Consider the following 69,421-nt stretch of genomic DNA (forward strand, 5'->3'; position numbering starts at 1 on the left):
TGATTTCTTTCTTTCTTTATTCTATTGATTGGGTTAGATCTTGGGCAATTCTTTAGAGACAATTTCGCAATTTCCCAACAATGGTTTTCAATTATTTGAACCCTTGGTAATTGTCTAGATTATGCTTTCTTTGATAATAATTTATTAACAACTACTTAATTAGGTGTGGCTTGTCATTTTGAGAAAGAGATAGAAGATGCCTCAGAAACTATACATCGTGATTACAATAGTGATGGCAATTATCTTTGCATTACATCTCTTCCATTTCGATTGCCAAGACAGCATGGCTTTAATGTTCACTGCGGTAAGCCTTAACTTGTTGTAGAACTTTTTTAAATCTTGAGTAAATTACCATTTTCGTAATTTAACTGGTCAAAAATTTTTGTTTACTTTTAATTTGGAAAAATAGTATTTTAATCATTGTGTTTATAAGAGTTAATGATTTTAGTCTTGTTGGCATGGGGGATGCCATAACAAAAGAGACCTTTATTTGGGCATCTAAACACCCAAAGATTATTAGAGCTTCAGAAACAATTTGTAGGCTGATGGATGATATCGTTGGCCACAAGGCATCACTATCTACTTCACTCTTAAAAAACAAAATATATTTTGTTGTAAGCTTGTTGCAATTTATAAGAGCATTGTTTTTTTATATGGGTGCTGATTGACAAAGATATACCTTGGCAATGCCATATTAGTATTGTGTGGATGTAGTTTGAACAAGAAAGAGGGCATTTTGCCTCGGCCATTGAGTGCTACATCAAACAATATGGGGTATCAGACCAAGAAGCATACGATGGGTTTAACAAGCAAGTTGAGGATGCTTGGATGGATTTCAATGAAGAATTCTTGAAGCCTACAACAGGACCAGAGCCAGTTCTTGTCCGTGTACTCAATCTTGATCGAGCAATGGAACTCCTTTCTAAGGACGAAGATGCTTATACACATGTTAGGGAAGTAGCAATAACCAGCATCGCGTCCTTGTTGATTGATCCAATTCCAATTTGAGATGTTTCGTGAAACAGAGTTTGCATATCAAGGAAGAGTAGCTGTAGAATAAATGAGAATATTAGAATCCAGCAAGCCAAGTGGTAAGGGTGGTTTAGATGTAGAGGTAGTTAAGAGGTTTTTCTCTTAATCTTTTTTTAAAGTACACGTGTTTCTTTATTTTACTTTGTTCTCTTGTACCTGTTCAATTATGGTTTCTTCTCTTATACTTATTCATGTATGGTTTTTCTTTGTTAGCTTCTATTTAATAATAAGTTTTATTACACCTAATTACTTCAACGATCACATAATAAGTTTTTAATTGTTACTCAATATTAACTCTTAATAATGGTTACCTAACATTAAAGTTTTCCTTAATAATATCATTCATTACGTGCATTAAAGCCTTTTCTTATAACTGTCACTTTTAATACTATATATAGAGCTTTCACAATTCATTCTCGAACTTTATTTTCAGAATGACCTTACTCTTACTCAAAGCTTCTCTCTCTAGCCTTCTTGTACATTCTCTACATATATTTTCTCTTCCACCTACCACAACACTCAGTATTTCAAAAATTGCTCCGATCTTCCTTTTCGTCACCTTCGGTATATCTCCTACTTGTTTGCAATGCTTTCTTTTCCTATCACAAGAACTTTACATTTTGGTTAAGATGAAAGTGACAATAAGACATATATAAAAATTTGTTGATTATACATGTATTTGCTTTTAAAGAAACTTTGGTCCGCGCACGTCTCTTCTAGATATATCGTTAGTAAATATATATATAATTTAAATTCTTTAGCATGACGGGAAGAGTGCAATGAATTGTCACGCCCCAGACCCGAGACATGACAGACGCCGCATACCTGTAAGGTATAATCCCACAGACATGCAAGGCTCTAAAATATATATCTTAAACCATTATTAAAAGAGACTAATATACCTGAAGAATTTAGTGATTATAAACTATATCTGTTGACAGAATTTCCAAATATCATAATTTGACAATATTCAAAATTAAATCTCCAAAACCATAAAGCTACTGAGTCAAGATAAAAGTCTGAATACTAATTAAGATAGTACGATGTTCATAATATTTAAATAAATCCTAGATAATTTAAGTGCTACTAAATTAAACATCACTCTCCAAAGTTCTCGCGTGGTTGACCAAATCACAACCTGAAAAAAATTTGAAGGAAGGGGTGAGTCCAACTACTCAGCAAGTAACTAACATCCCTTCAGCCGGATTAAGCATGCTTAAAACATTTAGGGCAAAATATCATTTACAAATGCCAAGACAAAATATTGGGTAATCTTATTTGGAATCACATACTTCAAAATTTGCGCATTCAAATAACAGAACAAATATATTCACAATATTTAACTTTTAATGGTCTCCTGTAACATGCTACGACCACACTTAACCCCTGTGGCATAGGTCAGAAATAGAACCACAATTAACCCCCGGTGGCACGGGTCAGAAGCATATCAAAGCAACCATTGGCTGCACTGAACAGATATCACAAATACTACTATTCTGTAACCGGTAGTGCGGTTGGGAGATCGATCTCTAATCACAGAATACATGTCGACATGGCCAACATTTAACCCCCATTGGCAGGGTCAGAGCATAGCCATACTAGGAGACAAAACAGAAATATATATTTTTAGATTACCCAAAGTTCATAAAACAGTATATCAAATTTCTCAAGCGTATCTCATATACCCCAAAAGCATATTTGTTTTAGACTAAATATTTGTATTTATATTTGCGAAATCATATATGCATACATTATACAAAGTCATATATATTTCAAAATCAGATATCAGGCTTTGCATAAGCAACATTCTAAATCCAACATACAAACTCATATACATATACATTTTGCATGCTTAACTCGATTTTAATAAATCATAGGACAAAATATTATATCTCATATACAAATTCAGATTGAAGCTAATTTTTAAGGTGTGAAAACACCGAAGGGATATCAGTCACTTACATGATCTCGTAAATTTTACTTTCAAGTAACAAATCCGAAAATCCTCTTAGTAGCCTAGTATTTCGAGAAACACAAAAATCAGAACTAAATTTGCAAACAAATCCTACAAGGTAACTTTTCGTTGACCATCCTAAGCACTTAGGGTGTGTAGCGACTCCTATTACAATTTATGAACTTTTTTTTTTTTGTTAATAAGGTAATATATTATTATTATTTATATTTTTGAATTAAACAAAATTTCCAATAAGGTTGAGAATTAAACTTAAATCATAAAATCAGTAAGGACTTTAAATTTCAGATAGAGAAATAATACTAATTTCACTTGTAAAAATCATATTTGTAATTAATTTCATAAATTTTGATATTTTAATAAAATCTACTAATTTAAGAAATAAATTTATAAAATATAAAGATACATACTTCTTAACATAAAAATACAGTAGAAATCACATATCCAATATTTATGAAATTTACAATAGAATTTATCACATAATAATTAAAATCGAATTTTTAAAACAAATTTAAAAAAAAAAAAGATTTTCTGTTTTCTGGAATTTTCAGAATCTGGATGACCATTTGGCTTACTTCAAGCTCTCATATCTTTTAACCCGAATTATTTCCAGTGATGAAATCAACACCAATTTAAAGTATGCATATCATACTACAAGACCAAAATTTGTTTCGATTAAAAAGACCACAAGATTCCTAAGTTTCGAAAGCCAAAATTCAAGAAATCATCACAGAAATACCCAGATTTCTGGGTTTCCAGTATCAATGAGCCTACTTTGAGGCTTTAATTCTCTTAACACAAGAAGCCTCTAACCAAGAAATTGATGCCAAATTAAACATCTAATTTCATACTTCAAAAGCCCTCAAAGAAACGACCAAAAACGTCACCGGAATATGGAGTTCCGGTGACCAAAAGTCGGGCTGTCAAAACTGTTGAAAACCAGATTTCTAATTAACTTCAAAAATTCATATATTCTTAACCATAAGGCCAAACAAGATGCTACAAAAACCATTGGAAAGATCTTTTCAAGACCTTTCCATTGGTACCCATCATGCTACCGGAAAGTCATCAGAAAAGTGCCGAATTTAAATAAAAAAAATAAGAAAATATATCTAATTTAGGGTTTTTGTACCCAAATTATGAAAATATAATTCCCAAACATACCTTAATCAACAATCTCTTTCCCTCTCCTCTGTCTTTCTTCTTCCCTGATATTAAGCCTTTCTGACTGTCTATTGTTTGAATCTGATGAATGAACTAACGTAAGTTGTTGTCTGTTCTTTTAAAACTTATAAACTACCTAACCCCACTAACTTAAATGGGATAAATAAACTGACCCTTAATCCCACTAACTTAAACGTGATAATAAAACTGACTTAATTAAACTTCTTCTTTTACTTAAAAACCCCTTCTTCTATTTTTTTTATTTATTAAGACACCCAAGGTCATAATTGTAAATAAATAAAATACTAAAATAATATCTACTTATTATCTTTATAAAACTATAGCTTAATAATTTTAATTTAATTTTTTTTATAATAAATACTTTGTGAGGGGTATTACATGAATCTTAACAATATCTGACATGAAATCCATTGAAATTGTTGGTTTGGTTGGTTTGCCTTAAAACATGGAAATTAAGTAAAGAATTTAGAGCTCTTCCTCCTTTCTGTGGTGGGAAACTTTCCACACTGATAATCTGCATGAGAAAAAGTCCAATCTGTTGGTAAATTTTTTTTTCAAAATTTTACAGTGTTTTTGAAGTTGGAAATGGTAATTAATACTGATAGAGAGGAAAATTATTAACAGAAATACTGGTAACTATGGCAAAGCCAAGAATATTGCTCCATTAGACAGTCTATTACATAAGTAAAAAGAAGCCCCAAAAAGGTTTCCTCCTCTAACCACAATCACGTGGAGGTCATAGAAAAAATGAAAAGTCTTGAAGAAATAAATAGTGAAGGTGGAAAAAAAGGGAAAAAAAAGATAAAAACTTGTTCAATTATTAAGGTTTGCTTGCTAAAATATGTCAGTATCAATATCAATTATTATCTATAACATATATAAAAGGAAAACCCAAAAGGGTTTTCTCATTTAATCACGTGAAAGATATAAAAAAAAAAAACAGCTAAAAAGAGGCCCACGTGCAATCGCACGGACCATAATCTAGTTTATAATTAAAGTAACATAAGAGATGTCCTGCCTTACGCTTTGCATTTCTGGACTTGACACCTTTTTTCAAACTAAAAACGTGGTAGTGGCTAGCTTTATTACCAAGAGGGTCGGCGGAATAATTCTTTGGTTGTAATATTCTGAAGAAAAGAGTAATCCAACAATTTGGATTGTAGTTCTCATACATAATATGTCCACGTGATTCTTGAGAGGGCGCTTTGTTTTAATGATGGTTTCAACCATGAAGTGACTTGTTCTGGCACGTTGTAATCTAGAATTCTCTTTATTGATAGTTGAGTGTCACGGTTCACACTAACTTACAAGATATTATTTGTTTTAATTCTGTTGGATTTTATAGTTTTATCTCACAAAAAGTAATGATACGAACACTTAAATATTCAGTTTTATTCTAATATATAATTGTGACATTGAAAATATTCTATGCTGATACGAGTATTTTGTTTACCTCATTAAGGCTAAAGATTTATTCAATCATTTTGTAATTCATACTCCAATAAAATCTATGATACCTTTAAAAAAATAATATTAGAACATTATTAATGTATTAAAATTAGAATGCATATTCTTTGAACTTGATTGAACACAATAAATTGCACAATTGGATATTTCAATGTAGGAATCATGCATGCATTATCCCCAAAATAATATTTTGTTACTTATTTAATCTAGCTAGCTAGTTGCTATAAAATCATAATTTTGTTTTTTTTTTTAAAAGCATGATTTGATTGATAATTGAAAAAAAACATGTGAATATTGATTCAAATCTACAGTCATTAAAATTATAGACTTAGTGTGATATTGCAGTTACATTTTAACATCCGACATCTAAAGAAATACGTACATTAATTATTAAAATAAATATTTTAATTTTTTTAATATTTGCATCAATATATATGTTAGTATTGTAAATATATATACATACTTTAGAGCCGTATTAAAACTTTCTTGTTATCTATTTTATAGTTTCTCTTTTTTAATTAAGGTCTTAAACGGTGAACGAGATCAGATAAAGTAAATGGCATCATATCATATATATTTATGCATTAAATTGAAGTTTTTCTGCATGCATGCTTAACTGTGAAAGGCGTCGAAAACGTGCCACCACTGTTGTTTTCCAAACAAATTTAAATAAGCAAATGTCAGTCAAAGATTGGTGACAAAGACTCTGACCACATTGGTGCAGGCATCATGCATGGAAGAAAAGAAGCAAACAACAAGCATTTAAAGGACTCCTTCAAGGGACCCATACCGGACATGTTTTGTTTTGTTAATAATTTTCTTCCTTTAAAGTTGTATTGTTTTGACTTACTGGGCAATCTTGTGTCTATAAATTCATGCAGCAATTGCACACTTAGCCCCACACAAATCTGTGTTGATTAAGGAGTAGCAAGGGCACCAATTTAACCCTTGAACTCTGCTTCCAACACTAGCATACCCCATCAAGAGAATAATGGCTTCACAAGCTTCTCAAGTTCTTGCTTCAACCCATAATGTCATATCCTCCAATATGGAAAATCGCCCCAAGGCCGATTTTCATCCTGGCATTTGGGGAGATGTTTTCCTCACTTGTCCTGATAAGGTATATATAAAACTTGTTTTTGTCTTCAAATTGTGAAAATTTTAAGGTCCAATATGCAAGGAAACTTATTATCTTCATGACATTTTAAGATTTATTCTTATTTCTTTGACAGTTTTTATTTTTTATGAATATTTTTTATTTTTTAACACAATAAACATATTATCTTATACACCTATATTAATATAATTCATATATTGTAGAAGGTAATTTACGTATTTGTTACCTGTCTATTTAATCATAAAAAAACTAATACATAAACTAGTTTGTAAATTTATGCCACTAAGAGTTTGCAGCTGGGTTTGTTATAGCAGCAGACTCTCTCGGCATATTTGTAATCGGTGCTATCGCAATTCAATGAATGAAATTTACCTTTTTTAAAAAAATAGTTTGTAAAATTTTAATCAAATTATCAATGTACAAAATATACCTATTTAATATATATCAATATATTTTTTGAAAGATAATATATATCAGTGTAAACATAACCAATTATTATTATATTTCATATTTAGTGATTTTCTCTGGCAAAATTTATTTAGAAGAGAGAGATACTATTTTATTTGGCCCTTTATTTATAAGAAAATTTTTTTATCATTGAGCAGGATATTGATAGTACAGCTGAGCTACAATATGAAGAATCGAAAGAAGAAGTGAGGAGGATGCTTGTGGCACCTATGGCTAATTCAAACCAAAAGTGGTCCCTTATTGATGCAGTCCAACGGTTGGGTGTGAAATACCATTTTGAGAAAGAGATTGAGGATGCTTTAGAACAAATATACCCTGACAACAGTGATGCCAATGATCTCTACACTGCAGCTCTTCGATTTAGAATACTTAGAGAGCATGGGTTTGATGTTTCCTGTGGTATGAGAAGTAACTTTTTTAATTCCATAAGTCTCATCTGAATATTCAAACTTGAGACTTGTAATCTTTGTTTCTAGTAACTCTTAATCCATTTAATCTACCAAGAACGTTTAATAATGACATTGGCTGATTGAGCAGACATATTCAACAAGTTCAAAGACGATAAAGGAAATTTCAAGTCATCCTTGACCAGTGATGTGCATGGATTGCTGGAACTTTACGAAGCTTCCTATCTGCGGGTGCATGGGGAAGATATACTCGATGAAGCAATTTCTTTCACCACCACTCACCTAACTCTTGCAGCAGCAACTTTGGACTATCCTTTATCAGAACAAGTTGCTCATGCTTTGAAGCAATCAATCCGAAGAGGCTTGCCAAGGGTGGAAGCTAGGCAATACATTTCCTTATACCAAGATGATGAATCGCATAATAAAGCATTGCTGCAGTTTGCAAAGATAGATTTCAACTTGTTGCAACTTTTGCATAGGAAAGAGCTGAGTGAGATCTGCAGGTATGTGTTTGAGCCCCATACATACTATATTTCCTTACTCAATATTGAATCTTTTCACTCACAAATTAAATCCTGAAGGTTACATTGTGCTAATGGGGTTATGATGTTTTAGGTGGTGGAAAGATTTAGACTTTACAAGAAAACTACCATTTGCAAGAGATAGAGTGGTTGAAGGTTATTTTTGGATCATGGGAGTGTACTTTGAGCCCCAATACTCTCTTGGTAGACGGATGTTGACTAAAGTAATAGCCATGGCATCAATTGTAGATGATACCTATGATTCATATGGAACATATGATGAGCTCATACTCTATACAGAAGCAATTGAAAGGTGATCAGATCCATTTCAACAAGTATATAAATTAATGATCCTCAACGAGTATTATGAGACATGTAATTAACCTTTAAATTGTGTTTCAGGTGGGATATTAAATGCATTGATCAACTCCCAGATTACATGAAGATAAGCTATAAGGCACTGTTAGATGTTTATGAAGAAATGGAACAACTGTTGGAGGAAGGGAAACAATATCGTGTCGAATATGCAAAAAAGGCGGTATGATCATCGATGATTACTCTTTTTTTTTTCTTGATAAATGAGAAATATTATTAATAATTGTTGGATTTTCATGCCCTAGATGATACGACTTGCTCAAGCTTACCTTCTTGAGGCCAAATGGATGCATGCAAATTGCAAGCCAACGTTTGAGGAGTATAAGGCTAATGCATTGCCTACATCTGGCTATGCTATGCTAGCTATCACAGCGTTCGTCGGCATGGGAGATGTTGTAACCCAAGAGACCTTTAATTGGGCAGCTAAGGACCCAAATATCATCAGAGCTTCCACAATTATTTGCAGGTTCATGGATGACATTGCTGAACACAAGGTATATTGCTATGATCAAAGAAATTGATTTCTAATGTGTTAAAATGTCTTCATACACCAGTGAGAGGTTAACAAGAGGTCTTGAATTCGAGTATTAGTAATTTTTGATTAACACTATCCTGAATTTAAGCCTTCGACAGGACGAGCAGCTTATCTACCCTCAATAAGAGTTTCTAATCAAACAAGAAATTTTTTCCATGGATGGCAGTTTAACCAAAGGAGAGAAGACGATTGCTCAGCCATAGAGTGTTACGTGGAACAATATGGCGTATCAGCGCAAGAGGCATACGATGAGTTCAACAAGCATATCGAGAGTTCCTGGAAGGATGTAAACAAGGAGTTCCTGAAACCAACAGAAATGCCAGTACCAGTTCTGAATCGTAGTCTCAACCTTGCAAGGGTGATGGATGTCCTTTACAGAGAAGGAGACGGTTACACCCATGTTGGCAAAGCTGCAAAAGATGGCATCACTTCCTTGCTGATTGATCCAGTTCCACTTTGAATTCCCTCTTGGAGCTGTTTCTCTCATAGAAAGTATTGAAGCAATAATTAATAAAGTTGCACTTAAAGGAAGAGTTTGTAATCGCTGATAACTTATTTGTTTCTTCTTCTATAATAGAATGCCTAAACCACCTTCTTTGTAGTTTTGGGTTACTTTTATATAAATATTTTAATATTTTTAAAGATATCTTAGAATAAGTATAATAATTTTCCCAATCAAGCCAAGCCGGACTTGGGTCTAGAAAATCATGTCTTATCCCATCCAGGATCAAGTCGGACCCGCAAGTATGGGCTGCTATCTCAGCATAGACACCTCTTTATTTTTATAATTTCGTATAATTATGAAAGTAAGATTACGTAAATATCAAATTAAGTCTATAATCGTACTCTAGCGGTATTACAACTCCTAAACACTCTGGAAAAACAGTATGAGTGCATATGGTCTGTGCCCCGTTCAAAACAGGGTCAATCCCACCTTTTCCCCTGTTTCACTCCCTGCAGGTAATTGGGCTTCCATGCTCGAGACTTATCCTGGGAATCAACGTATCAGCAGCTGCTGGTCCTCCGGCCATCTACCGATCTTTTCTCACCAGGTGGGCATTAAATAGCTCCATCTTACCTTATTTTTCGGCCTGTTACATATAATCGCTGTCTCGACAGGGAGAAAGAAAAAAAAATGCTCTGTTATTGGACAGGTAGGCATATAAAGGAGTTATTATTACACGGGGTATCTACGGGTACTCAACCCGTATGGTTCATATGAGTTATTATTACTCTTAATTTTTAACCATAATTACATATAATTCTTTAGTTTATAAAATGGACACTTTGTTCTAAACAATTAAATAATGTTAATATTTAAATTGAAATGTTTAAAATGTTTTTTTTTTTAACTTTTGTAAATCGAGCGATGATGTTCTTTATCTCGATTGGCTACCCCGTGGTCGCATCCGATTCAGATTTGACTGGATTTTTCAGTGAACACCAGATTTGGTGCTCCCCACTAAGCATTGGGTTTGTGCTCCTTGTGAAGCAACCATCTTTGCTCCCTCTGTTCCGAAGGAGCACCAGGTTGGGTGTTCCCCAGATTGGTGCTCCTTGGGAAGCACCTGAGAGGTTTTTTTTTAATAAAAAAATTATAATTTACATAATGTGATAATTTTTAAAATTAATGAAAAGTAAATTTATCATTTTAATATTATTATATCATCTAACTAAAGAAAATATTAACGATAAATTAATGGTTGAACTTATGTGTCTAGCAAAATATTTTTTTTAGATGAATTGTTTATTTTAAAAATAAATAAATTTACATGAAATTATGATTAGAAATTAAAAATTAAAAGTATTTTAACAAAATGAAATATCTTCAAAACTTTGCTCAAAACCTGCTTCTATTTCCTCTGATGATCATAATGCCAAGTCCACTGAGAATCGTCACTTGACCAATTTCCCTCCTAGCATTTGGGAAGATCTTTTCCTCACATGTCCTGAAATGGTATGCTATACTTTTTTTTTTTAATTATATGATTTTCAATTATTTAAACACTTGGTAACTCTTTAGCTTATGCTTTCTTTGGTAATAATTTATTAGTAACTACTTAATTAGGTGTGGCTTATCATTTTGGGAAAGAGATAGAAGATGCTTTAGAAACTATATATCGTGATTGCAATAGTGATGGCAATGATCTCTGCATTACATCTCTTCCATTTCGATTGCCAAGACAGCATGGCTTTAATGTTCACTGCGGTAAGCCTTAACTCGTTGTAGAACTTTTTTAAATCTAAAGTAAATTGCCACTTTTTTAAATCACAGCATGGCTTTGTGAGGATGTGGGAGTATATATATCGTGATTGCTTTAGAAGTTTTAACACTTTTTTTTGTCATATTACACTGTTGCACATGGTGAGTGATAAATAATTTCTGGGTGGTGCGAGATATTGCAAAAATATATGAAATGTATTAATAATTTCTCAAGGAAGCTACACATGACAAGGTGGTCTTGACGACAAGAAGAGTGTTGCAGTTTCGTCTATGAGAGATTGGTAGAAGAAAAATAAAATCCGATAGTGTCAGTTAATTGATATAAATTATTAACTAATAGCACCTAATAATAACAATTGTTTACGCTGTCAACTTCAACTATTGCAATCAAAGTAACCTAGGGTGATGTTCTAAAATTATAACAACAATTATTTCACTTGCAATAAATTAATAAAATCTTTTTGGTCAATTTCCCTTTTTACTTTAAGGAGATTAGCTAATTATTATTAACTTTAAAAGGATTTGTTAATACTGATAATATATTATTATCTTATGCACCAACAGTGAAATTTTTAAATTGAAAATCACTATATTGATAATAGAGATATAGTTTATCTTCTATTTATTCTAAGTACAATGGTATGCTACGTAATGGTGTTAACGTGAATCATCTTCTTTGAACTAATTAAAAGCCACTATTTGAACAAAATAATGACTATATATATATGCTTGATTGTGAACTCAATAATTTTTGAACTGAAAATTAAGACTTGAACAAAATCATGATTATGCATAGATTAAGTGCATGATATTTATAGCTAGTAGAGAACTATCAGTTGATTTCATTTACAAAGTTGCAGTTCGAGCTATAATGTTTATGAAAAAAAATATTTGGAGAAAGTGATGATGAGCAAGGAAGTGAAATCATATCTAGTCCAATGATTGAAAGTCCACATTTTTCATAAAAAAGAATTGTGTTGTAATTAAAACAAAAATGACATGCTTTTTTTTTTTTTTAAAAAAACAAAAATAGAATCAAAGAGAGTCTAAATTTGTTAGTTGTGGTGGGCACTAAAATATATAAGAATATATAATAGGAAACATAAAAGCTATGATTACAGGTGAAAAGCTTGAATTAGTTCATTAGTTAACAAAAAGAGAGAAAACATATCTGCTTAAGAATCAAGGTGAATCTATATATTAATCTAAGACCAATCAAATGCCAAAAAGCATAACTTTGTATTAAAGTAGTGTTCGCTGGGGATAAGGTTCACGAAGACCATGTGTCCAAATTAAGTCATTGCTGAAATTGTAGCTGTTAGAAATGCTTTACATTTTTTTGTTGCTTCTTCATGGAAAGGCACCAAATCTTTGGTGATTGAATCAGATTCTTGTGTTGCTATTTGATGGGTTATTAATGCGGATACTAAATCATGAATTTTGTGAAATGTTTTTACTGATATTCACAGATTACATAAGATGATTGGTGAAGTTAAATATAAGCAGATCCATATGAAGATTAATCACTTTACGAATATATTAGTGAAAATGAATGTTTAACAATCAAGCAATGTTCAATATGAGTTGGTGATGGGCACATATATGGAGCTTGGTCTTTCATTGGCGATTATTTGTGAGTGATTTAAACATCCAAACGCTTATAATTTTATATAAAAAAATGTATTTTAATGTAATATAATATGTTTTATTTTTTTTAAGACATTTTATTTTAAGTGCTTTTCTTTCCAATTTTGTGTTTTAAAATGTGACGTTGTTTAAGTTTTTTTATTAATAAAAATGACAGTTCAAGTAAAAAATTGTTATTATTTTCGTTTTAATGTAATAAGTTGACTGTAATTTTAACTGAAACTATTGAAAATTGTATTATCTAAATATTGGCTGATAATAAACTCTTCTTTCCTTTAAAGAAAATTAATCTTCTTCCCTCAATTGTATTAACAAGTAATAATCTTCTTCCCTCAATTATATTAACAAGACCGCATGCATAGCATGTGTATTAATTAGCCTAACTAAGGCACCCCTTTCTTCTATTTATGATTGCAACTTTGAAACATAATCTTAGGATTTACATTCGAGGGGGTCCACGGATATTGGGCATATTAGAAAACCTAATCATCCAACTCAACTGATATAAAATAATATCACTCAACACATCACATGTGGATTCACTATTATCAACAGAAACAAACGAACTTACTATAGCTTATTAGAAATTCAATCTAAAAGCAATGCTAATGAAAAGGTCACGTTAAATTTATGACTTAATTTGATGTAGGATGAGACCATCCAACAGAAGGAGTGTACTGTGGCACGAGATCTTAATTGGGTTCGGATGGACATCATCTATTGAGTACTTATAAATACATGCAACTAATAAGCATTTGGATCACACAAAACTCTATCTGAGAGTTAGCACTCAAGGCTGTAAACCGAATTACACCATTTCAATACCACCAAGCAAATGTCTTCTCAAATCTATGCAAACCCTGCTTCAACTCATGACACAATGCCCAGCGCCTAGGTGTGGCTTACCATTTTGAGAAAGAGATTGACGATGCCTTAGAAACTATATATAATGATTCCAATGTTGAGAGAGATGATGATCTCTACATTACAGCTGTTCGATTTCGATTGCTTAGAGAGCATGGCTTTAATGTTCATTGCGGTATACATGCCTTAATTTGTTAAAAGCCAATGCACCAATTTCTCTAAAAAATTAAACCTCTATTATATGTATTAGGGGCTTCTCGGTTTCTTCCTTTACTAATCCTTTTTCAAATACCTTTGGTAATTGAGCAGACTTGTTCAACAAGTTCAAAGATGAGAAAGGAAATTTCAAGGCATCCTTGATTAGTGATGTGAGAGGCTTGCTAGAATTGTATGAAGCTGCGCACCTGCGAGTGCATGGAGAAAATATACTTGAAGAAGCTCTTGCTTTTACCACCATTCATCTAAAGTCGGCAGAAACAATGGTAGAGTATCCTCTCTCGACACAAATCACTAATGCTCTGAAGAGGCCCCTCCGCAAGAGCTTGCCAAGGTTGGTTGCTAGGAGCTCCATTTCCATGTACGAGGGATATGGTAAGCAAGACGATAATCTATTGCAGTTCGCAAAGCTAGACTTCAAGTTGTTACAGCATTTGCGCAAGAACGAGATAAGTGAGATATATAGGTAATTGCTGTTGCCTACATTTAGTAATAGAGCTGGCAAAACGTACCCTTACCTGAAGTCTAGTTCTATTTACCAATAATAGTGCCGATTATCTTATTTCAGGAGGTGGAAAGGCTTAAACGTTCCAAAGCAATTTTCCTTTTGCACGTGACAGATTGGTCGAATGTTACTTTTGGATATTGGGAGTGTAGTTTGAACCCCAATATTCGATTGCTAGAACGTTCATGACCAAAGTACTCTCCCTGACATCAATTCTAGATGATATATATGATGCATATGGCACACATGAAGAACTTGAAATCCTTACAAATGCAATTCAGAGGTTAATTATTTCCAAACATCAACCTTTACTTCAAAATTTGACTGAAATATGGACATAACCATTTGAATTGAATGACATGCAGGTGGGATATCAGCTGCGTCGATCAACTTCCGGACTACATGAAATTGTTCTGCAGGGAACTCTTAGATGTTTATAAAGAAATGGAAGAACTGATGACCAAGCAAGGAAAATCATACCGGGTCCAACTTGCCAAAGAAGCAGTATATTGTCACCAACCCTCTATCATCTATACTTTTCTTGAATATACTCTGCAATCAATGACTAAATTAGTCTTGTGTTAGCTGATTTTTGTTAGTTTTTTGCGTTCCTTATAGATGAAACAACAAGTTCAAGCCTACTATGCTGAGGCCAAATGGCTCCATGAAAATTACATACCAAAGCTGGAGGAGTATATGTCAATTGCATTAGTATCCTGTACTTATAAAATGCTTACAGTTACATCTTTTGTTGGCATGGACGATACCATAACAAAAGAGACCTTTGTTTGGGCATTTCATGACCCAAAGATTCTTAGAGCTTCAACAATAATTGTAGGCTGATGGACTATATAGTTACCCACAAGGTATCAATATTTGCTTGTCTATGAGAAAATTAAAATTAATTTAGCTGCAAGTTTGTTGCAAAATCTTCTATTTCATTGCCAAAATCTTTATGATTTTTGATAAAGGGTTCTAATTATTATGAGATGAAAACCTTTCCTTTAATGACTTGTCGTGAATAGAGGTTTTCATAAGTTGGATCAAACTGAACCAAGTTTGGTTGATATTTTAAAAATTTAAGTTCGACCTATCATTGAAGTTAGACTTATTATTAAATATTAAAAATAAATTTATATTATAATATTTTAATATCTTCAAATATATTTTTAAAATAAAATAAATTATTTATTAAAATATTGTCAAGTTGGGCCGAGCTTGAGTCTTATAAATAATGTTCAAGGCCCAGTCCTAGTTGGGCTAGACTGCAGGCTTAATAAGTAGTCCAACCTATGAACACAGGAAAACTTTTCTGAATAGATCGGAATTGTGAGTTTATGCTATATTTGTTTGGAAATTCTGTGAATGTAGTTTGAGCAAGAGAGAGGGCATGTTGCCTCTGCCGTGGAGTGCTACATGAAGCAATACGAGGTACCAGAGCAAGAGGCATACAAGGAGTTTGACAAGCAAATCAAGAATGCTTGGAAGGATATAAACGAAGAGTTCTTCATGCCAACAGTAGTGCCAGAGCAAGCTCTTGATCGAATTCTCAACCTGACACGGGTACTCGATCTCTTTTACAAGGACGAAGATGCATACACAAATGTTGGGGAAGCAGCAAAAACTAGCATCACATCCTTGTTGATTGACCCAATCCCGATTTGATTGAAGAATGGAACCAGTGTTTGCATGAAATAAATCTAGTGAGTGTCTGCTTTTATAGAATAAAGGTGGCGAATGTTCTTATTACTTGTTAGGCAATTAGCCAAGTTCAAGTGTCTTCTAGTTAGTTTTCATTAGTGTGTGCTTTGTTGTTACTTGGGTTTTCGTTCACTTGTAATTTCCAATTGCTTTGATTATTCTTAATCTACTTTTTCCACAAAAAGCGTTTAATTTCCAATAGCAAGAAATAGTCACCATCATGCACCTATTTTGGCACTGCTTGGCATCAAAGTTGGCCTTCTTGCTGTGGATAGTTGCTGGCACAAGAAAAAGATGCCAAAAGCATTATATTCTATCCCCTTAATCTAAGAATGAATTTGTTAAATTATGCAAAAACAGAATTGCCCATTCAAAATTGATTTTCTTGACTAACTTTTATAACTATTCCTATGAGGAGTTGAAATAATGATTTAGGAGTAATGAATTCGGTTTAAAATAATTGTTTTGAGTCCTAATTCATTTAAAATCGAGTTTTATGTAATAATTATTCTCATCGGACAAATATATTCATAAAATTTAAAAGAGTAACATTTTTTGTTTTAAGAACTAGAGGATGCGATGTAGTTTCTTAAATGAAAAATTGGATACATACATGTATTATCGAGTCAAATATTAAAATGTAATCACATACAAATTATCTTACTGATTGAACCTCTTTCTTCAAGTCTAAAATTGATTCTTTTTTTCTTCAATTTGAATCAATCAAAGCCTATCTTTATCAGAAAATTTTCAATTTTGGGATTGAATCGATCGATATTGACCAGTTGAGTCGTCGTCTCATTCCAACTAGAGACGTATTGGAAACACTATTGCGTCTAGGGAAAAGACTAAAGGAAAGAGAAAGGTAAAAGAGGGAAGGTGAAGAAAATGGAGAGCAAACTTAAACTGATTCCAAACCGGCCTTATCACTAAAGAAAACAGAAGTAAACAGAGCAGACATCCTCACGTAAGCCCAGTTTGACAAATAAGTTGAAATTAAATCACATAATTTGCCATTCTTTGGGCCTCATTCTTGGGACTTTAAAGGAAGATTTGATACACAAGTAACTGTTGAAGATATAGGTGAGAATTTGCAAGGCTTGGAAACAGAATTCCGCAGCCAAAATCTTTTTCTTCTTTGATAATATATATAAAATGATAGTAATTCTTCACTTTAATTGATCCTTGGTTTTAAAAGTTGCCCAAGCATGCTTGTCCTCTTTGTTTCTGTCTACCTGCAATGCACATGCAGTATTGATAGGTTCAAAGTTTGGGGTTTGAAGTATCACTTTCTAGCATCGACCCAATACTGATAGGGTAGTGTGGTGTTTAAAATGTGAATTAAGAACATTGATATTCTGCTGCTGCTGCATTCAAGAGTCACCAGCGGTCTTATTTGAATGTGCTTGTGTCAAGGCTCGAAGGAGCATGCGTTTGCTTCTTTTCAACGAATTTGGGGTAGAAATCGTTGCTATATCCAGAGAAGTTAGTCTGACTATTCGGCCTCTTGAGGAATCAATGAACAGTTAGGACTTTTCAATACTCGATATTGTTCTTAGTCTAGTTGATAATTCTCCAGATATCTAGGCGTTAATTTCTCATAATTCACACTGGTAATATTCAAATTTGTGAGGACTTGTAGTAGTTTCTAGTTGCTGCAATGTCACCAATGTGCCTATTTTCTTTTTCCTCTTTTTAACTTTCCAGAAAACTTTTCCATTGGTCTGGAAATTTGGTGTAATATGTTTTTCTTTGTTATGTTTCTGGCCTGGGTTTATCAATTTATATGGACCAGAACCTTGCTGGTTTTTCCATGCATTTTCTTCCACTGGTTCAATAACCAGACTATGTATCAGCTTTGATACCAATAAGATTTTCTATGGACTGCACAAGAGATCATAAGCACGCAAAGAAGAAAAATCCAGTTGCCTCTACCATCTTACAATAGCCACTATGTAGCCTATACTCTCAAATTTGAGATCTTAATTCAGAGATTTTGGATTTAAATCTTTAGAGATGAAGAGATGATCGCTTTTATTAAGTAATTTAACATTGAAGAGATAATATCCAGTCTCACAAATTTGTTTATTTATTTAAATTTACAATTAATTTAAGTAGTCTTTTACTGCAAGTTAAGATGAAGTTGGAAGTTCAAAAAAGGTTTTAATGGTGCCAATGTCAATCTCCTTCTTTGAATTGCAAGGCCAGCATCTCAACAAACATAATGACTATGATTTGAGGTAGAATTTTGAACAAAGCTCATCAAGCCAATAATCTTGGAAAATTCTACCATCTCTGGTAATGTTACTTTTCCCAATTTATATTGTTGTTTGATTGTATAAAGCAGGTACTGTTCATTACTATCCATTTTACACGTGTGGAGTTTAATTTCACATGTGAGTATTGATTAACAATTAAAAAACTAGTTTTCCAGGCTATGGCCCTTCCTGGATGCTGCACTGCTGTTTGTATGCTGATTTGAGCAATTAATTTGGAGAAGAAAAGCTTAACAATTTGGGATTGGTTTCCTAAAAGATATTATCTCATCAGAAGCTAGTGAATATAGATGGGATGTCCAGAACTATACATTGAAAAGTAAAGAGAAACGAAACAAGAAAGGACAGTCCCTCTGGAAAGGGCCTACCACTAGGTGACATTTTCTATGTTAATATTCTTAGTTTGAAGGTTTGCATGTGTTTTGACTTAAAACGACAATTGAATACCTCGAAGTTCTAATATTGACACCAATAATTTTAGTGAATTTGATACAGCAATTGCCCATTTTATCTCTACACTAAAAATTATAAACTGTTAGCAAGGAGAAATTGGTGGTCTTTTCTAGTTTTCCAACTGTAGTTGTTGTGTTTTTTTGGTTTGTAATTGATTGTAAGTTTTTTATTTTCCCTGCTTGATGGTTTCATGATTGCATCAAAATGAAAATGATGGTTGCATGATTCCTTGATTGCAACAAAATCCCCCCCTCCCACCCTTAAAGATTCTAAACAAAAGCACTTTATATCTCAATCATTGCCTAACTAAGCTTCTAGTTATACCTTTTAAAATGAAAAAAAACTAAGCTTCTAGTTATATCTCAATCCAAGATTCTAAACAATGAAACTATACAGAGAACAGACCTTTGAAATCTAAATTTTTAATTTAGGTGAAAAATGTTCCAGTAAATAAATTGTTCTGTTTTTGGGATTGATAAGTTCTGTTATCTTCCGAGATAAATTATGCAAGTCTATGAAACATAGTTTTGATTTCAGGTTAGTTGGTGTGTGTGTGTATATATATATATATATATTACTGTCTTTCATGGTTGTTGTAGTTTGCGTGGTTAAGAAAATAATCGAGAATTTTAATTTTAACTTTTTTGAATAAAAAAATATATCCTTTTTATTAAATCAAATATTCAAATAATTGTATTTTATACTTTTGATTTATCTTAATTATCAAATTTAATAAAAAAATAAATTTGATAAGATAATTTCATTAACATTTTCTCTATTAATATTCTTAGTTTGAAGGTTCGTATGTTTTTTACTTAAAACGACAATTGAATGCCTTGGAATTCTGACATTGACGCCAACAAGTAAAGTGAATTTGATAAAGCAATTACCCACTATATCTCTAAACCCAAAATAGAAACTGTTAGCAATGAGAAATTGGTGGTCTTTTCAAGTTTTCAACTGTATTTGTTTCTGTTTTGTTGTGTTTTTTTTTTGTTTGTATTTGGTTGTAAGTTTATTTGTATTTTCCCTGCTTGATGGTTTCATGATTGCATCAAAATGAAAAGGATGGTTCCATGATTCCTTGATTGCAACAAAATACCCCCTCCCACCCTTAAAGATCCTAAACAAAGGCAATATATATCTCAATCTTAGCCTAACCAAGCTTCTAGTTATATCTCAATCCAAGATTCTAAACAATGAAGCCGTACACAGAACAGATCTCTTAAATCAAAGTTTTTAATTTTGGTGAAAAATGTCCAAGTAAATAGATTGTTTTGCTTTTGTGATTGATAAGTTGTTTTATCTTTCGAGATAGATTCTGTAAGTCTATGAGATATAGTTTAGATTTCAGGTTAGTTGGTGTATATATATTGCTGTCCTTCACAGTTGCTGCAGTAAATTTGAATGGTTAAGGAAATAGTCTAGAATTCGAACTCTAACTTTTTGAATAAGAAAAATATATATACTTATTATTAGACCAAATGTTCAAGTAATCTTGTTTTATACTTTTGATTTATCTTAATTATCAAAGTCTATTATAAAAATTAAATTTGATAAAATAATTTCATTAAAATACCATGTATGAGTTTTACTAATAAGTGTACCTCAAACACTTTTTAAGATTTTATTAGCGTATAGAAGGGTGCATGAAAAATCAAAGATCAATGTCAGTGAAATTGACCACTACAAACCTAAACCAAGACACATATAGAAAGTTGTTGAATATATATGTATTTGATTTTAAGGAAACTTTGGTCCTCGCACATCTTTTCTGGATATAAAGTTAAATATATATGTATTTGAATATATATATAACTTAAATTCTTTAGCATGACGGCAAGAGTACAATGAATTTTAACAATATCTGACAAGAAATCCATGGAAAATTCTTGGTTGAGTTGGTTTGCCTTTGAACATGGAAATTAAGTAAAGCATTCGCAGCTCCTCCTCCCTTCTGTGGTCGGAAACTTTTCCACACTGATAATCTGCATGAGAAAAAGTCCAGTCTGATGGGTAAATTCTTTTCAAAATTTTACAGTGTTTTTGAAGTTGGAAATGGTAATTACTACTGATAGAGAGGTAAATTATTAACAGCAACGGTGGTGACTATGGCAAAACCAAGAATATCGCTCTATTGAGACAATGTTTCTAAAATGGGATCCAAAGTTAAATATCTTACATATATTATATAAAATTATTTCTTAGGTTTCTTTTACAACATTTTAATTTGTGATTTATTGTTTTATAATAAATAGTGAAGGTGGAAAAAAGGAAAAACAAAAAAAGACAAAAACTTGTTCAACTATTAAGATCCACGTGCTAAAATCAGTGTCAATATCAATTACTTATAATTAAAGTAACATAAGAGGTGTCCTGCCTTGCACTTTGACATTTCTTGACTTGACACCTTTTCAAACTAAAAACGTGGCAGTGGCTAGCTTTATGACAAGATTATCAATGGAATAATATAATTCTTTGGTTTGAATATTCTGAAGAAAAGATTATCAAGATTTTCTTTGATTATCAATGAAATCATATTATATATATTTATGCATTACATTGAAGTTTTTTCCGCATGCATGCTTAACGGTAAAAGGCCTTGAAAACTTGCCACCACCGCTGGTTTCCAAAGAAATTTAAATAAGCAAATGTCAGTACAAGATTGGTCACAGAGACCGCTGACCTCATTGTTGCAGACATCATCATGGAAGAAAAGAACAAACAAAAGCATTTCAAGGACTTTTCTCTCTATTTGCATTCCTTCCACACCTGACATGTTTTGTTAGTAGTTTTCTTCATTTAACGTTGTATTGTCTTGACTTGGTGGGCAATCTTGTGTCTATAAATTCATGCAGCAATTGCACACTTAGCCTCACACAAATCTGTGTTGATTAAGGAGTAGCAAAGGCACCAAATTATCCCTTGAACTCTGCTTCCAACACTAGCATACCCCATCAAGAGAATAATGGCTTCACAAGTTTCTCAAGTTCTTGCTTCAACCCATAATGCCATATCCTCCAATATGGAAAACCGCCCCAAGGCCGATTTTCATCCTGGCATTTGGGGAGATGTTTTCCTCACTTGTCCTGAAAAGGTATATATAAAACTTGTTTTTTTTCTTCAAATTGTGAAAATTTTAAGGTCCAATATGCAAGAAAACTTATTACATTCATGATATTTTAAGATTTATTCTTATTTTCTTGATGGTTTTTATTTTTTATGAATATTTTTTGTTTTTTAACATAATAAACATATTATCTTATACACCTATATTAATTAAATTCATATATGGCTGAAGGTAATTTACGTATTTGTTAATTACATATCTATTTAATCGTAAAAAATCTTGATAATAAATTTTTAACTACATAATATGTATTTAGATAAACTAGTTTGTAATTTATGTCGTTAAGAGTTTGCAGCTGGGTTTGTTGTAGCAGCAGACTCTCTTGGCATATTTGTAATCGGTGCCTATCGCAATTCAATGAATGAAATTTAGTTTTTTTTTAAAAATAGTTTGTAAACTTTTAATCAAATTATCAATGTACAAAATATACCTATTTACTATATATAAATGTTTTTTTTTGAAAGATAATATATATCAATGTAAATGTAACCACTTATTATTATATTTCATATTTAGTGATTTTCTCTGGTAAAATTTATTTAGAAGAGAGAGATTCTATTTTATTTGGTCCTTTATTTATAAGAAAATTTTTTTATCATTGAGCAGGATATTGATACTACAACTGAGCTACAATATGAAGAATTGAAAGAAGAAGTGAGTAGGATGCTTGTGGCACCTATGGATAATTCAAACCAAAAGCTGCCCCTTATTGATGCAGTCCAACGGTTGGGTGTGAATTACCATTTTGAGAAAGAGATTGAAGATGCTTTAGAACAAATATACCATGACAACAGTGATGCCAATGATCTCTACACTACAGCTCTTCGATTTAGAATACTTAGAGAGCATGGGTTTGATGTTTCCTGTGGTATGAGAAGTAACTTTTTTAATTCCATAAGTCTCATCTGAATATTCAAACTTGAGACTTGTAATCTTTGTTTCTAGTAACTCTTAATCCAATTAATCTACCAAGAATGTTTGATAATGACTTTGGGTGATTGAGCAGACATATTCAACAAGTTCAAAGACGACAAAGGAAATTTCATGTCATCCTTGACCAGTGACGTGCGTGGATTGCTGGAACTTTACGAAGCTACCTATCTGCGGGTGCACGGGGAAGATATACTCGATGAAGCAATTTCTTTCACCACCACTCACCTAACTCTTGCAGCAGCAACTTTGGACTATCCTTTATCAGAACACGTTGCTCATGCTTTGAAGCAGTCAATCCGAAGAGGCTTGCCAAGGGTGGAAGCTAGGCGATACATTTCCTTATACCAAGATGATGAATCGCATAATAAAGCATTGCTGCAGTTTGCAAAGATAGATTTCAACTTGTTGCAACTTTTGCATAGGAAAGAGCTGAGTGAGATCTGCAGGTATGTGTTTGAGCCCCATACAAACTATATTTCCTTGCTCAATATTGAATCTTTTCACTCACAAATTAAATCCTGAAGGTTACATTGTGCTAATGGGGTTATGATGTTTTAGGTGGTGGAAAGATTTAGACTTTACAAGAAAACTACCATTTGCAAGAGATAGAGTGGTTGAAGGTTATTTTTGGATCATGGGAGTGTATTTTGAGACCCAATACTCTCTTGGTAGACGGATGTTGACCAAAGTAATAGCCATGGCTTCAATTGTGGATGATACATATGATTCATATGGAACATATGATGAGCTCATACTCTATACAGATGCAATTGAAAGGTGATCAGATCCATTCCAACAAGTATATAAATTAATGATCCTCAACGAGTATTATTAGACATGTAATTAACCTGTAAATTGTGTTTCAGGTGGGATATTAAATGCATTGATCAACTTCCAGATTACATGAAGATAAGCTATAAGGCACTGTTAGATGTTTATGAAGAAATGGAACAACTGTTGGAGGAAGGGAAACAATATCGCGTCGAATATGCAAAAAAGGCGGTACGATCATTGACGATTACTTTTGTTTTTGATAAATGAGAAATATTATTAATAATTGTTGGATTTCATGCCCCAGATGATACGACTTGCTCAAGCTTACCTTCTTGAGGCCAAATGGATGCATGCAAATTACAAGCCAACGTTCGAGGAGTATAAGGCTAATGCATTGCCTACCTCTGGCTATGCTATGCTTGCTATCACAGCGTTCATCGGCATGGGAGATGTTGTAACCCAAGAGACCTTTAATTGGGCAGCTAAGGACCCAAATATCATCAGAGCTTCCACAATTATTTGCAGGTTCATGGATGACATTGCCGAACACAAGGTATATTGCTATGATCAAAGAAATTGATTTCTAATGTGTTAAAATGTCTTCATACACCAGTGAGAGGTTAACAAGAGGTTTTGAATTCAAGTATTAGTAATTTTTGATTAACACTATCCTGAATTTAAGCCTTCGACGGGACGAGCAGCTTATCTACCGTCAATAAGAGTTTCTAATCAAACAAGAAATTTTTTCTATGGATGGCAGTTTAACCAAAGGAGAGAAGACGATTGCTCAGCCATAGAGTGTTACATGGAACAATATGGAGTATCAGCGCAAGAGGCATACGATGAGTTCAACAAGCATATCGAGAGTTCCTGGAAGGATGTAAACAAGGAGTTCCTGAAACCAACAGAAATGCCAGTACCAGTTCTGAATCGTAGTCTCAACCTTGCAAGGGTGATGGATGTCCTTTACAGAGAAGGAGACGGTTACACCCATGTTGGCAAAGCTGCAAAATATGGCATTACTTCCTTGCTCATTGATCCAGTCCCACTTTGAATTCCCTCTTGGAGCTGTTTCTCTCATACAAAGTATTGAAGCAATAATTAATAAAGTTGCACTTAAAGGAAGAGTTTGTAATCGCTGATAACTTATTTGTTTCTTCTTTTATAAAAACATGCCTAAACCACCTTCTTTGTACTTTGGGTTACTTTTACATTAATATTTTAATATTTTTAAACATAACTGAGAATAAATATAATAATAAATATTTTTATAAATATTTTTTTACCGGACTTGGGTCTAGAAAATCATGTCTAATCCCATCCAGGATGAAGTCGGACCCGCAAGTATGGGCTGCTATCTCAGCATAGACAGCTCTTTATTTTTATAATTTCGTATAATTATTGAAAGTAAGATTACGTAAATACCGGATTAAGTCTATAATCGTACTCTAGCGGTATTACAACTTTCATTACAACTCCTAAACACTCTGGAAAAACTGTACGACTGCATATGGTCCGTGCCCCGTTCAAAACAGGGTCAATCCCACCTTTTCCCCTGTTTCACTCCCTACAGGTAATTGGGCTTCCATGCACGAGACTTGTCCTGGGAATCAACATATCAGCAACTGCTGGTCCTCCGGCCATCTATCCGATCTTTTCTCAGCACTTGGGCATGAAACAGCACCATCTTAGCTTATTTTTCAGCCAGTTGCATACAATGGCCGTCTCGACAGTGAGAGAGAAAAAAAGAATGCTCCGTTATTGTACAGAGCATTGCTTGCTCTCGTCAACCAGTATCTCTACGCAAGGATATAAATATAGGTTAGGAGTTTAGATTTGGGTTTATCCTAAGTCTCATTGAATAACTATACCGATCAACTGTATTGTTAAATTGAAATGGAAAACAGGGAAGAGAGATTTGAACTCGTATCTTAAATGAGAGATTGAATGAGTAAAATATTAAAACGTAACAGCGTAAATGTTAGACCTTATTTATTTATCTCGTTCTCTGAGTCTATTTTTCCATTTATCCAATCACAATCACTCAAAAGCTTTATCCTAATTTGAAAATTTCAATTTTTGAATTGAATTGATCCATTTTGACTATTCTAGACTCTTGAGTTAATGGTAACATTCGAATAAGAGAATTATTGAGTCTTAGTCTAATTGCTGAATTTATTGAGGGAGTCAAAACAGTACAAAGAGAGAGGAGAAACAGAAATAACCAAGTAAAAATGAATTAGTGTAAATGGAGTTCTTGTGATAAGAAGAGGAAGTGTTGCAAACAAGTAAGGGATGTATCGGAGGTGGCGGAGAGGAAGATTGGAGCAGTTCCTATAGTACTAAGTGTCGTGGCAGGTGAAAGAGAACAATAAGAGAATTAGGGAATAGAAGGAAATTAAAAAGATAATTTAGAGAGGGAAGCTCTCAAGCTAAGTATGTGGTAGCTCGGAAAGGGCCTTCTAAATGAATTGTGAGGCTCTATATGTAGTAGTAAAAGTAGCGGTTACTCAAAAATAGGCTTTAATGTACCTAATGAATGATATTATTATGAAGAACATTAATGTGAGTAACCGTTACTGTAATTGGATGTAATAAGACTTGTTCTCAAGTAAAAAGGTAATAGAAAAGAGGTGTACAAGAATAAGTACAAGAGAAGAAGCTGTACGAGAATAGGTACAAGAGAAAAAGCTGTACATGAATAGGTATATGAGAACAAAGTAGGAGAGTGAAACACTTGCACTTCAAGAAAAGGTTAAGAGGAAGACCTTTTAACTACCGCCATATCTGAGCCACTAAGCCAAACTCTCTTAAACATCCCAAATGAAAGTAACCCATGAACTCTGCCACTTATTACGAGTTGTTTTCACTGTCATCCAAGTGAAGTGGTTATTCTATTCGAAATAACTGTTCTACTTGTATTAGTTGTTCCTTATGGAGTAGTACTTTACTTATTCTAGTTGTTCTGTTTTAAGTAATACTTCACTTGTTCTAGTTGTTCTGTGTGAATTAGTGTTTCACTTGTTTAAGTTATTCTGCGTGAAGTAGCATTCACTTGTTCAGGTTATTCTCTGTACAATATTATATTGTAACGTAATTCTTTAGAGAATAAGTATTAACTAAAATCAAGTATCTACAATTAGCAAAAATACTCTGTTCGACAAATGAATTGAAATTAAATAAAACAATTCGCCTTTGTTTTGGCCTCATTCATGGGACTTTGAAAGACGGTTGGATTAGTACAGTAACTGCATGTTGAATATAGGTTTGGAAATAGAATTGCGCAGCCAAAATCTCTTTCTATCTTTTTGACTACATTATCTTTCTCTTATATGTAAAGTTTAATTATAGAATAATAATCCTTCAATAGATATTTGGTAAAAGTTGCCGAAGCTTGCTTTTCCTCTTTGTTTCTGTCTGCCTCGAATGCATGCACATGCATGCATAGTGATGATGAGTTCAAAATTTGGGGTTTGAAATATCGAATTCTACCATCGACCCAGTACAGATTAGAGTGGTGTAGAGTTTGCAAATTGGAATTAAATATATGCTGCTGGTGGATTCAAGAGTCCCCAGCGGTCTTGTTTGAATCCTTGTGTCAGCACTCAAAAAGGTGCAGTTGCTTGCTTCTTTTCAACAAATTTGGGTAGAGATTCTTGAGCATATCCAGAGAAGTTAAATCACTATCTTACTAATTTGGACTGTTGATGAGTAGTTGAATAGTCTACACTTGACGGTCCAAGTACGGATGATGAGTCTTCAGACTACAATGTGTCACTCTCTTATTATTCTCACGGGTATTTGGTGGCTGCAATCATGTGATCAATGTGCCTATTTTCTTAAGAATTTTTGTTTCTTTAACAAGAGATAGCGTCCAAAGAAGAAAAATCCAGTTGCCTCTACCATCTTAAGATTTTATAGTCAAATCTTTTTAGATGAAAAGATAATTATTTTTCATTGTGTAATTTAATATTGTATGCACTAAAAAGAAGAAAAAGAATGCATCATTTGAAAAGTGTCAATGCATGTAATAAGAAATTAATTTAGTTATAAAAAAAATTTAGGATCAATCTTCAACATCCCGTCTAACACGTTTGCTTATTTATATATTAAATAATTTGTATAATTATCTTAACAGTTAAGATTAAATACGAAGTTTTACAAGTCATTAATGGTGTCAATGTCAATCTTCTTCTTTGAATTGAAAAGGAAAAAAAATGACTATGATTTCAAAAAAGAAACAGCAATTTTCCGTTGACCATTCATCATTTGTTTGAAACAAAATTAACCTGAGAAGCTAGAATTGTAAACTTAGCACATCAAGCCAGAAAATATGATCATGGAAAATTCTACCATATCTGGTAAAGTTAACCTTTTCCAAATTTGGTATTGTTATTTGATTATATGTGTCTGGTAAACATGTTAAATGTCTTATTAAGCCATTGAATTTTACATTAGAGATCATTAACAATTGAAAACAGTCTAACATAGGAATATACTATCATTAATCAAATATGCATCCACATGTTGTTATATAAACACACATACTGAGCAAACCAAAAAGGACATTCATTCCGTCTTGAAGACGAAGAATGTTAACTTTGGTCCTCGCACGACTCTTCTAGATATAGACTTAGTAAATATAATATATACGAAGGCAAAAGTGCAATGAATCTTATAACAATATCTGAAATGAAATCCCAGAGGAAAAACTTGGTTTGATTGATGTGCCTTTGAACATGGGAATTAAATAAGAGTAATATGAATGAGAAAATCTCACGTCCGATGGGTAAATGTTTCCACACTGAGTTAGAAATGCCTTTGTTTAATTTCCATGTTCAAAGGCACCCCTTTTCTGTCCTCGGAAACTTTTTCACACTGAGTTTTGATTCCAAAAACAATTTTCGAAAAATTAATATGCACAAGAAAAACTTGAGTCCGATGGGTAAAAATATTTTGAAATGGTAGTTATTATTGATAGAGAGAGATAAATTAACAGCAATGGTGGTGGTTATGGCAAAGCCAAGAATATTGTTCCATTGAGACAATTTTCTATTATATAATATTTAAAAAAATTTTAATTTATTTAAGAAAATTTAAATAAGTCTTATATTTTTATTATGTTCAATCAAGCTCTTATACTTTTATTTTGAACTAAATAAGTCTTTATACTTTTATTTTGAGTCAAATAAACCTTTATAACTAATAATTGATTTAATCAAAATGCAATTTGTCATTTTATACCATGTGGTACTAACTTAATATACTAATATATTATAATTGATGATAATGTGACATGTTGATATAGTACAATTGATGATGACATGGTATACTAATGTGGCATGATAATTACATAGTAATGTGGATTTTTCACCCTTTACATCAACGTCATGTTAGAGTCATGTGAATATAAAATCACAAGTGATATTTTGATTAATGACAATTAATTAAACATTAGTTATAAAGGCTTGTTTAATTTAAAATACATATAAAAAATGTGATTAAATGTAATAAAAAAAATAGAGTTATTTAAAATTTTTGGGATAATTCAGAGACTTTTTAAACATTATGTCATTTTCTATCGAGGTGAAAACAATGAAAAGAAAATAAAATAAAAAGACAATCTTTTACAACTATTGAGGTCCACGTGCTAAAATCAATATCAATATCAATTTATAATTAAGCTAGCTCAAGTGGTGTATATGTGGGCTTGACACCATGTTCAAACCAAAAACAAATAAGATTACCTGCTACTACCTAACTCTTCTACAAGAATATCAATCAAATAATATTTTAGATGTACAGTAAAAGTTTTATAAATTAATTCTCTATAAATCAATAATTTTGATTATATAATATTTTTGGTTGATCCTAACTTGAGACTAACAGGATAAATTAATAATTCGTTAAATTTATAATATAATACATTTAAAAAATTACATAGGTCCCACTTAATATATAAATTAATAATCTCTTTATATATTAAAATTATATATATACATGACTCAAGTAGGAAGCCTTTGTAAAATATGACTTTAATATTACTTGTTTCTTTTTAAAATTACTGTCTTCTTTGACTTCATCTCTAACTTTTTTTAGTGCATTAACTTTTCATCAGCCATTGTTGATTTCTTTACACCTTTAAAATAAGAAGCTATTGTGTTTAGTTTTATCATTTGTGATATCTTATGTTAGATGTTTTTGCTTGACTTAATGTTCATGCAGTATATTAATTAAGTATACAACAAATGTAATTTTAGTTTGTTGAAAAAATGGAAAAATTCATGGCTTCTATTTAATAAGACTAATTATATTCATGAACTTGTTTTTTTTAAACAAATATATAGAATAATGATAATTCATAATTCGACAATTAGGTAATATTTGCATAATCACAATACATGCATTAAGAATGTTTTGGAAAGAAAAAAAAATACCTTGATAAATTAATTTTTTATTAATTAATAAATAAATTAAAAAAATTATTAATTTATCGATTAAATAATATCTCAATTAATTAATAAATTTTCATGATCTCAAGGATATTAATTTGTAGAGATTTTACTGTGTTTTCTTAAAAAACGAAAAATATTAAAATATTATTAAAATTTAATCGTGTTTGTAGAAATATTAATGATTAGGATTTAATTAAAAAGTTAATGCCAGTTTAGAATTTTTTATGTTTCATCCCTAATAAAAGGGTTTTCTTTAGTACCAATAGACACCATAAATTTAATTAATTAATCAATTAATTAATGAGAGTTAGCCTCATAATTCTCTCTATCGACTACATTGCGCTAATAAACAATATTGCTTATCACAATTAATGCATTAAAATTAGAATGCATATCCAATGAATCTAATTGAACTCAATAAATTGCACAATTGGATAATTCAATGTTGGAATCATACATGTGTTACGAGCTCATGTTTCTAACCTAAAAGACATACTGATAGATGGCGGAAGGTCTTTATTTATTAATCCAAGACCCATCGCATCTTACTAATGTGTGACATTCTACCCCATTGAATTGTGTTGCACTCGCTCTTTACCTATAAAAAAAATAACTCTCACACTGATCTGGGTTTAGGCTAATCATGATATTTCTCATGGGAGTCCCACATAAGTGAAAATTTGAGTCTGTTTTGATACCAGTTGTCACGAATGCATGTGCCCAACTCAAAAAACATGTTTGATAAGTAGAAGAAAATTCTTATTTATTAACTCAAGCCTCCCACGATGGCTTACTAATATGAATTCGTAACATTTGCAGTATCCTCAAAATAATATTTTGTTACTTATTTAATCTAGCTAGCTAGCTAGTTGTTATGAAATCACAATTTTGTTATTATTTTTCATTTTAATTTGAAAATCAAATCTTTCTTGATGAGTTAAAAAATACATGGACTTATTATTAAAATATTTGAATTTTTGTAATGTTTACATTAGTATATATGTTAATATTTAATGTATATATTTACTCTAGAGCCGTATTACACTTTCTTGTTGTTTACTTTTTTTTGTTTCCTTTTCATTAAAGTAATCATATATTTATGCATTAAATTAAAGTTTTTTCTGCATGCATGCTTAATAGTGAAAAGCCTTGAAAACTTGCCACCACTGCTGATTTCCCAACGAAATTTCAATAATCAAACATCAGCAAAAGGTTGGTCACAAAGACTGTTGATTAATTTTAAATCTGTCAAAGTTAAGAAAACGATATTTTGTACCGCATTATTGCAGACATTATCTTAGAAGAATAGAAACAAACAAAAGCATTTCAAGGACATTTCTCTCTGTTTGCATATTCCTCCTTTAAGGGACCCACATGACGTTTTTTTTTTTAATAATTTTGTTCATTTAAAGTTGTATCGTGTTGACTTAGTGTGCAATCTTTGTGCCTATAAATTCATGCAGCAATTGCACTCTTAGACTCACAAAAAACTGTTTTGCTTAAGGAGTAGCAAATTAACCCTTGAACTCTGCTTCCAGCACTAGCATACCCCATCAATAGAAAATGGCTTCACAAGTTTCTCAAGTTCTTGCTTCAACCCATAATGCCATATCCTCCAATACGGAAAATCGCCCCAAGGCTGATTTTCATCCTGGCATTTGGGGAGATGTTTTCCTCAATTGTCCTGATAAGGTATATATAAAACTTGTTTTTTTTCAAAGTGTGAAAATTTTGAGGTTTAATATACAATGAAACTTATTATGTTGGTGATATTTTAAGATTTATTCTTATTTCCTTGACCATTTTTATTTTTTGTAAATAGTTTTATGTTTTTTTTTTTTTTAAATTTTGTGCATATATAGTATGATAAGTTCTGTGCAGTGGAGGAAATTCTTAGACCAAAAGAAGAAGTTTGAGATGCTTTAATTACGTCCCATTTTTGCATGAGCTCTTTTTACATATAACAAGTAAAAGAAAGGAGGAACCAAAATGGTTAGAAGTTTATAATACAACAAATTTAACAAGTTTCTTTTTTAGAAAATTAAATTCTACATATTTGAAAAGAATATATTATATGTGTAACGTATAATATGAAGAATTAAAAACTGATATAGATATTGAGCTTCATGTCACATAACGCTATTAATATATTATCTTGTATAACAATACTGATATAGTTAATATATTATAGAAGGTGATTTACATATTTGTTATATGTGTCTATTTAATTTATAAATTAAAAAATCTATAGTAAAAACAAATTTTCATCATTTTGCAGGATATTGATGCTACAACTGAACTACAATATGAAGAATTGAAAGAAGAAGTGAGGAGGACGCTTCTTGCACCTATGGATGATTCAAACCAAAAGTTGCCCCTTATTGATGCAGTCCAACGGTTGGGTGTGAATTACCATTTTGAGAAAGAGATTGAAGATGCTTTAGAACAAATATACCATGACGACAATGATGCCAATGATCTCTACACTACAGCTCTTCGATTTAGAATCCTTAGAGAGCATGGATTTGATGTTTCATGTGGTATGAGAAGTAACTTTTTGACTTGTAATCTTTGTTTCTAGTAACCCTTAATACAATTCATCTACCAAGGATGTTTGATAATGACTTTGGGTGATTGAGCAGACGCATTCAACAAGTTCAAAGACGACAAAGGAAATTTCAAGTCATCCTTGACCAGTGACGTGCGAGGATTGCTGGAACTTTACGAAGCTTCCTATCTGCGGGTGCATGGGGAAGATTTACTTGATGACGCAATTTCTTTTGCCACCACTCACCTAACTCTTGCAGCGCCAACTTTGGACTATCCTTTATCGGAACAAGTTACTCATGCTTTGAAGCAGTCAATCCGAAGAGGCTTGCCAAGGGTGGAAGCTAGGCAATACATTTCCTTATACCAAGATGATGAATCGCATAATAAAGCACTGCTGCAGTTTGCGAAGATAGATTTCAACTTGTTGCAACTTCTGCATAGGAAAGAGCTCGGTGAGATCTGCTGGTAAGTGTTTGAGCCCCATACAAACTTTATTTCCTTATTTCCTGAACGTTAGATTGTGCTAATGAGGGAATAATATTTTTCAGGTGGTGGAAAGATTTAGACTTTACAAAAAAACTACCATTTGCACGAGATAGAGTGGTTGAAGGTTATTTTTGGATCATGGGAGTGTATTTTGAGCCCCAATACTCTCTTGGTAGACGGATGTTGACCAAAGTAATAGCCATGGCATCAATTGTAGATGATACATATGATTCATATGGAACATATGATGAGCTCATACTGTATACAGATGCCATTGAGAGGTGATTAGATCCATTTCACCTTTGAAAGTTGAAGTATATATATATACATGATTCTCAACGAGTATTATGAGGCATGTAATTAACCTTTAAATTGTGTTTCAGGTGGGATATTAAAAGCATTGATCAACTCCCAGATTACATGAAGATAAGCTATAAGGCACTATTAGATGTTTATGAAGAAATGGAACAACTGCTGGAGCAAGGGAAAAAATGCCGTGTCGAATATGCAAAAAAGGCGGTATGATCATTGACAGTTACCCCATTGATTACATGTATACCTGTGAAACATTATTAATGGTTGTTGGATTTTCATGCCAGATGATACGACTTGCTCAAGCTTACCTTCTTGAGGCGAAATGGATGCATGAAAATTACAAGCCAACGTTTGAGGAGTATAAGTCTAATGCATTGCCTACCTCTGGCTATGCTATGCTTGCTATCACAGCATTCGTCGGCATGGGAGATGTTGTAACCCAAGAGACCTTTAATTGGGCAGCTAATGACCCTAATATCATCAGAGCTTCCACAATTATTTGCAGGTTCATGGATGACATTGCCGAACACAAGGTATACTACTATGATCAAAGAAATTGATTTCAAATGTGTTAAAATGTCTTCATACACCAGTCAGAGGTTAATAAGAGGTCATGAATTTGAGTATCAGTAATTGTTTATTAGCACTACTATCCTGAATTTAAGCCCTCAAGAGGACGAGCAGCATATCTACCCTCGATAAGAGTTTCTAATACCACAAGAAATGTTTTGTATGGATGGCAGTTTAACCAAAAGAGAGAAGACGATTGCTCAGCGATAGAGTGTTACATGGAACAATATGGCGTATCAGCGCAAGAGGCATACGATGAGTTCAACAAGCACATCGAGAGTTCCTGGAAGGATATAAACAAGGAGTTCCTGAAACCAACAGAAATGCCAGTACGAGTTCTGAATCGTAGTCTCAACCTTGCACGGGTGATGGATGTCCTTTACAGAGATGGAGATGGTTACACACATGTTGGCAAAGCTGCAAAAGGTGGCATCACCTCCTTGCTTATTGATCCAGTCCCACTTTGAATTACCTCTTGGAGCTGCTTCTCTTATGCGAAGTATTGAAGGAAAAAATTTAATAAAGTTGCACCTAAAAGAATAGTTTGTAATCGTTGATAACTTATTTGTTTCTTCTTTTATAGAAAGAAATGTCTAAACCGACCTTCTTTGTACTTTGGATAGCATCAGAATGTACTTTGCCATTTTAATCCAATGAAATTCATTGCCACTTTTTAAATGAGAAACACTTTTGGCATTTGTATTTTTCCATTCTCTGCTATGTGGTACTATGTGAGGTTGATCTTGCCTGGCCTATTCTCTGCTATGGTAGTATTAATCTGTTATGCTAGTCTTCTCCCTACTTCAGATTATCTCTGAGGATTCACTGCATGTTGTGGATTTATGCATTGGATATATAGCACTGTATTGACCCCTGATTCAGGCTATTCTCTGCTGATATATTTTGTTACCCTGATCGGAGAACGTTATACAGTATGCCGCTGTCTGTTTGCTATGCAGCATTTCGATTTATGAGATCTTCTTTAAGGTGTTGTTTTCTCAATCCTGTTGGTGGGTCTAAAGCTTATTTCTGGTGTTTGTGCTATCTGTCTTAATTCTGGCCTGTTCATGGCATGCATTTGCAGGACAGGATTGCCTCACTGCCATCAAGCACAAGGCTCTTTCTTTCCTGTCTCCTTATAAAATGGACTAAATTTAGGAGATGATAACCTATTTCATTCTGTGCATAATCAAACCTTTGTTAGCAGCAACAAGAAAGGAATTCATACCTGGGATACTTGCTCAGTTTTCTGGTTGCACTAATTTTCTTCTTAAACTATAAATTTTTATTATTGTAGTAAGTCTAATAATGCAGAATTGAAAGGGCATCTGTCAAAATATCTTAAGGAACTAGCAGTAACATAAGTATCAATCCAGAAGTGGCTTAGTAGCTGATAAATAAGGAAGCTAGGAATTTGTAATCTGGTTTTGCAAGCTGAGCAGAGCAGGTTTACATAACTGAAACAGCTAAGCACGAAGCTTTCCAACCATTTTCTTCTCACAAAGAGCAGGATAATAATACTAATAAAGCTTGCTAGCAAGTAGCAAAATACATACTACTCTCTTTAATTGTTTAGTTTTGAATCTCTAGATATTTTTGGTCTTTGCCTTAAGGCATAAAAGTCGATAAGATTTTCTTGCCCTTGTGAAAGAAAGTTGTGAGGGCAATAATGGAGGAGAGTAGGACAATTGGCCCCATAATCCACTCCTACTTTCTCAAATTTTGTTTAATTCATATTTGCATTACTGGGGAAATTAGAGTTTCTTCCATTCTTTTTAAGTGTAGTCTTCATTTGTTTTAATCAAACAATTTATGAACTATTTTTTTTTTCACAGAATTCATGAACTAATTAGGGATTTTTTTTTAGCTTTCACATATAAGGTGTTTTTAGAAATCACTCTCTTTATAATTTTGATTATTTTTAACCAAGAGATAAGATTTTTGGACAAAAATGCTCTTAAATGAAACCTTCTCAATCACACGCGCTATCATACACACCCAGGAGGTGAAAAAAATAGATATGCTCAGAATTTGGTAAATGATACTTTGTTAAAATCTTCCTCTTGTTGCAAGATATGATTTTCTCCGATTCATTATACAATGGCGTGAACCAAAACGCTAGGTATATAACAAGGCAGGAATATTAAACAATCATTTCACTCATTCTCAAAAATAGAGAAGTGTTCGAGAACAAGTTCAACGCAAAGTTATGAGTGACAAGGAAGAAGTTGGCAACACATGGTAAGTCAGGGAATGTCGATTTTTTTAATGGTTTTGTGTGGGTTTAGTGATTTGAATGCCATATTGGTTGAGAATGTGGTGTAGGGTTTTGTTATTACATGGCATTTGGTGTTGTTTGAAGTTGTTAAAATCGGTAGAGATATTAGACGGCATAGCCATTTGGGTCGAATGTTGTAGCACATGCAAAGAAAATGGGCAGGGCATGCAAAAAAATCAATGATTTCACTGATTGAATCAATATGGTGTGTTGAAACCAACGAATTTGAGGCATTGCATGTATCGACGTATTATTAAACGTATTGTGTGCAGAATGTTATGAAATTTAGCCATAGCTTGTAACAACAATTGTATTATAGGTATGACGTGTAACAAAATAGCTATTATACAGGGCGTGTAATAAAAGAAATGATTTTGTAAATGTTGTGGAGCTTCTCTAATTAACTATTCAGTGTGTGTAGCTTACATGTGCAGAACTATAGTCTATTATAGATGGATTTCAGAGAGTACAAAAATGTTGAGGTGAAACAAAAGGAGGAATTGATCATGGTGAGTTCAAAGGAGGAAGAGGTGAAACCAGATATCCCTGCTACTACAATGACTCCAAAGAATGATGAAGAAGAAGAGGAGCAAGATATCCCTAAGGGTTAGTTATGAGCTGGTCTCTCGAACAACATAATGTTGCGTAGAATCAATGAACCAGCACAATGGAGCATTAGTACAAAGTAATCAAGACAAACAAGCCAAAATGGATACAAAGTCCAAGGATTAATCTTCTTGTCTTCTATTTTTAGTTGAAGATTAAAAAAAATGGCAAGGTGGGAATAAGAGAGAATAAGATGAATCAATTGGACATGTGGCTATTTTTGCATCGTTATAGTGGTTTAGGGTTGAATGTTGACTGTTGAGGGTTTATGGTTGAAGGTTTAGGGTATAAGTGATATGGGAGAACTATAATTGAGTAAAATATGACAGAAGCATAATTAACTAATAGAATTGTTGTGTACTTGCAGAATGACTTAGAAATGACTTAACTTAGAGGAAATTGTGAGGAAAATGCTGAATTACATAGATATTTAAACTTGTTGAAAAGGTTTAGGTGTATAGAAAAGAAATAAAAAAATTAATATTGAAAATAGAGCAAGTGGAGAACCTAACAATTTACAAGGATGGTAGGTGTAGAGACATTCAGTATGTATACATTTAATCAGAGTAATGAGAATAAAGACTATTGATTTAACATCTCAAGACTATGCATCTGAATTTAAAATTGTTGGATGAATACAAGTGACTCTTGATATGGTGCTTTCAGTCAAACACATGAACAGGTAGGCCATTTGTTAGTTGTAATGCATAGTGTGTAACAAATGTATTTGTTGGCATGACGTGTAGGAACATGGATAACTTATGCTTGGCGTGTAGTAGTGATAACTCTATTTTATAGAGTTATCTTACATTTTTTTGAGCATAAAAATGACTAATGTCCTCTTGTGTTTAATTAAATTAGACCGTGTTTTTAGTATTAAAAAAAAAATTAGACCTTGTTTTTATGTTTTTCTTAGTATTTACTTCATGCATGCCTTAGTATTTTAAGTAAGTAATTTGAGTTTATATCCATGTTATTAAGTCTTGTTTATACCTTCTATTGATTGTGCTATATGTTGGTGAAGGTGCAAAAAAGATTGGAAGTCAAATTTGCAAAGGATCATACACTTTCGCTTAAGTTGACCTCAAATGATGCTGCAGTAATTGAAGCATATCTTGAGCTACAAAACTCCAATAGATATGATTCTTGGACCTATGGAAAGATAAGTGGAAGGGATACAACTTTGATATTTAGCACTTCACCCAGTTCAAAATGGAGCATGGTAAAAAAATGAGAGGAAGTTAACTGAGTTGCAGTAAAAGAGAGCATTGAAGTTGAAGGAGTAAGAAGCAAAACAGCAAGCACAGCCCTGCAGCACTGCCCACATCAGCCAGCAGCTCCTCACAAAGCAGCAAGAACAGCGCTGCAGCGTTGAGCTTCCAATGTTGCAGCATCGTCCAACACCACTAGCATAAGGCAAAACAGAAGCTTCAACGCCGAGGTGACATGCTTCTAGCACCACGGCTCCCCCAGGCCAAGCAACAATGTCTTAGGCAGTGAGCTCGGCATTACCACACCAAACTTTCAGCGCTGTAGCGTCAACTTCAATTTTATACAATCTGGACCTTCCAATTTTTCAGGTCAAAGGGTCAGTTAAAGGAGTATAAAAAGTGAGTTTTTTAGGGAGAAAAGCAAAAAGAATTCAGAGATCACTTTGGGAAAAATGAGGCTTGAACCAAAATGGGAAAAGGGAAAAGGAATCAAGAGCTTTGAAATATAAAAAAACTGCACCAAACAATTTCTCACACTAGATTTGAGTTTCTCTCTCTAACTCTTTTTATAAAACAATGTTTCATTTTGCTGATATGTCTATTTGCCTTTTGAGTATATTGAGCTAGAGCTCTTAACCAAGGATTATGGCGGATTTTAATATGTAGCTTGGATATTGTGTTGGTTTATTATTTATTTTTAGAACATCGATGTTTATTCAAATCTAAATTTATTGCCCATTTATTTACTTGATCACCATTTAAATATGTTTACGTATTTAAATGATACTTGAGAGAGTTAGTCTAATTAGACCTTGATTTGGGCAACGTGTGTTCACTAAACTTAGAAATGAATTTAAGTGTTTTGATGTGCAATTAGGGTAGATATACACCTAGTTGCCACATATAGTCAATTTTTAAAACCTTGGAATAAAGAACTTAATTTAGTTGTTTCCTATAGACTTGATTCAATTAAGTTACACATGCTTTAGAATTCTAGACTAGAATCAACTTTCATTAAGATTAAGTAATTAAGCAAACACAATCCCAAGAGAAATATTAAAGGATACCATATTCCTAGACTATTAAACCATTACTTCTACCTCAATTTATTATTTTCCTTTCTTAGATTAGAATTAGTTAATTAGATTACTTTTTAATTATTTATCAAAATTTAGTGTTTGGATAAAATTAACTTATTTTAATTTTAGTAATTAGCAACAACTAGCAAACCAACTCCTCGAGGGATTGACAAACTCAACTTATCACTATATTACTTGTAGCAATCGTGTACACTTACATGTAGACTTTGCTTGTATTTTGCATTTATATAGCGATATGAGGAAAGTGTGAACACATTCCCTGCTATGTGTCTAATTAAATTATATTGCAATGCTTGTTTTGCAACAGACCACTGTAATGTAAGATTATAATGCAATCACATTACAGCTAAGGGATGTAATGTGATTGCAGTTCAAAACCAATGCAATCACATTACATTACACTCTGAAATATTATTAAAGATATTTTTACCCTTCAACTTTATTACTTTGTTAAAAACATTTTGTAATGTTATAATCGAAATAAAAAATATTAAAATAAAATATATAGGATAAGAATTAGAAATTAAATTAAAATAAAATATAATAAATTAAATTTTATATAAAATAGGTAAAAGAAATTAAAATAAAATATATAATATAAAAAATTATATTAAAGAAATGAAAATAAAATATATAAGATATAATAAGAAATGAAAATAAAATATATGAGATTAAGAATATATTTAAGAGATGATATTATATAAAAATTAACAATAAAAAATACAAGTATATTAAACTTGCATTTTATCAAATAAGGGTAATTGTGAAAATTAACATTATATTTCCAACAAAGTACTTGTCAATCAAATGCTGCAATGTTATCTTCCTTACATTTTAATTATTATTTTGCTTGTATGCCATATAATAAAGGCTTGGCATATAACAACTCTGAACAGTATTTTAATTTACAAACAAATTTAAAGAAATGAATGGAATGGGTTTTCCATAAACTTGCAATTCTGTCAAAAATAAAAAACCAAATAACATACCTTAATGTCATCTATACTCTTGAGTCTGTATCTCGCCGATGATATAACCAGATGACGAGAGACAAACCAGAGCACGATGCCGATGGTACTCAAATTAGAGAGGCTTGTATGGCAAAAGAGAGTTGAGAAAACTAGGAGAGCTTAGAGATTTGATAGAGCTGAGGTATTTGAGAAAGCTAGGGGAGTTGAGAAAGTTGGGAGAGCTCAGAGTTCTAATAGAGTTGAGATATCTGAAAGAATTGGGGCAGTTGAGAGACCTGATACAGTTGAGAGAGCTGAGCGACCTGAGGGAGCTAAGAGAGCATTTAATTTGTCTGAATGGCAAGAGACAAAAATCGCGAGATTATTTTCTTTGAAATATCTTCAAGGGTATTTTTGTCAACTCATGTCATACTTTGGGTAAAAACAGTTAAATTTGTTTTAATGACTATTTTTGAAATAACCTTATCAAGAGGGTTTTTTTTTTCTTTTTTTATAATTGGGGGAAGGGGGATTCGAATCCTGCTCTTTAGGCAGGTGGATTATGTACCAATCAATGAGCTAAATGCTCAAGTGTAACCTTATCGAGAGGGTTATTCCTCACAATTTTCTCAACTAATTACATATGCAATTTATCAACAATAATTGATTTCGTTGGAAAATCGGTTTGTCTTGAAATGAGTGATGTAAGTTTCAGAAAAAAAACCATCTGTTTGGAAGGTGAGTGATGTAAGTTTCGAATCTTTTTTATAATTTCTTATTGACATTAATCTCTAAATACACAATTCTTGGAGATAATTAAAATACATAACAATTTATCTACTCTGAATTTTATGTAACTTTTGTTCACACGCATCATGTTTTTATGATAAATCGTTACAAAAAGTTATCTTTCCCTAGAATATGCATAAAAATAACATCATTTTGGAAATTACGCAGGGTTTTTCCATCCTTACTGACTGTTTATGCTATGAGAGTCTCTTGCAATCTAAGCTAGATATTTGAAATGACATGTCGGTGATGAGGTCAACAAAAATGACTTTAAAAAAAATCTATTTCATTAGATATAGGATAAGAATTAACCAAAATCAACTACAATAACCAACATTTAATCAAATTAAGACAATCACGTTAAAATCGATGTTATAATTGTATACGATCTGCAACATAAATAATAATGCATTGTATGATATGATTTGTTGGCAGAAAAATTAATTAATTCACTGACCATGGTCATTATTTCCATGAAAATTTTATTGGCTCAAAAGATAGTAAAGAATCAAGTATTTAATGTGAGTACAAGGTTTAAAGAAAATTTTATTGACTGAAAAGATAGTCAAGAATACAGTAATATATAGTGCGTGTTTGACGGATTTTTTTTTATTTTTCCTTTTGGCTTTATTAATGTTATCATTTTTGTTGGTAGCATTGGTAATAATTTTAGGCAAATTATCCTATTCGTACGAGTGTTCTTTATAATTTTCTTTTTGGATCATAAGCTAACATACAGAAGATATCACATATTTAAGTGACAACAAAAATTTATTTTACACTAATTAATAGTATTTCTTTCGTTAGATAAGATATGATACTTCATCTTACCTTTGATGTTGTTGATGGTGGAATTTATTTAATTTTTACTAAATCATGATGTCGTTATTGTTTTTTTTTTTTTTCAATCAGTAATAGATTTGTAGGAAATGTCACTGAAGATACAGTGGAAGGATCTACCCTTAGTTGGGGGTTAGATCCAAGAACAAAAGGAGTTCGTACAAGGTGGCACTGAGTACCATTGGACATTATAAGAAACAAAAACATGCAGGACCACTCTTCGAAAAATAGGAACACAAGATCCCACAACATCAAAATACTTTATGAAATGCAACCACAGAAACCCATCCACCACATGCCTAAAAACGATCAAGAAGACATTATCGTTACGTACGCAATGACGGTGGAATTATTGTTAATGTACGACATTTTTTTTATAAGCCATAAATGATTTCATTAATCATGGGATTACTCAATTACATAACGTTTGTCCCCACAGGGATGGAACGAGTGGCAAACAGGGTTCCCTCGCCACGGTGTGTTAATAAGATTGGGGAGCCTTCGTAAATCATTAAAGTACCATTGAAGCCTCGATAAATACGAACAACTAGCAATCTCACCACTACACTGCAAGCTAGTAAAAGAAATGTCATCCCAAGTTTGTTCAAAACCAGTTAGAGATTTGGATTTATGTTAAATTGTTAGTGGTTACATGATTATGTGAAGTTTTATCGGATGTTGTTAGATTGCAAAGATGAACTCTGTTAGAGGAAGATTGTATGTAACATTTAATCAAGAGTTGGACAAGACTTGAAGCTTTGAGAATTCTGAATTTGGAGACCAAATTCTATTAAGTGGGAGAGTAAAGAACCAATCAAAATCGTATATAATAATCAACGTTTAATCAAATTAAGACAACGTTTAATCAAAATCAAACCGATGTTACAATTGTGTACGATCTGTGATATAAATTGTAAAAAAATTTAATATTTAGGTTGGTGTTTAGCTATATTTTTTTGATGCATTGTATGATATAATTTGTAGGTAGAAAAATTAATTAATTCACTGGCCATTGTCTTTATTTCCATCAAAATTTTGACTGAAAAGATAGTAAAGAATCAAGTAATGTATTGTGCGTGTTTGACAGATCTTTTTTTTCATTTTTTCTTTTTGACTTTATTAATATTACCAATTTTGTTGGTAGCATTGGTAATAATTTTAGGCAAATTATCCTATTCGTACGAGTGTTGCCTATAATTTTTTTGGATCATAAGCTAATATTTAGAAGATATCACATATTTAAGAGACAAAAAAAACTATTTTACACTAATTAATAGTATTTCTTTGCTGAGATAAGATATGATACTTCATCTTACCTTTTGATGTGATTGACGGTGGAATTTATTTATTTTTTACTAAATCATGATGTTATTGGCTTTTTTCTCAATCAATAATAGATTTGCACTAAATGTCAGTGAAGAGACAGTGGAAAGGTCAACCCTTAGTTGGTGGTTTAGATCCATGTACAAAAGGAGTTAGTACCTAGTGGCAGTTAGTACTATTGGACTTTATGCACACCTAATGGTGCTTAGTACCATGTTACATAAAACATCAAAATAGTTTATAAAATGCAACCACAAAAACCGATCCACCACATGTGTAAAAACGATCAAGAAGACATTATTGTTACGTAAGCAATGACGATGAAATTATTGTTACTGTGCGATATATATATATATTTTTGATTAGCCATAAATGATTTTATTAGTCGTGGGATTACTCAATTCCGTAACCTTGCTTATCCCCACAGGGATGGAACGAGTGGTTACAGCGTTACCACGCCACAGTGTGTTACCATTGAAGCCTCTATAAATACGAACAACTAGCAATCTCACCACTACACTGCAAGCTAGTAAAAGAAATGTCCTCCCAAGTTTGTTCAAAAGCTGCTTCTACTTCCTCTGATGATCATTATGCCAAGTCGATTGAGAATCGTCCCTTGGCCAGTTTTCCTCCTAGCATTTGGGGAGATCTTTTCCACACATGTCCTGAAATGGTATACTACTCTATTCTTTTTCTGCTAAATGTTTAATCCATGTAATTGATAAAAAGCTTTTGCACTTGCACAGAATATGGATGCTACAAGTAAACTACATGAAGAATTGAAGCAAGAAGTACAGAGAATGTTGACCACACCTATGGACAAACCATCCCAAAAGTTGCTCTTAATTGATGCAGTGCAACGCTTAGGTGTGGCTTTTCATTTTGAGAAGGAGATAGAAGATGCTTTAGAGAATATATATGGTGATTGCAACGGTGATGGCAATGATCTCTACATTACATCTCTTCGATTTCGATTGCTAAGAGAGCATGGCTTTAACATTCAGTGTGGTAAGCATTACTTTGTTTTAGAACCTTTTTATTGTTGAGTAAATTACTATTTTCGTCGCCCGACATTTCAAGATTTTTTGTGTTGCTCTCAGTTTTGAAAAAAATAATGTTTTGATTATCAACGCTTATAAGTTTTATTATTTTAGTTATCAAGTATGGCTATGTCATTTAATCAAGGTATAGTGACGTGGAATGTCACTAGACTCGATTATCTTTTAACGACTAAGTGACCAAAACAATAACACTCTTTAAAGTTGATGACTAAAACATTAATTTTCAAAATTGAGTTACCAAATGAACAATCTCGAAAAATTAATTGACAAAAAAATTATTCTTTAATCAGTGAGACCAATTTCTCAACAAAACCTCCACTTCCCTTCAATTATTAATATTATTTCAAATACATTTGGCGATATGAGCAGAATCATTCAACAAGTTCAAAGATGAGAAAGGAAACTTCAAGGCATCCTTAATTAGTGATGTGAGAGGCTTACTAGAATTGTATGAAGCTGCACACCTGCGAGTACATGGAGAAAACATACTTGAAGAAGCTCTTGCTTTCACCACCTCTCATTTAAGGTTAGTAGAAACAGTGGTAGAGTACCCTCTCTCAGCAGAGGTTGCTAGTGCTCTAAAATCGCCCATCCGCAAGAACTTGCCAAGGTTGGAAGCTAGGAGATACATTCCAACGTATCAAGCATGTCCTTTGCATGATGAAACTTTATTGAAGTTCGCAAAATTGGATTTCAACTTGTTACAGTATTTGCACAAGAAGGAGATAAGCGAGATCTATAGGTAATTGATTTTGCCATCGGGCAACAACAAATTATAGGCTAGAGTTGAACTATGTACTAATGCTTTTAATATTTCAGGTGGTGGAAAGACTTTGAGTTCTCTGATAAACTACCTTTTATACGAGATAGAGTGGTGGAAGATTACTTCTGGGTCTTGGGAGTGTACTTTGAGCCCCAGTACTCCCTTGCTAGAAGGATGATGACAAAAGTAACTGCCATGACATCAATTATAGATGATATATATGACGCATATGGCACGTTTGAAGAACTTGAGCTCTTTGCAAGTGCAATTGCGAGGTTATCATGGCTCACAAGCATAATAACATCCACTACGATAACTTCAAATTTTATAATTTTATAATTTTGTTAAAAATAATAGTCAAAATAAACATAATAGAAATGAAAGGGTAGTAGAATTTTAACTGACATTATTGCCTAGGCATAACCCTTTAAATTCAATTGCATGCAGGTGGGATATCAGCTGCATAGATCAGCTTCCAGACTACATGAAATTATGCTATAAGGCACTCTTAGATGTTTATGAAGAAATGGAAGAAGTGATGACCAAACAAGGGAAATTATACCGTGTTCAACATTCGAAAGAAGAAGTATATTGCATCCAAACTCCACTGTATATAATTTTCTTGAATTTATATTGCAATCACCTGCATGCATGCTAATTAAATTGGGTTTATGACAATGTTTGCTGATTTTTGTTCCTTAGATGAAAAGACTAGTTCAAGCCTACTTTGCGGAGGCGAAGTGGCCCCATGAAAATTACACACCAACAATGGAGGAGTATATGCCTATTGCATTAAAATCCGGTGCTTATTATATGCTATTAATGACGTCCTTGGTTGGCATGGGAGATATCATACCAAAAGAGGCATTTCATTGGGCATCAAACGACCCTAAGATTGTTAGAGCTTCATCGATAATTAATAGGCTGATGAATGATACTTCCGCCCACAAGGTATCACTATATATCTACTTGCATTTTATTGCATTTAATAAAAATATAAAAACTTAATTTGTCGAAATAAAAGAAGATGAACAACTCTATTAATTTAAAAATTACGTGGATTGTAGTTTGAGCAAGAGAGAAGGCATGCCCCTTCGGCCGTTGAGTGCTACATGAAACAATATGGGGTCTTAGAAGAAGAGGCATACGATGAGTTTAGGAAGCAAGTTGAGGATGCTTGGAAGGATATAAATGAAGAGTTCTTGAAACCTACAGCAGTGCCAGAGCCAGTTCTCATCCGTGCTCTCAATCTTTCACGTGTAATACAGCTCCTTTACAAGGACGGATCAGATACATATACGCATGTGGGGGAAGAACTCAAAAGCCGCATCACTTCATTGCTGATTGATCCACTCCCCATTTGAGTAATGTTGGAAATGATAGAGTTATATATATAGAAATAAAGTAGAACCAAATTGGGCTTTGCCGAAATGGGTTCTCACGCAGTGAAGATTGAGGAGTATTTGCTTGCTTGGTTGTTTGTGTATTACCATGTTTAGGTTATGCATGTAGGGAACTGTAATCTTATAATAAGGCAAAAGGCGAAATCATCTTGTACTAAGGCCAGAGGTGAATGATTGTCACCTATGCTACACTCTTAGCATCATCAATGCATAGACATTAGCACAGTTAAGCATGATGGTGTTTATTTTTACTTCGTTTTTTCAACTCATTTGGTCTTTCTTTACATTGATTAAATGTCAGCATGAATATGAATGATATTTTTTTTCCCTATACTTTGATTAAATTTACCTTTTTTTTCTCAGTCTGATTAAATTTAGTTATCCATCAAGTGATGTAGCATCAGCTGTTTTTGGGAACCAACCGAATGGACTTTACATCAAATATGTTACTTTGTAAAAATGTATAGAAAATAAGAAGTGTTAAGCTTGCTAGCAAAGTAGTAAAAGATATATAGTAAAATCTCCATAAATTAATACTCTTGGGATTATAAAAATTTATTAATTAATTGAGATATTTTTCAATCAAAAAATTAATAATTTATTAATTTATACATTAATTAATAAAAAATTAATTTATCAAGATATTTTTTATTTTTTTTTTCAAAATATTGAATTTAATATATGTATTGTGTATTGGGATTATATGAATATTACCTAATTACCGAATTACGGATTATCATTATTCGTGACGAGTAAATTATTGAGAATGTTATGGGAAATAATAAAAAAGATGAAGTCGAAGACGAAAGTTTTATATTGGAATCTATCTCTTGCAGAGATGCACTCAAAACAACAATCACATTGTATAATTTTCTTTTACAATACAAGAACACTACACCGGAGCTTCTTAATGCACTAAGAAAAGTTATAGATGAGATGTCTAAGGATATATCAATTTCAAGAAAAAGAAAACATTTGAATCATATTTTATAAAGGCCTCATAATTGAGTCGTGTGCATATATATATATATATATATAATTTTGATGTATAGAAAGATTATTAATTTATATATTAAGTGGGATCTATATGTTCTTTTTAAAATATATTATCTTTTAAATTTATCAAATTACTAATTTACCATGTTGATCTCAAATCAGGACCAGTCAAAAATATGATTTAATCAAGATTATAAATTTATCTGAATATTAATTTATAGAAATTTTACTGTACTACTCTTTTTGCCTTGAGACATAAAAATAGATAAAATTTTGTTTCCCTAGTGAAAGAAAGTTATGAGGACAATAATGGAGGAGAGTAGCACAAGTGACCTCATAATTCACTCCTACTTTCTCAAATTTTAGTTCAATTCATATTTGCATTAGTTGGGAAATGAGAGTTTCTTCCATTTTTTTTTATAGTGTATAACAATTCATTAACTAATTACATAAATGATTTATCAACAATAATTAATTCAGTCAAAAAATTCATCTATTTGGAAATTGAGTGATGTAAATTTTAAATATTTTTTAGAATTTCTTATCGACATTAATCTCAAATACACAATTGTTTAAGATTAAGATATATATTATTCCAATTAAATTGGAAGATTCAACAATTTAACTACATTGAATTTTATGTAACCTCTATTCACACGTATAAATAAATTTCTATAAATGATAACAAAATGAAAATTGTGATGTATGACAAGTGAACTAATGTAATTATTAAGCCTCTGGACAAAGGAAAGGTTTCTTGGGAAAAAGCCAGCCGTCCAAAACTCCAATTGTATCAATATCATCCAAATTTTCACCAAACCATGGAAATAAAGACCATGCCCTAGCTACTTTACAAATCAAAGTCATCCAATTTCTGTCAATATCGATGCATCCAAAGGATTCTTTTACTGTTCATGTCCCATATTGTCCAGAACTGTAACATCGACTTTAACGTGGTTATCTTAATTTGATTAATGTTGACTATCATATTTGATTTTTGTGAGTTCTAGTCTTACATTAAATAGATACTGTTTGGTTAAAATTATTGGTGATGTTACTTTCATGCATACTTCTCAAAAAAGACAACTCTTTTGCCACCTCGTTGGAAAGAATGGTTTTCATAGAGTCCCAATATTCTCGGCCAGGTGATAAGGTGTTACTGTTTGGTGCTTAAGTTTCACAGAGCCTTAATATTCTTGAATTGTCTCCTTTCGTAATTTTAAATTTAATAAATTATTTTTGTTTTTCTTTTTATACAAAAATGTGTTATAGATATAATCAACGTGCAGATATACATACAATGAATTATTGAATTGCTTTTTCATTTGCTTTGTTTTGGTTTGTATGATATTCAAACAATTCCTTACTGACACGAAAATCCTATAAACAGTACAATCAAGAAGATGGTTCACATGACAAAACGTTACTGAAGTTTGCAAAGTCGGATTTCAACTGATTATAAAATCTGCACAAGGAAGGGCTAAGCAATATCTCAAGGTGATTAACTCCTTAATCCTTATATATGAATTGCTTTATGAATAATAAAGTACCATAGATGTTCTAATGGTTTTATTTCAGGTGGTGGAAAGATTTAGACTTTGCGAGAAAACTACCTTTTGCAAGAGATAGATTTGTTGAAGGTTACTTTTGGATATTGGGAGTGTTCTTTGAGCCTCAAAACTCCTTTGCTAGACAGATATTGACAAAAGCAATAGTCATGGCATCAACTATGGATGATATATATGATGCATATGGCACATTTGAAGAACTTCAACTCTTTACCAATGCAATTGAGAGGTCAGAAATATATAACTATATTGCGATTAGCTTCTTTGATAACTTCAACATTAGAATTTGATTGAATTTCACGTGGGATACTAACTGTATGGATCGACTCCTGGTATATATGAAATTGTTCTACAAGACACTCTTAGACGTTTATGAAGAAATGGAGGAAGTGAGGACAAAGCAAGAAAAATCATACCGTGTCCAATACGTAAAAGAAGCAGTAAATTGACACTACTCTTGTCTCATTTAAGCTTTTTTTCACATGAAATAAATAAAGATTATTAGAACCACAAAAGAAAACGAAGTAAGATTTCATATACATGCTAACAATAGACTTGAAGAATTATTAGGACCACAAAAGCAGAAAACGTGCCCTCTTTGGTTTTTGTCATTTCCCAGATGAAACAATTATCTCAAGCTTATTTGTTGAGGCCAAATGGTACCATGAAAACTATGTACCAACAGTGGAGGATTACATGACCAACGCATTAGTTTCTTCTGGCTGCATCATGGTGACAGTCACATCGTTTGTTGGAACGGGAGACGTTGTGACCAAAGAGATCTCTCAATGGGCCCCTAACAATCCTACGATTGTCAGAGCTTCTTTCATAATTGCCCATCTCATGGACGATACTGTTTCACACAAAGTAAAAAATTAAATGTTAAAATATTATACATAATTTGTATTCAAACATTTGATTCTTGAGTTGATGTATGATTTCTTATCTAAAAAATAAAATTCGAATCTTTTTTCTCTAATTATAAAAAAATATATTACATATAAATCAATCATAAAAAAGACATGCAATGAGTTGAACAAGCAAATTGAAAATGCTTGGAAGGATATAAATCAGGAATTGGTAAGGCCACCGTCTAGGGTTCTGATGTTGGTCCTCACATGGATTCGAGAAAGAATTGATGTGGAATAAATAAAAAACAAAATTGTTCAAGCTGTCATGAATTTAAAATCTTTTGATAGATTGTCAAAATTTTTCAGCGTAATAAAAGAAAAATAAATGATACTTTTTTAGCACTAGAACAATAACAAAGTCGTTTTTTTTTAGCATATTGTAACAATTCTGTTAGTACACTTTTACCAGGGTACTCTGGAAGATGGACAAGGAATTGCTGTAAAGAGGTTTTGAGAAGCTCAGGACAAGGGTCAAATGAGTTCAAAAATGAAGTAGCACTTATAGCCAAACTTCAACGTGGGAATCTTGTAAAGCTTCTTGGATGCTGCATTCAAGGAAAGGAAAGAATGCTGGTTTATGAATATATGCCAAACAAAAGCTTAGACTTCTTCATTTTCGGTATTGAATCCTAAGCACTATAACACAAAGTTCTTTATGACTGGTGTAAATTTATCAAAAGTATATCGTATCTTTTTGCCCAATTGCCTACTTCAAAAGTTTTTTGTTGGATATTAGCTAATGTGACAACCAATACATGTCTCATAAAACAAGAAGCAAGCCATTAGATTGGTCCAAGAGATATCATATTATATGTGGCATTGCTCGGGGCCTTGTCTATCTGCATCATGATTTAAGGTTGAGGATTATACACAGAGAGCTTAAAACTGGTAACATTCTTCATGATAGTGAGATGAGCCCAAAAATTTCAGACTTCGGCCTGGCTAGGACATTTGGAGGAGACCAAACTGAGGGCAACACAAGCAGAGTTGTTAGAACATAGCGAGTGGTTTTCCCCCCCTTTTCTGGTGCATGAGTCTACCACTTAACTTTATTTATGTCTTTTGCTTTCATCGTTTTCTGTAGTGGTTATATGGCACTAGAATACACATTTGATGGGCAATTCTTAGTAGAATCAGATGTTTTTAGCTTTGGAATACTGGTTTTGGAGATAATATGTGGGATGAAAAATAGAGGGTTCTAACAACCTAACCAAAGCCTTAACCTTATTGGGCATGTAAGTATGAAGATTTTACTTGCCAATGTACATGACCAAAAAATAACAAGATATTTATAATTCGTATCTGGCGTGGAGACTCTGGAAGAAGGGAAGGCCTTTAGAGCTGATGAATTCATTTTTACAAGAGTGCAGTTGTTGAGAACTCAGTGATTCCAGCTGATAAAGAAAGAAGAAGAAGAACAATGAATTTGGGTACGAATCAATGGCCTGTTGAAGGAAAAAAGGAAATAGGTGTACAGTGTCGTTTTATTCCTCCAGTTAATGAGTGAGTAAAATGCCTAAAGTCTTATCGTTTTGTTTTTAATTCTTATGCTGGCTTAAATGCCACTTCATATGTCGTTTTGCTTGTATTTTGTAAGGCTAAAAAGCCACATGTCTAAGTGTCTATTTCTTTACATCAAATATGCTACTATATTTTTGGGAACCAACTGAATGGACTTTACATCAAATATGTTACTATGAAAAAATGTCTGGAAAATAAGAAGTGTTAAGCTTGCTAGCAAAGTAGCAAAACACATACTACTCTCTTTGCCTTGAGAATAAAAATAGATAAGATTTTGTTGCCCTTGTGAAAGAAAGTTATGAGGACAATACAATAATGGAGGAGAGTAGGACAAGTGACCTCATAATTCACTCCTACTTTCTCAAATTTTTGTTCAATTCATATTAGCATTATTGGGGAAATGAGAGTTTCTTCCATTTATTTTAGTGTATAACAATTCATGAATAAAATTACATAAGCAATCTATCAACAATAATTAATTCAGTTGGAAAATTCATCTATTTCGAAAGTGAGTAATGTTAAGTTTCGAATTTTTTTTTATAATTTCTTATCGACATTAATTTCAAGTACTCAATTTTTAAAAATTAAGATATATCTTATGCCAATTAAATTAAACAATTAAATGATTTATCTATTTTAAATTTTATGTAACCTCTGTTTACACACATAAATAAATAAATTAAACAAAATGAAAATTGTGATGTATGACAAGTGAACTGATATAGTTATCTTAAGCCTCTAGACGAAGGACAGGTTTCTTGGGAAAAAGCCAGCCGTCCGGAACTCCAATTGTATCAATATCATCGAAATTTTCACCAAACAATAGAAATAAAAACCATGCACAAGCTACTTTACAAATCAAAATCATCCAATTTGTTAATATCGATGCATCCAAAAAATTCCTTTATTGATGCATCGAAAAGATTCCTTTATTGTTTATATGGCATATCGTTTAGAACTGTAACATTTAACATGATTATATTAATTTGATTAAATGTTGATTATCATATTTGATTTTAGTTAGTTCTACTCCTACATTTAATTAAATAGATATTGTTTAATTAAAATTATTGGTGATGTTTTAAATAAAAAAAGCAGAAATTTTATTAATTTTAATAACTTGCATATCATAACAAGTCTTAAACTTTATAGCTAAAAGACTTCCAGTGATAGAAAGTCGAGCTAGAAGAGAAAAAGAGTAGTACAATTACAAAAAGATAAAACGACTCAAAACGATAAAAGCATTATCATGGGAAAATCGAACCCCTAGCAAACAAAGACCTATCCCATTCATCAAATTACCAATTAATCCTAATCCAAATGTATTTACCCATTCATCAAATTATCAACTAATTCTAAACCAGATACTAAAACATACATGAAAACTACACCGAAACAAAACAGAAGGAGACACAATATCACTACCAAAAACCCAAAAGAAACTAATCCAAGCATGTTGCGTTGACTTAAAAGCATCAAGTATTCGCTCCGTCCCAAAGAAAGAATTGTGGTTGACGCCCCTTGACCTGAGCATAATGTTGAATAACTTTCCAACTCGCACATCCCTTCAGTCCCTACTATGCTCACCATAATGTTGAATACGTGTCCCTCAGCTTTCACGTGAACCTTGTTTGGGATAATTGCTCGGCTTCTCACTTCTCCTAACATGAAAGCTTGGTCAAACCCTGACCTCTTGTATTTTTTTTTTTAATGCTGGAAAATTCTCGCAAGGCTCAGCTATCCTGTAATTATTTTATTAATAATCGAAAAAATTAAGTACAATGGGAAGAGGGACATAAACCGAATCTCCAGAAGTACATGAGTGTAAGAGAAGCTTAAAAAAATACCTAAAAAGAAATGTCCCATTTTACATGCATATTCATGAATGCAATCATAAAATTGAGACACCTCCATGTTACAAGATTCTAAATAAAAAACAAAATGAATTAAGCAAGAATAAATTAGGAGTACTACTCCTTTACATTTATTTAAAACGAACATACGGTAAATTATTTTTGTCTAATATGAGAATACTTTTAAGCTGACCTTTGACTTGTGAAAAGACATGCAGGTTTTAACGCGTGTACCCCTAATTGGAGAGAAAATCTGTAGCCTGGTTACCTTCTCTATAAATGTGCGATATTTGAAAGGAGATGACACTCAAGCATTTACGAATAGAAGCTAATAAGTATCTAATCTGGGCAGAACCTTTATGTCCTCCATGTATCATATGTACCACTACTTTCGCATCCATCTCTATCCATAGTCTCCGAACATTGTGCTCAATACATAAAGCAAACCTCTATGTTAAGCCATTAACTCTGCTTGTAATGAATTATAAGGCCCAAAGTTTTCAGCAAAACCAAAAATTAGAGTACCTGTATGATCCCGAAGAAGTCCACCACCAGCAGCACTCTAACAATCATGCTTAGAACTACCATCAATATTCAACTTAAACTCACATGTTAAAGGTTTTTGCCAAGAGAATACTTTTGGTTGAGGCAGGGATGTCTTCTGGAATAAAAGGCCCCATGCTTTAGCAATTTGTATATCTCCCCTTCATTGCCATTGCTGGAATTGCCCCCCATGGAATAATTGATGAATAAGCTTTAGCACTTTCCATATTACTCTGTTGGGATACATGCCTAGGTTCCTTTGCTTTGCATCATTACGTTCAACCCATAGAAATTAAAAAATAAATAGAGGCATTAAAATGCGGATGTGTCCTTTTTTAGTGTAGTCACCAAAGTACAGCCATGCCCAAATAATCTGATAAACATTTTGAGGATGAATAATATAGATTTGGAAGAATCTTGCAAAATAATTCCAAACCTGTTAATCTAGAGGACATTCCCATATGACATGAAAAAGTGACTCTTCTGAGGTGCAATGTTGGCATTTAGAAGCAAATTGGAAGCCTTTGGATTTCAACCTCAAATCAACTGGAATCCAATCCTGAAATAACCTACATAGAAAAAAAGAAATAGTAAGTGGGATGCTTCGGTGCCAAATTAAATTAGACACAAAGTTAACCCTAACCTCTTGTATGTCTCTCTATATATCCCCACAAATTCACCCCAACATTCACTAATAGTTTTGAATGTGTTCAAGTGCCATACTTGTAACGGGACCTCATTAAGCTTGACCCATACTCCTACATCTCTTTCTTGGCTTGCATTTGCTATTAGTGTTATTGACATGAACCATACCTTGAAAAACTTCACGTAACAATCCAGCATCACCTTGTTCATTAACAGTTAGAAGGACTAGTGTTAGGATAATCTTGAATTGTAGTTCGATTAAGATAGTTTAATACTAATTAAACTAGTATACTTTGTTAAGATAGCTTTTAAATTTAGTTAGACTAGAATAACATATCCTAATTGTATTAGGATAAGATTATTGTATTTGGTCCTATGAAAGGATCCTATAAGGTTAAAGAATAGTCATCACCTAGATGTAGAGAGATTGATTTGGGTGTACGTGTTGTGAGTTTGAGACTGTTCTTGTAATTTATTGATTTTTCTCTTAATGGATTTTTTTTTCTGTTGTTGTACCGTGGACGTAGGTCATCAAAAGACTGAACCACGTAAATTCTTGTGTTCTTGTGGGTGTACTTGATTTCTTTCTTTCTTTACTCTATTGATTGGGTAAGATCTTGGACAACTCTTTAGAGATAATTTTGTAATTTTCACAACAAACTGCGATCAGAGCTTCAAGATCTTAAATTAATCTGAATCTTGTTATGGCAATTTCGTTGACCAAGTATGACTTTGAAAAGTTTAATGGGAGAAACGATTTTAGCTTGTGGCATGTTAAGATGTGCGCATTGCTAATGCAACAAGTACTATTGAAGGCACTAAAGGGAAAAGACCATTATCTCTCGAATTTATCTAATGGTGAGAAAGATGACCTTATGAAAAAAGCACATAGTGCTATACTCCAAGCTTTGTCTAATAAGGTGCTAAGAGAAGTCACAGATAAAGAATTTGCTACTGTAGTGTGGCTTAAACTCGAGAGTATTTATATGACCAAATTCTTGACAAATCGACTTTATATGAACCAATGATTTTATACTCTCAAGATATGTGAAGTTACATATGTTAATACCCACATTAATGAATTTAATAGAGTTATTCTTGATTTAAAGAATATCGATGTTAAAATTAAGGATGAAAACCTAACCCTAATTCTACTATTTTTTTGCCTCCATCGTATGAAATCTTTGTGGATATTATGTTATATGGTCAAGACACTCTCACTTTTGAGGATGTTAGGACATATTTAAATTCCAAGAAATTTAAGAGGAAAGTTAATGGTATCTAGAATGAAAATCAAGTAGAAGGCCTAATTGTGAATGGAGGAAAAGATAGAGAGAAAGACCTAGACAAAAAAAGTAAATCTAGAGCAAAAGGGAAAAGTTACTACAATTGTGGTAAAAAAGGGCACTTTCATCAAGATTGTACCAAATTTAAGGATGATGAAAAGATCAATAAGTTTAAGAGTACTACAAACGTGGTTGGAGATAACTTTGATACTTTGAGGAAGCTGATAGTGTTCTTGATGAAACAATTTCCCCTTCACGATCTGGGTAGCAGCCATGCCTGGTGGTGGCAATCAGCTAGACAGCGTCATGTTGTTGGGGGAATGGCCGAGTTTGACCTAAGAGAAAAAAATCACAAGCGAGTTTGGCAGTCAACTTATTGGTGATGTTACTCTCATGCATAGTTGTCAGGCAAAAATTGGTTTTGATAGAGCCTCAGTATCATTGAATTATCTCCTAAAGTATTGTAATTTTAAATTGGATAAATTATTTTTTGTTTTTCTTTCTATAAAAAAAATGTGTTATATTTATATATCTGTAATACCCTTCACAAAAAAAATAATAAATAAATAAATATATCACTTTATTTGATAATTGCAGATATAGCTTTAGGGTTATTAAAAAAAAAAGAAAGGACGTTTTTGAAAATAGGGTAGATATATTTTAGTTGTTGTCAAATTACATTATAACGTTTAAAAGAAAATCAATCAATTTTATCTTAGTATATTTAAAAAAAACAGTCAGTTAATCTTATCATATTTAAAATAAAAGTAATCAGTTTATTTCATCAGACTCAAATGATAGACAGTCATAAGAGCTTAACACTAGGGAAGAAGAAAGACAGAAAAAAGGATAAAGTATTCAAAGGATTGTTGATTAAGGTATGTTTAGGGTTGTATTTTCATAGAGTGAGTACACAAAGTTCTAAATTATTTGTGTTTTGTAACTTTGTTTCAAATCCGGCACTGTTCCGATGACTTTCCGGTTACATGATGGGTTCCAATGGAAAGGTTTTGAAAAGATCTTTCCAATGGTTCTTGTAGTATTTTGTTTGGTTTTGTGGTTTGAAAGATATGAATTTTTAAAGTTAATTGGGAACTTAGTTTTCAACAGTTTTGACAACCTAAATTTGGGTCACCGGAACTCTATATTTCGGTAACATTTTTGGTCCTTTTTTTAGGACTTTTGTAATATGAATGAGATGTTTAATTTGGAATCAATGGCTCAGTTAGGGGCTTCTTGTGTTAAGAGAATTAAAGCATCAAATTAGACTCATTGATACTGAAAACACAGAAATCTAGGTATTTTTGTGATGATTTCTAGAACTTTGGTTTTCGAAACTTGAGAATTTTGTGTTCTTTTTAATTGAAACAAAATTTGCTGTTGTAGTATGATATGAATACTGCAAATTGATGTTGATTTTATCACTGAAAATAATTCGGGTTAAGAGTTATAAGAGCTCAAAGTAAGCCAAATGACCATTTAGATTCTGAAAAATTTAGAAAATAAAAAATTTCTTTTTAATTTTTTAAAAATTTCTTTTTCATTAATATGTGGTAAATTCTGCTCTAAACTTCATAAATATTGAATTTTTTATTTCTAATATATTTTTTTAAGTATAAAAGTATATATATTTATATTTTATAAACTTATTTCTTAAGTTAGTAAATTTTATAAAAATATCAAAATTTAGAAAACAAATTACGAACAGGATTTTTATTATGAAATTGATATTATATTTCTATTAGAAACTAAAATCTTTACTAATTTTATGATTTAAGTTTAATTCTCAATTTTATTTTATTTTTATTAACTAAAAAAAAATTACTTTATTAATTGGAAATGTTTTTAAATTGCAATAGAGGTTGCTATACAAATTAAGTGCTTAGGATGGTTAACGGAAAGTTGCTTGTTAAATTTGTTTGCAAATATAGTTCTAATATTTATATATTTCATGAAATATTAAGCAACTAGGAAGATTTTCTGATTTGCTGCTTGAAAGTGAAGTTGACAAATCAGGTAAGTGATTGATATCTTTTCGGTGTTTTCGCACCCTATAAATTAGCCTCAATGTGAAATTGAATTTCTTATATCATGTATAATATGTTTTGTCCTATGATTTGTAAAAAAATACGATTGAGCATGCAAAATGTATATATATATGATTTTCGTATGTTGGATTTTAGAATGTGAACTTTTGTGAAATACGATTTCTGATTTTGAAATATAAAGATGGATTTTATCTAACATATACATATATGATTATTTTTGTAATTACATATATATAAATATGTAGTTTGAAATAAATATGCTTTTGATGTGCACGATATATGTTTTGTGAAAGTGAATATTACCGATTTGTGAATTTGGATAATTAGAAAATATATTTTGTTTTGTCTCCTAGTATGGCTATATTATGATCTTGCCAATGGGGGTTAAATGTTGGCCATGTCGACATGTATTATGTGATTAGAGATCGATCTCCTAACTGCACCATCATTTACAAAATAGTGATACTTGTGATATCTATTCAGAGTAGCCAATGATTGCTTCTGATATTCATATGACTTATATCACTGAGGTTAATTGTGGTTTCTATTATAATTATGACCTATGTCATAGGGGTTAAGTATGGTCATAGCATGTTACAAGAGACCATTAAAATCTATGATAATTATGAAATCATATTTTATCCGTTATTTAAAAATTTTGGAATTAAGATAGTTTTGTTATTTGAATTAGATTACCTAAAATTCTATATTTGATATTTATATGACAATAAAAATTTTTGACTTAAATGTTTTGTGCATGCTTAATCCGGTTGGAGGGATGTTAATTACTTGCTGAGCTATTGGACTCATTCCTTTCTTCACTTTTCTTTTTATTCAGATTGTGATTTGGTCAAACACATTGAAAACTTCAGGAAGTGATGTTTCATAGGCTAGCATATGGTGTTAGTTTGCTTCAAGATTGTTTAAATGTTATGAACCTTTTAGCTATGTTAAATTGTTATTCAGGATCTTATCTTAGTATCTTAGTTTTGAGAATTATTATATTTCATAAATATATTTGATCCATTTTAGTTAGTTGGTTAAGATATATGTTTTAAGCCTTGCAGGCTTATAAGGTTATATCTTACAGGTGTGTGGCGTCTGTTGTGCCTCAGGTCTAGGGCATGAGAATATCAACATGCGAATAACCATACAATGAATTATTGTATTACTATTCATGGATTTCAACAAATGATCACCCCGACACCAAGCAATAGTGTGCCCTACCTCATTCAATTGGCCATCGCTACAATGAATAAATGAATAGTAACTCACACGGAAAAAAGATTTTCTTTGGACTAATCAATTACAGCAGTTGTGGATGTTGTCGTTTGTTCTACTGTAGGGAATGATAGGGCTGAATTTTTCATGTGTTTGAGAGGCTGTGAATACTGATATGAGTAAGCAAATATTGAAGATTTGTGGTCAATACGCAAACCTTCATTTTGTTTCCGCATAAAACAATATCACAACATATAATTTTGATATTATGTACTACTCCTTTAATTTGGACATTATCTAACAAAATAATTTTGATATGCATGCGACCACACAAATTATAGATTTTTTTTTTATATGTATGCAGCTGTCCAAGTCCCACCTTACCGAATTAAAGAATAACAAAAACGTGGCAGAGGGAAAGCCAACAAAATTTCTATAAATAGTACAATCTAGGGCCTTGTTGTCTCACAACCAATTCGATAAGTTACATATACTGTTTCCAACTTGCTATCTCAAGAAATGTCTTCTCTAGCTTCTTCATCACTTCCTGTTTCAACTAATGATTCCATGTCCAATGAGAATCGTCGCTCAACAAAGTTTCATCCTAGCATTTGGGGGGATCTTTTCCTTTCATTTCCTTCTAAAGTGGTACCAAGTTTATATTGTTAATTCACTAAATTAATTCCTCACTATGTAGCTAGTGTCTATGCTGATTCATGTATATGCAATTTTGTTTTTCTTTCGCTTACAATTGTGCAGAATGTGGATACTACGACTCAACTACATTACGAAGAATTGAAACAAGAAGTGAGGAGGATGCTTAGGGTACCTACAGATAATCAATTATCTCAGAAATTACGTTTAATTGAAACAATCAAGCGTTTAGGCGTCAGTTACCATTTTGAAAGGGAGATAGAGGATGTATTACAAAATATTTATGATCAAGACTACAAAGATGACAATCTGGAGGTTACATCTCTTCGATTTCGATTGCTTAGAGAGCATGGCTTTAATGTTCAATGTGGTGAGTCCAATTTGATTCCCTTTACGGTTAATTTGTACATGTTAATTAAGTATATATTGATTTTATTACCTTCCCGTGATTGAGCAGAGACATTCAACAAGTTCAAAGATGACAAAGGAAACTTCAAAGTGTCCTTGAAAAGTGACGTGAAAGGCTTGCTAGAATTATACGAAGCTGCTCATATTCGTACGCATGGAGAACATATATTGGAAGAAGCACTTGCTTTCACCACCACTCATCTAGAGTCCGCAAAAACTAGCCTATGTGAGTATCCCATTTCAGTACTAGTCTCCCATGCCCGAAAACGGCCCATCCGCAAGGGATTGCAAAGGTTGGAAGCTAGGAGATTCATTTCCATATATCAAGAAGATGGTTCACATGACAAAACGTTACTGAAGTTTGCCAAGTTGGATTTCAGCTTAGTACAAAATCTGCACAAGGAAGAGCTAAGCAAGATCTCTAGGTGATTAACTCCTTAATCCATATATATGAATTTCTTTATGAATAATAAAGTACTATAATTTTGCTAATGGTTTTATTTCAGGTGGTGGAAAGATTTAGACTTCAAGAGACAACTACCTTTCGCAAGAGATAGATTGGTTGAAGGTTACTTTTGGATATTGGGAGTGTACTTTGAGCCCCAATACTCCTTTGCTAGACAAATATTGACAAAAGCAATAGTCATGGCGTCAACTATGGATGATATATATGATGCATATGGCACATTTGAAGAACTTCAACTCTTTACCAAAGCAATTGAGAGGTCAGCAATATTATAACTATATTGCAATTAACTTTTTTGATAACTTCAACATTAGAATTTGATTGAATTTCAGGTGGGATACTAACTGTATGGATCGACTCCCAGCATATATGAAATTGTTCTACAAGGCACTCTTAGACGTTTATGAAGAAATGGAGGAAGTGATGACAAAGCAAGTAAAATCATACCGTGTCAAATACGCAAAAGAAGCAGTAAATTGACACTACTCTTGTCTTCTTTAAGATTTTTTTTTTACATGAAATAAATAAAGATTATAAGGACCCTAGAAGAAAACGAAGCAAGTTTTCATTTACATGCTGACAATAGACTTGAAGAATTATTAGGACCTCAAAAGCAGATAACATACCTTCTTTGGTTTTTGTCATTTTCCAGATGAAACAATTATCTCAAGCTTATTTCGTTGAGGCCAAATGGTACCATGAAAACTATGTACCCACAGTGGAGGAGTACATGACCAACGCATTAGTATCTTCTGGCTACATCATGGTTACAGTCACTTCTTTTGTTGGAATGGGAAATGTTGTGACCAAAGAGACCTTTCAATGGGCATCTAACAATCCTAGGATTGTCAGAGCTTCTTCCATAATTGCCCGCCTCATGGACGATATTGTTTCACACAAGGTAAAAAACTAAATGTTAAAATATAACATATAATTCAATCATAAATAAGACTAAAATCATGCATTTAATCAATCACACCTATATGTTTATTTAGAAATTAATTTTACTATTGCAGTTTGAGCAAGAGAGAGGGCATGTTGCATCAGCCATTGAATGCTACATGAAGCAACATGGGGTTTCAGAAGAAAAGGCATGTAATGAGTTGAACAAGCAAATTGAGAATGCTTGGAAGGATATAAATCAGGAATTGGTACGGCCACCGGCTGGGGTTCCAATGCCGGTCCTCACACGGATTCTCAATCTTGCAAGAGTGATGGATTTCCTTTATAAGGAAGGAGATGGATACACACACGTTGGAGAAGCTGTAAAGGATGGAATCACTTCATTGATGATCGATCCAATCCCAATTTGAGAAAGAATTGATGTGGAATAAATAAGAAATAAAATTATTCAAACTGTCATGAATTTAAAATCTTTTGATAGATTGTCAAAGTTTTTCAGTGTAATAAAAAATAATATATAGTGCTTTTGTGTCGTCTTATGCATGTTTATAACTAATTAGAACTTATAAACCGGAATGAAATTTCAGATGTTAAATTGTCTCGTTTAGCAAAAAAAAACACGTTAAATTGTCTCTGCCACTATTACTCGGCCAAGCAAGAAGGCGGGTAGAGTTCAAGGGGGTTTCTAAATTGGGCCTTTTGGGTTTATAGGCCAGTAAATCTGTTGGTCCAGGCATGTTTATGGACATGTGTTTCCCTTGGCCCATTAACCATGATCAGAGACCAAATTTGGAGATATTTGATGAGTTATGTTGGCTGGGAGACATCTGAAAAACTACAATCATGCTTTCAATAAAGTTATTTGGATCACTGTGTTGAAAAGAATTGAATGTTGTCACTTTACAAGGACTGATTGCACATGCTATGAATCAATTTCTTCCTGAAAATGTACTGGAACTGGCAACTGCACTAAATGCAATCTTGAAAACAAAGAGATCCCAATTCTCTCTATTAGATGTTGGATTCAGGATATACCGTTCGAACTTTTATACAGGACCAGTGATTTCAATTCCAGTTGAAGCTAGTGGCTTGTGCTTTTAGCAAATGCTTACTGGTCAGAAATGTTTCATGAGTTAAATATTGTTAAGGATATTTTGATCAGAGTACCATACTGAATCTTCATAAAAATAGTGTTATGAATTTTTGAGTTTACTTGTTCTTTCACTTTGGCTAAGGTTCCTCGATCAGCAGCCGTGAAATAGTTTCAGCTTAAAGAAAAGATGCCCTTTTAAAGCTGCAAATGACATATTCTTATGTGAGCTTGCTTGGGATATAGGTTGAAGTTGTCTATATTTGTTTCTTCTGATTCCTCCTTTTGCGTGCTTTTGACGTTTCCTTAGACAACTTCATTTGAGACCAATTGGCTAAAAGTTATTTTCAGTGCATGCATAGACTTTTCTAACTTGAAAACAAAATGCATGTCTTCAGCTAGTCTTGTCCTGATAATAAAGCATACGGTTTTTCCATCCTTGCCAAATTTAATTTCAGGCAAGACCTGCATACAAGTCGGAAGTTAGTTGTGAACTGCTATTACATAGGTCTTTCTACGTCTGGTGACTTCTAAAAAAAGCTTGGAAAACAATGGATGTTCTCTGGGCTTTCTTTATCATAAACACCATTGTACTAGTTTTCTTCTCTGGATTCTCACATGGAGTAGATATGTTGACCTCCTCTCAGTCTCTTACTGATGGCGGGAACCTTGTTTCCAAAGAAGGAAAGTTTCAACTGGGCTTCTTCAGTCCTGGAAGCTCAAAGAACCGTTACTTGGGAATTTGGTACAAGAATATCCCAGGTCAAACTGTGGTATGGGTAGCAAACAGGAGAAACCCGATAAATGACGGGTCTGGTTTGCTAAAGATAAACAGCACAGGCAATCTTGTACTTCTCAGTCAAAGAAAAGGTGTTGTTTGGTCATCAAACTCGACGAAAGAAGCTCGAAATCCAGTAGTGCAGCTCTTAGATTCCGGAAATCTTGTCCTCAGAGAGGCAGAACAGGATGGTAACTCCGAAAGTTATTTGTGGCAAAGCTTTGATTATCCAGCTGATACATTACTACCAGAGATGAAACTTGGGTGGGACTTGAGAACTGGTCTTGATCGACGTCTGTCAGCATGGACAAGTTCAGATGATCCATCTCCTGGCGACTTCACTACAGGGATAGCGCTATACAATTACCCTGATCCTTATGGGTGGAAAGGTTCAAACAAATACTTTCGGGCAGGTCCCTGGAATGGCCTCAGGTACAGTGGTGCTCGGAAGTTAAGGCCTAGTCCAAATTTTCAGCACAACTTTCAGTTGGTGTTTCAGTTTAACTTTGTATGGAATGAAGAGGAGGTGTACAACATGTTTTACCTAAAAAATAAATCAGTGATTGCGAGGTACACTTTGAACCAAACCAACTATCAGGGTCAGCACTACATATGGAATGAAGAGAATAGCACTTGGCTGCTGTATTTATTCACACCTAGGGACTTCTGCGACTACTACGGACACTGCGGTGCGTATGGTAGTTGTGATAATTCTGAATCGCCACCATGTCAATGTTTAAAAGGTTTCAAGCCTAAGTCACCACTGTATTGGGATTCCTTGGACTTGACTCAAGGGTGTGAGCGCAATAAGCCACTAAACTGCGTGAAAGGAGATGGATTCATCAAATTTGGTGGATTGAAACTGCCAGATACGACAAATTCTTGGGTAAACAAAAGCATGAATCTCAAGGAATGCAGGGCCAAGTGCTTACAGAACTGTTCGTGTATGGCCTACACAAACACAGATATCAGGGGAGGAGGCAGTGGTTGTGCCATTTGGTTTGGTGATTTGATAGATATTACACAGCTAAAATCCGGTGGGCAGGATCTATATATTCGGATGTCTGCTTCTGAAACAGGTATGAGCTTACCTGTAGTATTTTTGTTGGGCAGCTGAGTGTTCCTGAAACTACATAACTTTTCTTTTTATTTTCTAAGCCATGAACTATTTCATTGATTCAATAATTCCATGGGGTTACATAAGTTTGTAACCTTACATAGGAAAAACAGAGTTTGAGCCGTATAAACCACCCACCCTATACAACCATTGCCTGAACCCTCTGTTACAAAATAAAAGCGATGAAATAGTTCCATGTCATAACTATTTTCACTTTTTTCTTTAAATTTGAAGCCAATATATGAAACAATTCCCTATCACAGTATGACTTAGAGATTTAACTATAATCTAACCACTTTTTCTAAACTATTGTTGAAACTTTCTATAGGAGCCGAAGGTGAGACTAAAATAAAGATAGCAGTGGCAATTGTCATATTCATTGTCATTTGTCTGCTTCTTGTCAGCTATTACCTGTGGAGAAGACATGCGAGGTTAAAAGGTAACAACTGCTTGCATTATTTGCCTTGAAAATTATATATTGACAGTGTCTTAGAACTTTTTCAAAGCTGTTAGGAGAGTTAGAAACTCCCCTCACTGGGAACAAAGAACTAAATTGAGAGTCTGAGACTCTGACTCTGGCGCCTAGTTCATAAATATGCTTGACCAAAATGCAGTTTGTTGTAATACAACAGTCCACATTCTAATTTCGGCACTCGTTTCTATTGATTCAGGTGGAAAAGAAAATCATGGGGTTAATGACAGGAGCAACGAAGGGGCAGAGAAAGACTCAGAACTCCAATTATTCAACCTAGCTTTAATAGCTAAAGCCACCAATGACTTCTCAACTGGCAACAAGCTAGGCGAAGGTGGTTTTGGGCCTGTATATAGGGTAACTTTGCCACATTCTAGTGAAAATAACCACTAGAACAATAACAAAGGCATTTTTTTTTCAGCATATTGTAACAATTCTGTTAGTACACTTTTACCAGGGAACTCTGGAAGATGGACAAGAAATTGCTGTGAAAAGGCTTTCGAGAAGCTCAGGACAAGGGTCAAATGAGTTCAAAAATGAAGTAGCACTTATAGCCAAACTTCAACATCGGAATCTTGTAAAGCTTCTCGGATGCTGCATGCAAGGAGAGGAAAGAATGCTGGTTTATGAATATATGCCAAACAAAAGCTTGGACTTCTTCATTTTTGGTATTGGATCCTAACCACTATAAAACAAAGGTCCTTATGACTGGTGTAAATTTATCAAAAGTATATCTTATCTATTTGCCCAATTGCCTACTTCAAAAGTTTTTGGTTGGATATTAGCTAATCTGACAACCAATACATGCCAGATAAAACAAGAAGCAAGCTATTAGACTGGTCTAAGAGATATCATATTATATGTGGTATTGCTCGGGGCCTTGTCTATCTGCATCATGATTCAAGGTTGAGGATTATACACAGAGATCTTAAAACTAGTAACATTCTTCTTGATAGTGAGATGAGCCCAAAAATTTCAGACTTCGGCCTGGCTAGGACATTTGGAGGAGACCAAACTGAGGGCAACACAAGCAGAGTTGTTGGAACATAGTGAGTGCTTTTTTTTCCATTTTCTGGTGCATGAATCTACCACTTAATCTCATTTATGTCTTTTGTTTTGACCGTTTTCTGTAGTGGTTATATGGCACCAGAATACGCATTTGATGGGCAATTTTCAGTCAAATCAGATGTTTTTAGCTTTGGAATACTGGTGTTGGAGATAATAAGTGGGATGAAAAATAGAGGGTTCTCCCAAACTAGCCAAAGCCTTAACCTTATTGGGCATGTAAGTATGAAGATTTTACTTGCCAATGTAATTGACCAAAAAATAACAAGATGTTTATAATTGGTGTCAGGCATGGAGACTCTGGAAGGAGGGTAGGCCTTTAGACTTGATGGATTCATTTTTACAAGAGTCGAGTGCTCTATCTGAAGTAGTAAGGTGCATCCAGATTGGTCTGTTATGTGTGCAATATTATCCTGAGGACAGGCCAAATATGTCATCGGTGGTTGTAATGTTAGGTAGTGAGAATGCATTATCTCAGCCCAAAGAACCTGGTTTTCTAATGAACAAAAGATCACATGATCAAACAGATTCTTCGTCAAGCATGTTTGGATCATCTTCTACCAATGATATTACTATCTCACAGTTGGAGGCTCGATAGAAACCTCGTTCTGCCGTTGTCCCATAATTGTTGTACCTCATATTCTAAGTCCATATAAGCCTATCTATTTCTTGGATCTTTTTAATCTCTGATTACTTCTTGTAACTTCAGAAGTTAGATCTTGTTAATATGTTCAACACCCTTCATATTCAATTTGCACATAGGATTTACATAAATCAGCTAAAAATTCTGCTGGAGATACACACCCACTCATATTGACTTTGACTTCAAAAGCAGTCACTAAGTATTTATTGAGATAAGGAAATCTCAACAGCCTTTTCCTGTGACAGAAAAGTGCATTTACTTGCACTGAGTTTGAAAGTTCCAATGAAACCTAAGATACTTACTAGCATAAACGAACTATTCCATAGGATCTTTATAACCCAACAAAGTGTCAATTTCCATGATGTTTTTGAAACAAAGATTTTGCATATTCAATTTTCAGTTCAAGCTCTGTACCAAAAATTGGAGTAGAAATTAGACAAGGCGTTTGCCAGGTGGTTTGAGCTAATTCAGCCAAAACAGTAAAGGATGTGATACCTTTTCTTTTAATAGAATGGGTTGATTAATTCATCTGTCCTGACTCCCGTTATTTCCATGGTTTCTCTGGATTAGACATATTTACTACTCCATCTGTCTCATATATGATCTGCAGACATTACAAGCAAGAATTGAACAATATTTAATTGATTATTTTTTCTTTTTCACACGGTTGGCAGCTCAACCAGGTGGAATTTTGCGTATGATATTCAAATTGTGCCCTGAGGCCCATGCAATTGGATAGTGAAGTCTTTAAGCTAATTAGTAGCCTGTCAAATACTTTAATTTAAGTTGTTACCCAAAAAATGGGGAAAGTGGTGGGAGTTAGTGGACGTCAATTTGTCATAACAGATGATATGAAAAGTCCCGGTCAACATTGAGGAAGGTTTCTCAGAAATTGCTTTCTACCCAAACAATTGCTATCCTAGGACTTCAAATATCCATACAACTGAAATATCCAATCATGTGGCACCCTGCATGTATTTTGCAAGCAAAATGCTTCAGATAGAAGCTATCCTTTCTTTTATATATATAGTTATGAGTACTTATTAATTGCCTCATGTTGTTCTTCAAACCTTCCCATGAACTAATTGATAAAATATGAAGCTAAGGCTGCTCATAAATATAATCAGCTAAGGCCTATCAGAAATATTTGGGAAAGAAATGTCATTGTGACCAGGGATGAAGTTAGCCAATTTTTATTGGAGGGTAAAAAATGAAGAGGAATAAAAGATAAAGGCTAAAAATTTTAAAAATTAATATATTGAATTTAACCAACAATTTCTTCAAGATTGAGGTCAGATGGTTTGATGGCTCATGTGTAAGAGAATTATTTGAACGATTTACCTCTTTTTCTTTTAAAGAATTTATCAATTGTTTTTAACTTACTCATACTTTAAACAAATCTAAAAGAATTGATGCAATCAATATCTAATATTTTTGTTTTATTTCTATTTAAATTTAAAATACTAAATATAAAACTATAATACTTAAAGTATAAAAAGTTAAATGCCATATATAGGATTTCACACAATGATTAAATATATAAATAGTTAAATAATATAAATAGAAAGAAAAAAATTTACCTCTTTTTAATTTCACACGATGGTGGTGAGTGGTCATGTCCTTCTTGATCCAAACTCACAAACTCATAATCTTCTTTTAAATAATGAAGTGATTTTAATGTTGAGTTATAGAGAAGAGGGTAAAGTAAAAATAAAAAAACAGAAGAAAATAGAAACAGAAAAATAAAGAGAGAGAAAGAGGTGAAGGGAAACATAAGAATTAAGATAAAATTGAGTTGGGCTTGTGGGTCAATTTATTATTTATTATTTGTATTAATTATTAAATAACAAAATTAATTAGAAGAGATCATTTAAAATACATATAAAAAATAATTTTTTTTAAAAAATGTATAAAAAATAAAAATTTTTAAAACTTTTGTTTATGTGGGAAGAGATCTGACTATCTATGTGGTACAGGTTTAGGAAGATTGGATTGTGCTCGTCGTTGGTTTTTTGAGTTTGATGGCGGGCTTTTGCTTTTGTGTTCGGTAGCAAGCTGTGTATTTTCTTTTGATCTTTCCCATGGCAGTTCCTTTGTGCCAGGTCAAGTCTTCTACTTAACAGGCTAAAGACTTAATATAACATACTGGTACTCGAAGAATAAAACTTATTTGCTTTTCAAAAAATATATATAATAAATAAAAAATTTTAAAAAATTTTTGAAGATACATTACCCTCCGCCCTTGATTGTGACTATAGCAGTTAGCATCGAGTAGATGATATCTATGAGTGGAGGATTAATGTATTAAATGAATTAATGGGTTAAAAGTGTGAGAGGATTGGATGCTGAATTATTTGAGTGTTTGATGTGTAATTTTGACTGTTTGGGAGATTCAAAATTCCAAAATTGTTTCTTATATTACTCCTTATATCATTAAGACTATAAAATGGAAAGAATGGAGTTAATAGAGATATGGATCGATGAGGGACTCATTGATAAACTAGAGACTAGACAAGCAATGCATGACATAAGCCCTAGTATTTTAAGCAAGCCTGAAATTAATTGTTTGTTTGAGAGAGCTACAGTTAATTATGACTTCCTAGGGAAAAGTTAGGATGAGCTTTCATGGTAAAAACTACCTAGTGAGCATGAATGGAGGATTAGTTTTGAAAAGGCTCTGCACTCTTGCTGCTTACTATTTTCCTTGGTGTGTGGTTCATAATGTATACGT

General features: G+C 32.8%; 8 protein-coding genes and 1 pseudogene across 13 annotated transcripts; all 9 read left to right on the forward strand.

Moving 5' to 3' along the window:
• The first annotated feature begins 6,647 nt into the window (after positions 1 to 6,647).
• LOC18593705 ((+)-delta-cadinene synthase isozyme A-like) lies at positions 6,648 to 9,539 on the forward strand. 3 transcript variants are annotated; one of them, XM_088808197.1, is made up of 7 exons: positions 6,648 to 6,776; positions 7,379 to 7,640; positions 7,776 to 8,151; positions 8,264 to 8,482; positions 8,572 to 8,707; positions 8,790 to 9,038; positions 9,246 to 9,539. In XM_088808197.1, the coding sequence occupies exons 1-7, from the start codon at positions 6,648 to 6,650 to the stop codon at positions 9,537 to 9,539; spliced, it is 1,665 nt and encodes a 554-aa protein (XP_088664323.1). The 3 variants fall into 3 exon arrangements, with proteins under 3 accessions (XP_088664323.1, XP_088664324.1, XP_088664325.1); XM_088808198.1 differs by having other exon boundaries at positions 7,779 to 8,151; XM_088808199.1 differs by having other exon boundaries at positions 6,678 to 6,776; positions 7,376 to 7,637.
• Positions 9,540 to 10,448: 909 nt separating this feature from the next.
• Positions 10,449 to 15,378, forward strand: LOC148761447 ((+)-delta-cadinene synthase isozyme XC14-like). Its single transcript, XM_088808253.1, has 5 exons — positions 10,449 to 10,654; positions 11,215 to 11,288; positions 14,124 to 14,496; positions 14,901 to 15,039; positions 15,154 to 15,378. The coding sequence occupies exons 1-5, from the start codon at positions 10,449 to 10,451 to the stop codon at positions 15,376 to 15,378; spliced, it is 1,017 nt and encodes a 338-aa protein (XP_088664379.1).
• LOC18593706 (sesquiterpene synthase 2-like) lies at positions 15,346 to 16,212 on the forward strand. The gene is made up of 2 exons (XM_088808201.1): positions 15,346 to 15,401; positions 15,907 to 16,212. The coding sequence occupies exons 1-2, from the start codon at positions 15,378 to 15,380 to the stop codon at positions 16,198 to 16,200; spliced, it is 318 nt and encodes a 105-aa protein (XP_088664327.1). The 5' UTR covers positions 15,346 to 15,377; the 3' UTR covers positions 16,201 to 16,212.
• Positions 16,213 to 21,864: 5,652 nt separating this feature from the next.
• On the forward strand, positions 21,865 to 24,997 carry LOC18593708 ((+)-delta-cadinene synthase isozyme A-like). Its single transcript, XM_007021058.3, has 7 exons — positions 21,865 to 22,062; positions 22,702 to 22,963; positions 23,102 to 23,474; positions 23,587 to 23,805; positions 23,895 to 24,030; positions 24,107 to 24,355; positions 24,563 to 24,997. Exons 1-7 carry the CDS (start codon positions 21,934 to 21,936, stop codon positions 24,854 to 24,856), a joined length of 1,662 nt encoding a protein of 553 aa, XP_007021120.3. The 5' UTR covers positions 21,865 to 21,933; the 3' UTR covers positions 24,857 to 24,997.
• Positions 24,998 to 31,820: 6,823 nt separating this feature from the next.
• On the forward strand, positions 31,821 to 34,645 carry LOC18593709 ((+)-delta-cadinene synthase isozyme A-like). Of its 3 annotated transcripts, none has more exons than XM_088808194.1 (7): positions 31,821 to 31,949; positions 32,536 to 32,797; positions 32,897 to 33,272; positions 33,356 to 33,574; positions 33,677 to 33,812; positions 33,893 to 34,141; positions 34,352 to 34,645. In XM_088808194.1, exons 1-7 carry the CDS (start codon positions 31,821 to 31,823, stop codon positions 34,643 to 34,645), a joined length of 1,665 nt encoding a protein of 554 aa, XP_088664320.1. The 3 variants fall into 3 exon arrangements, with proteins under 3 accessions (XP_088664320.1, XP_017979955.2, XP_088664321.1); XM_018124466.2 differs by having other exon boundaries at positions 32,900 to 33,272; XM_088808195.1 differs by having other exon boundaries at positions 32,536 to 32,794.
• A 9,109-nt stretch (positions 34,646 to 43,754) lies between these two features.
• LOC18593710 ((+)-delta-cadinene synthase isozyme A-like) lies at positions 43,755 to 46,833 on the forward strand. The gene is made up of 7 exons (XM_018124469.2): positions 43,755 to 43,948; positions 44,022 to 44,283; positions 44,706 to 45,078; positions 45,156 to 45,374; positions 45,547 to 45,685; positions 45,802 to 46,050; positions 46,167 to 46,833. Exons 1-7 carry the CDS (start codon positions 43,814 to 43,816, stop codon positions 46,461 to 46,463), a joined length of 1,674 nt encoding a protein of 557 aa, XP_017979958.2. The 5' UTR covers positions 43,755 to 43,813; the 3' UTR covers positions 46,464 to 46,833.
• Positions 46,834 to 48,609: 1,776 nt separating this feature from the next.
• Positions 48,610 to 50,610, forward strand: LOC108662711 (putative terpene synthase 2; annotated as a pseudogene).
• An 8,967-nt stretch (positions 50,611 to 59,577) lies between these two features.
• LOC18593711 ((+)-delta-cadinene synthase isozyme A-like) lies at positions 59,578 to 62,120 on the forward strand. The gene is made up of 7 exons (XM_018124464.2): positions 59,578 to 59,742; positions 59,854 to 60,118; positions 60,206 to 60,581; positions 60,663 to 60,881; positions 60,955 to 61,093; positions 61,275 to 61,523; positions 61,639 to 62,120. Exons 1-7 carry the CDS (start codon positions 59,614 to 59,616, stop codon positions 61,933 to 61,935), a joined length of 1,674 nt encoding a protein of 557 aa, XP_017979953.2. The 5' UTR covers positions 59,578 to 59,613; the 3' UTR covers positions 61,936 to 62,120.
• A 798-nt stretch (positions 62,121 to 62,918) lies between these two features.
• On the forward strand, positions 62,919 to 66,734 carry LOC18593712 (G-type lectin S-receptor-like serine/threonine-protein kinase At4g27290). Of its 2 annotated transcripts, XM_007021062.3 has the most exons (7): positions 62,919 to 64,472; positions 64,839 to 64,949; positions 65,182 to 65,339; positions 65,440 to 65,650; positions 65,794 to 66,031; positions 66,116 to 66,266; positions 66,337 to 66,734. In XM_007021062.3, the coding sequence occupies exons 1-7, from the start codon at positions 63,167 to 63,169 to the stop codon at positions 66,643 to 66,645; spliced, it is 2,484 nt and encodes an 827-aa protein (XP_007021124.3). In that variant the 5' UTR covers positions 62,919 to 63,166; the 3' UTR covers positions 66,646 to 66,734. The 2 variants fall into 2 exon arrangements, with proteins under 2 accessions (XP_007021124.3, XP_017979946.2); XM_018124457.2 differs by lacking the exons at positions 62,919 to 64,472; positions 64,839 to 64,949; positions 65,182 to 65,339 and having other exon boundaries at positions 65,584 to 65,650; positions 65,794 to 65,847; positions 65,939 to 66,031.
• Positions 66,735 to 69,421: the final 2,687 nt, after the last annotated feature.

This window comes from Theobroma cacao, chromosome 7, assembly GCF_053813885.1.
Source record: "Theobroma cacao isolate CCN51 chromosome 7, ASM5381388v1, whole genome shotgun sequence".
Classification (NCBI taxonomy): Eukaryota; Viridiplantae; Streptophyta; class Magnoliopsida; order Malvales; family Malvaceae; genus Theobroma; species Theobroma cacao.

Bases quoted from the DNA above. Each gene is read 5' to 3' on its own strand.
- LOC18593711 (XM_018124464.2), top strand. From the start codon at position 59,614: ATGTCTTCTCTAGCTTCTTCATCACTTCCTGTTTCAACTAATGATTCC. The intron at 60,582-60,662 runs GTGATTAACTCC...GTTTTATTTCAG, and splicing joins GAGCTAAGCAAGATCTCTAG to GTGGTGGAAAGATTTAGACT. The intron at 61,094-61,274 runs GTAAATTGACAC...GTCATTTTCCAG, and splicing joins TCAAATACGCAAAAGAAGCA to ATGAAACAATTATCTCAAGC.
- LOC18593712 (XM_007021062.3), top strand. From the start codon at position 63,167: ATGGATGTTCTCTGGGCTTTCTTTATCATAAACACCATTGTACTAGTT. The intron at 65,340-65,439 runs GTAACTTTGCCA...CACTTTTACCAG, and splicing joins GTTTTGGGCCTGTATATAGG to GGAACTCTGGAAGATGGACA. The intron at 66,032-66,115 runs GTGAGTGCTTTT...CGTTTTCTGTAG, and splicing joins AGCAGAGTTGTTGGAACATA to TGGTTATATGGCACCAGAAT.
- LOC18593708 (XM_007021058.3), top strand. From the start codon at position 21,934: ATGGCTTCACAAGTTTCTCAAGTTCTTGCTTCAACCCATAATGCCATA. The intron at 22,964-23,101 runs GTATGAGAAGTA...GTGATTGAGCAG, and splicing joins TGGGTTTGATGTTTCCTGTG to ACATATTCAACAAGTTCAAA. The intron at 24,031-24,106 runs GTACGATCATTG...TTCATGCCCCAG, and splicing joins TCGAATATGCAAAAAAGGCG to ATGATACGACTTGCTCAAGC.
- LOC18593706 (XM_088808201.1), top strand. From the start codon at position 15,378: ATGGACTATATAGTTACCCACAAG. The intron at 15,402-15,906 runs GTATCAATATTT...CTGTGAATGTAG, and splicing joins ACTATATAGTTACCCACAAG to TTTGAGCAAGAGAGAGGGCA.
- LOC18593705 (XM_088808197.1), top strand. From the start codon at position 6,648: ATGGCTTCACAAGCTTCTCAAGTTCTTGCTTCAACCCATAATGTCATA. The intron at 8,152-8,263 runs GTATGTGTTTGA...ATGATGTTTTAG, and splicing joins GAGCTGAGTGAGATCTGCAG to GTGGTGGAAAGATTTAGACT. The intron at 8,708-8,789 runs GTATGATCATCG...TTCATGCCCTAG, and splicing joins TCGAATATGCAAAAAAGGCG to ATGATACGACTTGCTCAAGC.
- LOC18593710 (XM_018124469.2), top strand. From the start codon at position 43,814: ATGTCCTCCCAAGTTTGTTCAAAAGCTGCTTCTACTTCCTCTGATGAT. The intron at 45,079-45,155 runs GTAATTGATTTT...TTAATATTTCAG, and splicing joins GAGATAAGCGAGATCTATAG to GTGGTGGAAAGACTTTGAGT. The intron at 46,051-46,166 runs GTATCACTATAT...CGTGGATTGTAG, and splicing joins ATGATACTTCCGCCCACAAG to TTTGAGCAAGAGAGAAGGCA.
- LOC18593709 (XM_088808194.1), top strand. From the start codon at position 31,821: ATGGCTTCACAAGTTTCTCAAGTTCTTGCTTCAACCCATAATGCCATA. The intron at 31,950-32,535 runs GTATATATAAAA...ATCATTTTGCAG, and splicing joins TCCTCAATTGTCCTGATAAG to GATATTGATGCTACAACTGA. The intron at 34,142-34,351 runs GTATACTACTAT...TATGGATGGCAG, and splicing joins ATGACATTGCCGAACACAAG to TTTAACCAAAAGAGAGAAGA.
- LOC148761447 (XM_088808253.1), top strand. From the start codon at position 10,449: ATGATGTTCTTTATCTCGATTGGCTACCCCGTGGTCGCATCCGATTCA. The intron at 14,497-14,900 runs GTAATTGCTGTT...AATGACATGCAG, and splicing joins GAGATAAGTGAGATATATAG to GTGGGATATCAGCTGCGTCG. The intron at 15,040-15,153 runs GTATATTGTCAC...CGTTCCTTATAG, and splicing joins TCCAACTTGCCAAAGAAGCA to ATGAAACAACAAGTTCAAGC.